Source organism: Thamnophis elegans, chromosome Z, assembly GCF_009769535.1.
Source record: "Thamnophis elegans isolate rThaEle1 chromosome Z, rThaEle1.pri, whole genome shotgun sequence".
Lineage (NCBI taxonomy): Eukaryota > Metazoa > Chordata > Lepidosauria > Squamata > Colubridae > Thamnophis > Thamnophis elegans.
The window spans coordinates 122272097-122343812 of NC_045558.1; the positions used below are offsets into that span (position 1 = coordinate 122272097).

Here is a 71716-nt window from a genome sequence, read left to right on the forward strand (position 1 = left end):
TTTTATGACCTTTCTTGCCACAATTGCAGGAGTGGGATTCAGCCGGTTCGGATCTGTTCGGGTGAACCGGTAGCTCCGACAATCGGCTGAGAGCGAACCGGTAGTTCTGACGATCAGGTTGGCCTCCCTCCCTCCTTTTGCGCTTTACTTACCTTTATCCTCTCAGCTGATTAGTGCGGCAGAGTGGATTGCCACGTCTCAACTGTGTTGCTCCCAAGAAGTAACGTGGAAGGTAAGTTTTGGTAGAACTGTGCACGCAGGCGCAGCGAAATACACGATTACCAAACTGGCAGGATCCCACCACTGCACAGTTGTTAAGCGAATAACTGCAGTTGTTAAATTAGTAACCCAGTTGTTAAGTGAATCTGGCTTCTTCACTGACTCTGCTGATCAGAGAGTTTGCAAAAGAGGATCACATAACCCCAGGACACTGCAACCATCATAATTTTTTTTTAACTAAAATTTTATTAGTTTATAATTTGTCATACAAAGAGAATACAAAAGTCAATAATAGGGAAATTAGGAGAGGGAAAAGGGAAGTCAATAGCGAGGGAAAGCGAAGGGGGGGGGGAAAAGGCATTGACTTCCAATTCCCTTTGGTGCAGTAAAATATGGCATTAGCATCAAATCTCAACTTTTAAATTTTACATAATAATGTAAATCAGTCATTTCTATAACCAGAAATCTATATAATCGGTAAAACCTAAAATCAAAGTTTCATTTTTTTACCACCTCAAGCAAAAAGTCCAGAAGAGGTTTCCAGATAGAAATGAAGGAACTTGTATATTTTTCTTTAATCAGAACATTCAATTTGCTAACTCCATCAGTTTTTGTAGCCATTCATCCATTGTGGGGATAGATGTGACTTTCCATTTCTGTGCACAAAGTAGTCATAAGTCACTTTGTTCAATGCCATTCTAACGATCACTAAATGAACTGTTGTAAGTTGAAAGCTACCTGTATACATCACTCTGAATAACACTGGCAGGGTCAGAATAGCCTGTTCAGTCTACAGAAATCAGGTTTCCCCACTGCTTGTAAGAAGATCACAAATTCACATGAAATCATCATAATATACAAGTCAATTGCCAAGTCTTGTCAAGTCTGAATTTTGATCCAAGGCTATGTGGATACTGTAAGGCTCCTGAGTTGAAAAACGGTCCTAACTCATTTTTTTAGTGCTGTTGTGACTTTGAACAGTCACTAAATGAGCTGTTGTAAGTCGAGAACTACATGTACTGTATAGCCTCTGTTTTGGTTTGCTCTTCTTTTGTATGTGGAAAAATCAGGGAGAAAATCTATCCATGTAAGTTGCTAAGCATTGACAATGACTAGATGGCACATATTCAATCAATCAATGCCACCAGGCACTGCCCACCATCTGCCAATAGAATAATGAAAGGGAGACAGGGCGGGAGCAGAGCTTGGGCAAGCGATGAGTTTTGACAGATGATCACAGTGCCTATCCTGAGCCATCCAACAGGAGACTAAACCTGTCAGTCAAGGAAAAGACCTGGAAAAAAAAGAGATGGAAGCTCCCATAAAGCCTGACCAAATAGCTGAGGTTCTTGCATAATAAAGTGGGACAGCTGGCTCTCTCCAAACCTGGCATCACCACCTCTCTCTCACTTAACCATCCAAAGCAAGTCAGCTTGGTTTGATATCAAGCTTTTTCAAAAATCTAGTTTTTCCTAGGCATAGAAGCAACCCACAGCTGTGTCCAACTCTTTCAGAAAGAAGGTGCTTTCCCCACCCTCTGCAAATCATCATATTGCAATGAAAGAACATGGAAATTTTCCACGTCCTAAAATGACTTTAAGGGAGAAATATTGATTGATTGATTGATTGATGCTTTAAAACCAGCACTGATGCCTGGCAAATTGCCTGGAGAAGTCTGCCTTAACCACTACCAAACCGGCTCTTTAAGGCAGGGTTTTGCAACCTTGCCAAGATGCATCCTGGCTAGGGAATTCTGGGAATTGGAAGTCCACACATCACAAAGTCGCCAAGGTTGGGAAACCCTGCTCTAGGTGAAAAACGAAACACTTCAAAATAAAACAATTTAAGATCATTTAAGCCGGGCACATCAGTGGGCTCAGACTGAGATGCATTCATGCCATATTTGTGCTGCAGTTTATGTGCAAGTGACGTTTCCGCTCTAAAACTCAGCTCTCTGGATTCCCTTTGTCCAGCCCTCACCTGGTGCAAACTTTGTGTGTCGGTGAAAAAAACTGAATTTTTGTGAGGGTGAAGTAGTTTGTAGAGAAGAATGGTTGGCCAGTATTCTAACTTGTACAGACGAATATTGAGAAATACAGCTATTCTTTTTTAAACCTTGCAAATAGAAATTTCACATAAGGAAAAGGGTGGGTCTGGGAGGTTTTTGTTTTTGTTTTTTTGGTTGAAGGAACAAGTTTTACAAGACTGAACATCCGCAAAGAGCAGTATCTGAGAACACATTGGTAACCACTGACGGACAACCCCTATTGCTTAACTTTCTGAACAACTGGTAATCTTTGACCTACAGACCACGTTGGGACTGTTGGAAGAAATGTCCATCTGGGTTCAGTTCCAAGTGAGGAAAAAGACATTGGATTCATGGAAGTTGCTTGGAAAGAAGGTTTATTGATGAACAGGATCCCATGCCTTGATCGAAGAAAAAAAGGGAAGAGATGCTGAGAGTGCCTCAGTTTTATGCCCTTTTTGGGCTTTCAAACTTGAGCTTATTTATTTTTATTTAGTTTATCAGACGCATACAAGAGAACAGATATAAATATAAACATGGACATGAACATAGGAAATGGGTATGAATAAATGGGGACACTAGGACTGGGACGGTAGGCACGCTGGTGTACTTATGCACCCTTCTTTTACGGATCTCTTAGGAAAGGGGTGAGATCCACACTAGGCAGCTTAAGGTTAAAGTCACAGGGGTTTGAGGATGTAAGAACCGTGGCACGACAAAACTGCGGTCCACTAAAGCGCGCCCGATTAAAGCGCGTCGCTGACGTCATCAGCAGTGCGACAACAGCGACCGTGGAGAAAAAAGGGCGCTTTAAAAAGCGCTTTGAAAGCAAGCCGATTCACATTAAGGTAAGGGTTAGGTTTAGGGTTAGGTTAAGGGTTAGCGTTAGGTTTAGGGTTAGGTTAAGGGTTAGGTTTAGGGGTTAATTTTAGCTTTAGCGCTCACAGCGTGCTTTTTTCGTCGCACCGTGATGACGTCAGGTACGCAGTTTCGTCGAGCGCACTTTAGTCGACCGCGGTTTTGTGGTGGAACCATAAGAACAGAGTCGGGTAAAGCATTCCAGGCATTGACCACTTTGTTGCTCAAGTCATATTTTCTGCAATCGAGTTTGGAGTGGTTTATGTCAGACTCCCATGGGGGGGGGGGGGTAACTTTGTAGGTTGTGTTTTGAGTCCCAAATTTGGTTGAGCCTTGCTGGCTGATGTAATCTTCCCAGGTGCCATTTGTTGCAAGATGGGTAGAGGGCTAATCCTACCTTTGTTGGATCTTGGGTGAGGGTATTTGCCTATGAATAGATCTAGCTATCTCTTTATCTCTTAAGTGCTGACATCTGCTGTGGGCTATTGGGGAGGGTGTGGGGGCTATTAAGAGTGAGTTGCTGCTGTCTAAAAACATGCCACTCCATTTCTCATATAGGGAAATATAATATTCTGCCTTTTTAATATTTCCTAGAATATTTCATTTTTCTAGGAGAGGGGTGGGTGCTAACGTCCTTCAGAACAAAAAACTTCCATTGCTAAGGAAGACACTTCTTTTGACAAGATTGTTAAGCAAATCATCCAGTTCCTAAATGAATCCTGCAGTCGTTAAGTGAACCAGCCTCCCCTCTAGACTCTGCTTCTTACAAGTGTTTGGCAAAGTTGCAAATGGTGAATATATGACCGTGGGACCCTGCAGCCATTTAAATTCATACCAGTTGCCAAGTGCCTGAATTTTGGGAACAGTGGGGTTGCTGCAACTGTCGTTAAGTGTGAGGACTGGGTTGTAAGCCACCTTTTTCAGTGCTATTTTAACTTCAAATGGTCACTAAACAAAACGTTGTAAGTTGAGGGCTACCTGTAGCGAGGTGCTGAGACTTGTTCATCAAACTGTAGTTTAAATCCAAGCCTAGTTATTACATCTGGCAAATTTATTCTGTTCCTTTGTTCTGTGCTGTGGTTATTGGCACAAACTAAAGAAAAATATTAAATAGATCCGCGTTTTTCAAACCTGTAAACTTTTAAGGCCTGTGGGTTTTGGCCTATCTCTCCCCCCACACTTCAAAGCAAGATCTCTGCCAGGAACAAAAGCGGTGCAAAACAATAAACAAACAAACAATTAAAAAAAAACCAACAACACTCCAAGCTCATCTTTCCTCTCCTTAAAAGCATTTTTCCCTTTCCTGTGTCCCCTTTTCCTCCCTTCTCTTTCTTCCTCTTTCCTTCCTTGTCGGGCCAGGTGGATTTTGTTTGTTAAATTTTTATTTAAAGTTTCCACCTAGTCCAAAGACTGATATAAAACATACCTCTCACACACCCCAATTAAAATAAGGGCGAGTGCAGGCAGTAAAACAGGGGGGGGGGGACAAAAGAGGGTGGGAGAAAAAGACTAACTTTTATTTAAAAATTATTCATTGGGGGGGGGGGAAATAAAAGCTCCTATGCTCCGCTCTTTCAACAATTATCAGCAAACCCCCTTCCTCCCTCTTCAGCGTTGCAAAAATGCAGCTCCTCCTTCCATCCCCAAATCTAGAAATCGTATCCCCCCCCCCCAATTTTCAACCCCAAATCCAGGCCGTTTCCCAGCTCTCAAGGCACGTATTGTTCAGCCACGTGGGTTTTTTTTTCCAAAGCCGCTTGGCTTTTCCTTTGCGGAGTCGTTTTAATCCCTCGGCCGCCCGGGGCTTGGCTTCCTCCCGCCCGCTCCCCCACAGCCCATGGCCCGCCTGCCTCTCTCCCCGCGGCCAGTAGATGGGGTCCGCCGGCGTCGCTTGGCCTCGCACGCAGCTTGCCTTTTCCTTCCTGCCTGGTTCCTGCCTTCCTTCCTTCCTCCAGCCCGTAAAGATGGACCCGCGGTGCCTCTAACAAAAGACCCCGCCAAGCACCCAGCTTTCGCCGCCGCCACCGCTGCTACTGCTGCCGCTGCCGCCACCACTACTGCCGCCGCCGCTGCTCCTCTTCAGCTGCTGCTCGCCGGGGTTTGCACGTCTGCCGGGAAAGTGGGGTGCTTGGCGCGTCTGCGTCCCGCGGATCTCCTTTTGTCTCCGACCGCAGCGCCCCCACCCTCGCCCCCATGCCTTGCTGAGACGCTGCGAAGCCCACCCGGGGGGGCGGGTGGGGGAAGGATCCCCTGCCACACTATGGGCGCCCCCACCTTCCCCCCCGCCGCCGGAGAGGGGCTGGCCCGTCGCTAGGACCCTTCTCGGGCTGAGGATTGCATCACTTTTCCTGCCGGGGGAAGAAAAGTTGAGAGCACCCCAAGATCTGCCTCTCAAAGCACCTTTGGGCCTCTCTTTGCACCCTCTTTATTCCTCACACCTTGCAGATCCTGAACCCCTAAACTTTACCTCCACAGTTATAGGGGCATCCTTCTTCCAATCTGTTGCCCCCTCTTGCTCTGGGTTTAAAGGAGGTTTTTGGATTCCTTCAGATTTCATCATAGCTTCCTCAAGGCTAACAGGGCCGGTTGCCAAGATAGCTGCTTTCTCTGCATCCCCCTTTTTATTGGGGCCGCTGCACCCCCCTTTTTGATTGTTGAGAAACTTTCCCCAAAGTTTCCCCCATGAGTTAAGGCTGTGTGGTTCAGGTGGCTACACCGCATCCTCATTTGAGGTTTTCCATCCTGTTGGAAGGGGTATTTTTGCAACTTTGGCCCTTTTGGGTCACAGTACCCCTTCTAATATTTTGTGGGGAGCGCCCCTCCCCCCAGCATTCCACACCTCACTAGAAAGGCAATAGACCTCATTCTCCAATTTGTGAAGTGCTCTTCCCAAACTTACTTCCATTTCTCTTGTTCTAGAGAGTGCCTCTCTTGCCTCTCGGCCTCTAATTGTAGCTTGTATTTCCTAACGTGCGGATAAGATTCCCCAATTTTTTTTAGGCCTCTTGATATTTCAATACAGCCCAGGATTTCCATCCTTATCTTGGTTATATTGAGAGAAAATCTGAGTGGTCTGTTCTCTATTTAATATTTTTTAAAAATTAACACCTATTAAGAGAAAGATGTTATACAACATTTCTGCTCTTTTCCTATAGATTGTCGAGTTGTCACGTCTATTCTTTAGTCATTCTCCTCTTTTGTTTAAGTACAATATTCCAAATTTTCCTGTGCACTCTGTCGAAAACGCACCTTCTTAGAAACTTCCCTGATGTCCCTCACATCAGAGATTTGGTTAGAGAATTGATTTCCATCTGTCACCCCCACTTTTAGCCAGGGTGTACACAGTCCCTAAAACAAACATATCAAACTATCCCGAAATATAATTTACCCTTTATTGTAAATTTAAAAAAAGCCAAGATACCTCTTTTCTTTTAAAGATTTTTTTTTAAAACCTTACAGGGGAAAAAAAACACTACTGTACTAGTATAAAAACACTCCTTTGCTGGAGCACACAATTTTGCATGTATTTATTTTGCTTGTGAGAATTGCCCTAATAAGCCAGGTATTTTCCGCTGAATATTTCTCAAATCGCCCTTTTGCAAATCACGATTGATTTGAATTCCAGTGGGCTGTTTTGCTCCTCTTCCAATCGTCTTGTCCAAACCAGGGTCTCTAGTCTTCTGTCCTAATTTGTCTGATGGCTTTCCAAGACCCCAACCAGCCACTTCAAGCTCAGCTTTGTAGCAATGTTTTTGGGGCATTGACGGGGTTAATTCAGCCACCTTTAGCTGCAGGGCTAGGTGGGGGCCAGAAATATTATTGCAATAATGGGGTACAGATAGCTCCCCCCCAGCAACAGCAGACAACGCTTGGCAATGCTATGATGGTGGACCCAGAACCAGATCGACCCATCGGTTATGGTGCTTTTGGTGTGGTATGGTGAGTGCGGAGTTATTTACTGCCATATGACGGTAAAGGAAGATGAAGGTGGGTTAGGAAAAGGATTGGAAGTACAGGTATTTACGATCCCAATTCAGACCAGGATTTCCATTGCTAAGCAACAAGGTTGTTAAGTGAGTCACACCCAATTTCACAGGCTTTTTTCCCCTGGTTGTTAAGCGAATCACTGCAATTGTTAAATGAATCATGCAGTTGTTAAGCAAATCTGGTTTCTCCCATTGACTTTGCTTATGGGAAGCCATCCAGGAAGGTTGCACAGGATGATCACATGACTCTGGGATACCGCAACCATTGTAAATGCAGATTGGTTGCCAGGTGCCTGAAGTTTGATCACATGACTGTGAGGTGCTGCAACACTCATAAACGCGAGGATTGGTCATAAGTTACTTTTCAAACGTTCCCTAAATAAATAGTTCTAAATCAAGGGCTACCTATAAATCATAATTCGGTGTTTAAAAATAATTTCTATTAAAGAAATTTTTTAAGGATAAAAACAGTACATTTTACAGAAAAAATAGAGAAAAATAGTGCATTATAATAGAAAGGAAATGGGGAGGAGAGGAAATAAGGGGAAAAATGTAAAATTGTTTTCCAATCTTCTTAAGAACATATCTTAAAATGTATTTATCTTTTGCCCTCTCTCTGTTTCTACAATTACATTGTAAGTGCCTCTTTTCTCTAGTCCAGAGGTCTTCAAACTTACCAACTTTAAAATTTGTGGACTTCAACTTTAACAGCATAGCTGGCTTTAGAATTCTGGGAATTGAAGTCCACAAGTCTTAAAGTTGGCAAGTTAAGGGACCCCTGCTCCAGTCTACCCTTTCTAATCACCAAAAGGTAAATTGCAAATGGAAAGCCATTTTTCTTCCTGCAGGTCTGTGACAGATCCTCGAGATGGGTCGCGAGTTGCACTCAAAAAGATGCCCAATGTTTTCCAGAACTTGGTCTCTTGCAAACGGGTCTTCAGAGAATTGAGAATGCTCTGTTACTTCAAGCATGACAATGTGAGTATGGGACAGTATGCAGAGAGCTGCTTCGGGGCCAGAGATGGTCCTTCCATAGCATCCTGGATTTGATTTCCTCAGATGAATGTGCATTGTGGAAATGTGTAGGCATATATTGATTTTTTTTTTCAATCTTTCTTGCTTCTTTTTAAATTTTAACTTTCCATATACTGTTTTTACATTCCAATAATTGTACGCAGCGAGGAAAATAGGCAGTTTCAAAATTGTGGGCTCCTTATTGTTCTCTGAGCTGGGTTGGTTTTTTGCAGACATTTCATTCTGAGATGGTACAAGGGTCTCGGGGAGATGGGTTGGACTAAATGATCTCCAAGTGCCTTCCAGCCTTATGATTCTAAAATTACTCAACTAGGTAACATCATCAGAATGACCTGATAACAACTGATGAAGTTACCTAGTTGGGTAATGAAACAGCTGCAAGAAAGCAATCAAGCTGAGAGAACACCAAGCACCCACGCAGTTCAAGGGTGAGCTACAAATATTTTCGATTGGTTTCAACATTTGATTAAATAAATATAAAATGGTGACTCCAGGCAGATTATAGAGGAGAGGCAACAACAAGAGCAGTTGATCACACGTGTGGTAGCTCTGATCCAGAATAGGGTGGAATGATCAGGTGGATGGGATCCCTATCTCCACTCCAGAATGTTGGATTTCCGCAAGCTTCTTTATTGGGAAATTGACAGGAATGGAGAAGAAAAGACAAGAAGAAAAGCATTAGAGCGATACAATTTGGTGAGAAGCAGTAGAACCCTTGCAACCCAAACTCTGAATGGAGTAGGCCGGAGTTAATGGCGGTCTTGCTCACTGGCACGAAGAAGCTGGTGAAGGGCAGTTTCACCTCAGGGACATTTGGAGGAGATGGGAACAAACTGATGGTGTGTAGGACAGAAGGAAGTTTGAAGAAGGGTCTTTTGCATTGACAGAGTCATTGCAGATGTGGGTGGCAGGGCCAGCCCTATTATTAGACAAACTAAGCAGGCTGTTGCTACCAGCTAAGTTTCAGTCCTGTTTCCGAGTAACTACATTATTAGTCTCCTTTGTCCTATTTTTATTACTAGGAGGGGGGCGAGTGGTACATTAGGCTTGATAAGCCTGTCATTCCAAAACACCATACTGCAGTATAGCCGGTGGGTTCCATCACTAGTTTCTTGTCTGTGATGGCATACAGGTAGTCCTCAACGTATGGCCACAATTGAGCCCAAAATTTATGTTGTTAAGTGAGCTTTGCCCCATTTTACGACTTTGCTCGCCACATTTGTTAAGGGAATCATACAGATGCCAAATTTGTACCACAGTTGTTAAGTGAATCTGACTTCCCCGTTGACTTTGCTTGTCAGAAGGTTGCAAAAGGCGATCACACGATTCTGAGGCACTGCGGCCGTCATAAATATGAATCAGTTGTCAAGCATCCAAATGTAAATCACACAACCGTGGTGATGTTGCAAAGGTCGTAAGTGTGAAAAATGGTCATAAGTCACTTTTTTCAGTGATGTAACTTTGAAAGGTTACTAAATAAACTGTTGTAAGTCAAGGGCTACCTTTATTTTCAGAATTTGGTTTCTTTTTCTCCTCAGGTCCTCTCAGCACTGGATATCCTCCAACCTCCACAGATTGACTGTTTTGAGGAAATGTATCCTTCATTCCACCTGTAGCTAAGTTATTTTATTATTATTTTGCCTACTCTTCTGATGCTCCATTTTGTGCTATCTTTTATCTTTCGTTGATTTTTCCCCCCCTCTGTATATATTGCATGTGAGGAGAGGAAGCGAAATATTTATTGATTGTTCTTGCTTTTCTTAAATCTGGTTTGATTCTTTTTTTTTTTTGGCAGTATATTTGTGTTCTGTTTATTTTGATTTTTCTCTTCACGCCTTTTAAAAATTTCCTCCATTTACCATATTGTTTTTGGATCCTCCCCATTGTTTTCTCATGCAATTGTTTAAAGTAGTTATTTGAGATTGTCCTTGCCACTGTTCCTTGCCAAGTTTCTCAGCCGGCTTCAGCTATTTTCAAATGGTCAAAGTTTATGTGGAATCCTCTCCTTCTTCCCCCAGTTTGTATGCAAAATTTACTCGCCTGAAAATGATTGAATCAATCACTAGCTTTACTCCAATCTTTGGATTTTGAGGTCAACTGCAGCATAGTATTCAAGACAGGTTTTCTTATGAGATTGAGAATGCTAGGGGATCTGAATGCTCAATCCTCTAATCCAGATGTCCACAGCCTTTGGACGCTGAGAGGTACAGTTGCTATTTTAAGTCTTTCAATAGCTGACATAGATGGCTTTCGTTTATCCAAAGCTAAGCTGGGGAAGCTGCTCTCCATCATTCCTTCAAAACTCTGAAGAAGTTCTATACCAGCCTAAGTTCCTTTATTGTTTTTGGGCAGCTGAACTTGAAGTCTTCCTCCACTAGGAGTTTCTTGTGGTCTGGTGGGACCCAGATGTTTTCTTAGAAATTATGGTAGGACCTTTGTTCTGGAGTCTGCTAGCTTCCATTCTTTGGACAGTTGAGTACATCAATCTAATAGAATATGAGATGGGCATGGAACGTGATGGATATTAAGGTCTGTGGGGTCTGGTGACTGAGATGGCAGGGTTCTTGCTGGAGACAATGTCTTTCTATCTATGAAGAGTAATGAGAATGGATGGTCAGGAATGGTGTGACAGTTAAATCCTTGGTATTTTTTGAGCTTGATTATTTGCTCAAAGAGCACCACACTCTGTTTTCAAGCTCAGAGAGCATCAGTGATTCCATGATTCAGTTCTGAGCTACATATATTCTCTTCTAATGGTCTAATTGTTCTTTCCTCTACTCTTTATATGTCAACGTTGCAGCACATAGTTAGGGTTATCATATCTTACGTGTAATCTTTCCAATTTCACTTCCTTCTCCTTTGCTATTTATTACTAAAAGCTGTGAGAGTATTTTTTTTAACCTCAGCGGTCAACAACACAATTGCATTTATTAAGTTTGTTGGTTGAACTTATATGTTGCCCATCCCATTAGCAAACAACTCTGGGTGGCTTAAAACATCAATGCTCACAGAAGCCACTGTATCAGATATCACTGCTTGCTTGGGGTTTTTTTTTTTTAATTGTTAAGAATATTCTAATCTTTTCACAAATCCCCCATTAGAGCATGTGGTGAGATTGTCAAAATTTCATGAAATTTGAGTGGCATTTGTGGGCAGGAAATAACTCATCTTGAGATTGTGCAGTGGTGTCTAATACTAGAAAAAGATTTCTTACACTTATTGTATCTTCACTTTCGTCTTCTTTTATTTTCCTTGCAACTAACATAAAGAGTTTCCATACTGATTTTTAAAAATATTCTTAATAATAGTTACGTTTAGTCCATTCTCACGTGCATTTCTTTATCTCAGTTATCTTGTGCATTGTTCTGTTTTGGAGATGCTTTTCATGTTCTACGGTTCTTTTTGATTTATGCCGGTCTTTTCTTACTTTGTACCATCCAAAATTGATGGAAGCTGGCATCCCAGCCCATGTACGGGAGTATCAGGTTAGGGATGGCTGATCTGTATAATATTTTTATTTCTAATTTTTTTAGTTTTTTTTTAAAATCTTACTTTGTCCATGCGCTTTGTGCCTCCTAATTCTGTTGGAACCTGTTGGTTTTACAAAATGGTGGAAAAGTAATTTTTCTTTTTTACTTACTTACAATGGGAAGAGCTGGGTAATTCAGATGATTTCCATTCTCTGCTCCATTCCCCATCACCCTCCTTGACAATAATCATCAGTTACGTTATCACTGAATTGATGCAAAGTGACCTTCACAAAGTCATAGTTTCTCCACAACCGCTCAGTTCCGATCATATCAAGGTCTTTTTGTATCAGATCCTCAGGGGTAAGTCTGACACTTATTTATGGCAAATGCCCTAAATTGGGAACTATCCATTTGGGCAAAGTTCTTTACTTAGATTCAGTATGAATGTAGAAGAGAGGAACTATCTGGCTTGGCAGCCATATAACATGACAGGGATTGTAATCATTCAGAAGAAGAATGTGAACAAGTAGTACAATGTCTATACAAAGTTGACTGATGCATAGCCTGTAATTGTAGAATCAACGATTCCAGGTTAGAAGATTCCATAACTCCATTGATGATAAAGTTGTGGGTGCCAGAACTTAATCAAGACTAGCAATAATTGAAGGGAATGAGAAGCGAGGGTGAGAATAATCAGAAGTATGGAAGATAAGTCTTATGAAGAATCAAAGAGAGTAAAGGGTATTCTACATTGTTTCAAAGGGGGGGATGGGACTGGATCTCAGGGGCTTCAAGTCCCACGAAGAAGATGATCCAATTCATTGATAGGATGCTATCTGTCTAATGCTTTGGCAGTTGAGTGGTTGGCCAAATGAAGTGCTTAGAGGAGTGTTGAGATCTTCCTTGTTGCATGTCTTTGAATTGGGATGGAGAGCCATGAGGGTGGACATTCAGCGGGGATTTGATGAGATGACCAAACAAGTTGTATTTCTGTTGTCCCTCCTGAAGGATCTCTTCCACATGTCCTCTTAACATTTTCTCCTCTCATGTTGACCCAATTTCTTAAGCCACTTTCTCCTGCCCCTTTCCTTTGCTACCGTCCTTTTTAACTGTGTCCTGTTGTACTTCATTCACTTTAATAGTTTTCCTTGCCTTTTCCCTTCTTTTCTGACATTTTTGACAAAGTTGCAATTCCATAATATAAATCTGAGAAACTTACCATTGAAATTCACTGTTGTTGCATTATGGGCATCAAAAGCTCTGAAGCAAAGAGCTTCTTTTCGGGATTTAAGAATCATGCATACATAAGATTTAGCAGGCTCTTAGAAGAGGTAAGGAGTTTCCCTTTTAAAATTTTGTTACCATATTTTTTGGAGTATAAGACTCCAAAGAGGGTGAAAATCTGGGTGCGTCTTATACACTCAATACAGCATTTTTGGCCTCCCGAAACCCCGTCCCCTTTGCAAAAATTGGCCATGCATAGCCTTTAGGAGGCTTCCAGAGTGCTCCTGGGGGCTGGGGAGGGCAGAAATGCTCCTTCAGCCCTCAGGAGCATTCTATAAGCCTCCTAAGGGCTATGCATGTCCTATTTTTTGACAAAAAAACAAAAACAAAAATGGGCCATTTTGGGGAGGTCTGCAGAGTGCAAACCTTTTTTTTTTAATTTGCCTCTTCAAAATCTTGATGCGCCTTGTACTCTGGTGCACCTTATACTCCAAAAAATACGGTAGTTATCAAATGCTAAGGAAATTTATTTAGACTCAAGCTTAACCCCAAGCTCACCACTTTGGCAATAGTATGGAACTTATATAAAAGTTTCTTTTTGAAAACTATGTTGATAATCATACCTAAATATCTATGGAGATTTTCACTCATCCAGATCATGGCTGTTCCAAAGGTGCTTTTTCAAGAGGCAACTGGACTTCCTTTGTTTTTCTTTGAAGACGTTTCGTTTCTCATCCCAGAAGCTTCCATTCTTTCTATTCCACATCCTTCCATTCTCCACCGTTCATTCAGAACTGAAGAGGCTTCTTGGATTAGAAGCGAAACGTCTTCAAAGAAAAAAGTCCAGTTGCCTCTCAAAAAAGCACCTTTGGGATATGTTGATCATGGAAGGAAACGTTTAATTTTAGTTTTAATTTTTATTGCATCTGTAGACTTCAGTTAAGTTTGGGAACACCCAATGTGTTTTCTTTCCCTCCTCGATTCTGCAGGGTTAAAATATTTGCACTCTGCTGGTGTCCTTCATCGGGACATCAAGCCTGGGAACCTTCTGGTCAATAGCAACTGTGTCCTCAAGGTAATTCATCCTTGTAGCCAACCCAGGAAGCATTCAAGATAGCTGCCTCCAAGGAAACTCTGACATCCAGCAGTTTTAGCTCTGACGACCAAAGATTAAACGTTTTCTCGCCCACCCTCCCACTCCAGTCACTGTGAATCACACTACTACACTAAGAATAGGGATGTCGGGTGTATAAATATGTATATGGGTGTGACAGATCTATAAGATTTAAGGTGTAGTGTTGTGCTCAAAGCCATCAGTGGTGACACTGCCCACCATGCTGCAGTTTTCAACCCATATCTTCAATAATCCCCTGTCTTGTAGCCTTGCAGCTGATAAGGCCACAAAACTGCTATTTTTGATGTGACGAAAGAAGGAAATTATTAACCCTGCAAGGAAAGATCAAACAGGTTGTATTTAATTTAATGCGATGTGCTAGAATTTCAGATATAAAAATGTCTATTTGTGTATAGGTAGTCCTTCACCTAAGATTGCCTGCCCACTATGATCCTAAGTTGTGATGGTCACTTAATCGAGGCAGCTTTGCGAACTTGCTTAACGATCCCACCTCTGATCTCCTTCATGTAGTCGTTAAATGGGTTGGGAAGACTTTGAGAAACCTAGCGCAGGACAAGGCCCACCTACCCCAGCCTTGTAGGGCCTCCCTCACCTTCTGAGATATCCAATGCTCTGCTTCCTGCCCCTTGTTGTCTCCATAGGGCTTGGGCCTGCTTCCCCCACTCCTACCCAGGCCCTATAACCCCAACCCCCATTGTTCCTCACAAGCAGCGTGAAGTTCCCTTTTGCTGGGTAGAGAATTCTGGGAGTTGAAGTCCACACATCTTAAAAGTTGCCAGGGTTGTGAAACACTAGCCTAGATCCACCCACCCAGCTTGCATTTTAGACTGCACCTGAATTAACACCATTCAGTGGCATTGAAAGAATACTATATTCCCAGAAGGAGCAGCAGATAGTAGAGAGAGCTATGTCTGGAAGTTTTATTTCTCTAGAAGCTTACTCAGGTTGACCACACCTTTTCATCTTTCCTTCAGATCTGTGATTTTGGTTTGGCCCGGGTAGAGGAGCCGGATGAGTCCCAGCACATGACTCAAGAGGTGGTTACTCAATATTACCGGGCCCCCGAAATCCTGATGGGCAGCAGGCATTATGGACGTCCAATTGATATTTGGTCTGTGGGCTGCATTTTCGCTGAACTCCTTGGCAGGCGCATCCTCTTTCAGTCCCAGAGCCCAATTCAGCAGGTATCTGTTCGGACCCAGGCGTCCCCAAAAAGCATGAGGCAGAGTCCTGGTCCCGACAAAACCCCTTTTATTAAACGAATGTGAATTCCTCTCATTCACATTCAGCAAGGCCTGGCAAACAGTCTTTCAAAGGATATATTTATGGCTACAGACCTTATCTATCTTGGAAAGCTGCCATGTAAATATTTTCCCAATCAGGTGCTGTGCAAGGAAAGACTGGGCACAGAGTCTCTGAGATTCACGAATCTAACGACTGACTGAACGAATTGCTTCCTGCAAAAGCCCACTCCCCTTTCGCTCCTCTTTTATTTCCTATAGGAGGGGCTGATTCCTATGGTAGTGGACAATCACCTTCCACCTGTGACTTTACTCCCAAGTCTACCCTGATTTCTGTGTTGTTCTTTTCTTCTGGCAGCTCTGCGCATGGGCACACTGGGAACAGGCTCTAGCTGTTCCTCTGCCTCACTGCTGTCTAGCTCCGAAGGCATCTGATCACTGCCAGACAGCCCCGCCCCAATCTCTGCCTCTGACGCAGAGCCCTCGTCCTAGCCTTCCCCAGCCTCCAGGACTGGCCCATGCTCCTCCCCAATCTCCCCACTGTCCGACTCTGCTGCCAGCTCTGCTGGCGGGCCACAACAATATCTCAGTATTCCTTGAAGAAAGAGTTGCGAGAGGGTGTGGTTGCAGAAGGCATGAAAGAATGTTTCAGCTTATGATTCCACAAAATGTCCACTTCCTAACACTGAAGAAGCAATTTACCTTTCTTCTTTTCTTTCTCTCTCCTCTCCCTCTGTTTCTTCTTCTCCTCTTCTTCCTTCGATCTATGGGTGGCAGTTGGACCTGATTACGGATCTTCTGGGGACTCCTCCCGTGGCTGCCCTCCGTTCGGCCTGCGAGGGAGCCCGTGCCCACATCCTGCGTGGCAGTCACAAGCTGGTGAGTACCACCAGGGCTGGCAAGGTAGCAGCCGCGTGGGAGCGAAAGAAGCCTCTTAACCACTTTGCATCTTTTTTTCCCCCCAGCCATCGTTGTCTGTCCTTTACATGCTCTCTGGAGAAGCAACCCACGAAGCTGTGCATTTGCTCTGCCGCATGTTGGTCTTTGATCCAGTGAGTTGGCAATGTAGTCCAAGGAAAACTTTAGAACCCAATCAGATTGTCTCTTTTTCCCCATCTCTTCTTTCTCTCACACACATATTCATCTCACTGTTGTTGTTCTGGTTGTTAGGGGCATACAGTGAAGACACCAGATATGCTAGATCCGTGATGGCGCACATATGGTATGCATGCCACAGGTGGCACGCGGAGCCATTCTTGAGAGCAGGCGAGGCATTGCTGTGTCAGCTCCAGTGCGCGCGCGCTAGCCAGCTGATTTTTGGCTGTTTTTCACCCTCCGGAGGTGTTGATGAAGCCTTCGGAGGGTGAAAAACCACCTAACATGCAAACCGGAAGTTTGGGAATGGACTTCTGGTTTGCATGTTGGGCTGTTTTTCATCCTCAAGACACTTCATGGAAGCCGCCTGAAGCTTCCGAAGGGCGAAAAACCACCCAATGCACAAACCGGAAGTCTATCCCCAAACTTCCGCTTTGCGCGTTGGGCGATTTTTTGCTCTCCCCTGCTCCTAGAAAGCCTCTGGAGCCTGGGGAGGGTGAAAAACAGACCTACCGGGCTTACCGGAAGTCAGAAAATGGGTCGTTTCCAGCTTCCAGGGAGGTGGGGGAGGCCGTTTTCGCCCTCCCCAGATTCCAAGAAAGCCCTGTGCGCGTGCACGGGGCAGCGGTGTGTGTGTGTCATATGCGCATGCACAAGGGGCACGGCGCGGGGGGGGGCATTAAATTAAGGGGGTGGGCATGCAAGCGTGCGCGATAGCACACACATGTTACTTTTGCCATCCGAGGTGAAAAAGGTTCGCTCTCACTTTGCTAGATGGTAGAAACAGTATACAGGCAATCCTTGATTTACAGCAGTTCATTTACTGATTGTTTAAAGTTATATAACAGCACTGAAAAAAATGGACATGGCTGTTTTTTACACTTAGGTCCATTGCATTGTCACATGATCAAAATTCAGACTTAAGGAATGCTCTATTGCGGGTCTGGAAAAAATATCAATATAAACTAAATGATAAGATACCTATGTGGGCAATTCCTAGACATGCAATAGAGAACGTAAATATAGTACAAAAACAGGATGTAAATACATACAGACAGCTTCTCACCTTAGAAAGAGGTGTATTACAATTAAAACCCTTGAATGTACTAAAAGAAGAAAAGGTAATTCAAATATGGTTCCAGTATGGGCAATTACAGGCCAGATGGAAAAAAGATCAAAAAATTGGTTTTATGCAAACTGAGGATAATTTACTAAAACAAATTAGGGATCAAAGTCAAATGCATATAAAGAGACTATATAATGTATTAATAGAATGGGTCATAAAATGGGGCAAAATTCACTTAACAAATGTCTCACTTATCCACAGAAATGTTGGATTCAATTGTGGTGATAAGTCGAAAACTACCTGTACATTCAGTCCTCATTTAGTGACATTCTCAGCAACCATTTGCCAATATGATAGTATTAAAAATTTCAGACCATCACACGCATTTATGATCAAAGTTTGTGTGCCTTAGGCTAGCATACACTGAAATGAGAGTAACACTGGCTGTCTCTCTCTTTATAAACCTAAAAAAAAAATACTTCCTTTTAATCCCCCCAGTTCCTTTCTGATTTGCTCCCTTTTCAGATTTGTTCTTGACATTTTTCCAAGAAAATATGGTCACTGTTCTTAGAGGCTACTTCTATCTGCCAACTCTGAGCAACATACTACTCTCCAATACGTGATTACGGTTAAAAACATTTAATCAAACTTGAATTTATTATAAAGTTATAATCAGATGTGATTATTACATGATGGAAGCCAGCCATATGCCTGGTTCCCTTAGCCATTACAATAATTATTTATTTATTTATTAAATTTATATGCCAGCCATCTCACTATCCAAAGCAACTCTTGGCGGCATATAAATTTAATTTAAAAAAAAAAATAGGATATTATGGGGGAGTGAATAGAGTTATAATCAGCGTCTTGCTGGATGAATGTTTTGTCTCATCTTGCTCTACTGTAAGACAGAAGCCAAAAAAGACATCATGGCTTAAGAGAATAAGCCAACAATTCTTCTTTATACATATTGCTAGCAAATCATGGATGGAACCATCTGCATGTTTTTGGCTACCCTCACAGACAAGAATAGGGAGCAATGAAAAATACACCTTTCTGTGCAAAACCAGGCATTGGATTGAGATTTCATAACTGGTTGACCCTATTATATTCCTTGCACACAGCTGGTTATTTGCATTCTTTTAGAGAGTCGTTGAGGCGACTTGGAAGGGTCTCCCTTAGTAGTGCTAATGGTTCCTGTAGTCTGCAATTTTTCTGGGAATCTGTTCATACTCCCACACTATTTGATTACTCAGGTGACCTGAGGACAGAGATAAACCTCCAAGTGCTTCAGATGACCCTCAAAAAGGATGCAAATGACTAGCTGTCTTCAAGGAATATAACTCCTTCCATTCCCCACTATCCTGTCAGAGCTCAAGAAGCTTCTTGGATGAGAAGCAAAATATCTTCAAAGAAAAATGAGAAAGTCCAGTTGCCTCCTGAAAAAAGCACCTTTTGGACAACTATTATCTGGATGACTGAGAATCTCTACAAACCTTTGGGACCAGTCGCTTAGCAACCATTCAAAGCTATGACCTACCAGAAAAAGGGGATTTATGACCCAGATCTGAAGTTCCGACGGTTCCTCACTACCATCACAGTCATGTGATTGCAGTTTGGGCACTCAGCAACATGGCCATGTTTACCACCCGGTTTGCATTGTCCCATGGTCACGTGACTGCACGTTACGATCGTTTGATTAAAAAAAAAACACCACACTTGCTTTCAGCCAGGCCATAAAGAACAATGGATTCACTCAGCAATCATGGTGTTAACTTAATAACAGCCACAAAAAGTTGTAAACGCAGGCTGGTCATGTGATTGGCCCATTTTACAACCCTTAAGACGACTGTAATAGGAAGGCTCCAATAGCAGTCATAACTTGAGGACTACCTGTATACAAGAATTCTTTTAGCGGGATCTTTTGGGTGATCCTCACTGTCCTTCCTTCCACAGGCCAAGCGGATCTCTGCCAAGGATGCCCTTTCTCATCCTTACTTAGACGAGGGGCGACTGAGATACCACACCTGTATGTGCACTTGCTGCTTTTCGGTCTCCTCCGGCCGCATTTACACCAGTGACTTTGAACCCAGGGCCGACCCCAAATTTGACGGCTCTTACGAAAAGAACCTCGCTTCTGTCTGGCAGGTTAAAGGTAATAGATCAAGTCCAAACCTCCTCACAAATCTTGGGGTTTTCAGAAAGCTTCATTCTTATGTAGTGGTGTTTAGAATGCAACATTGCAGGCTAATTCTGCTGACTGTCAGCAGTTCGATCCTGACTGGCTCAGCCATCCATCCTTCCGAGGCGGGTAAAATGAGACCCATGTTGTTGGGGAGGTAATATGCGGATACTATAAACTGCTTAGAAAGGGCTGTAAAGCACTATGAAATGGTATATGAATAACTTCTATTGCTATTCCCAGTTGCTAATTTAGAAGCTAAATATTGATCTTAATGCGCTATATTACGTACATGAGGGCAATTAATGCACAAAATTCTTCCACGAATTGCACCAGACTTTGAAATTTAAACCTTTGATCTCATTTGTTTTGGATTGTCTCAGTTCTCCGTCCCCTGTGTATCATCTTATATAATTAGGGAGAAGTCAAAAGGTTAACCCATTGTTTCATTCTAAGAAGCACATCCCTTTTGGGTTGCTAAATCCTCCAATTCCCCTGTGCAATCACGTAGCACTATTGGCATTTATTGATTCTGGAAGAGGAAGATATCTCTAAACAGGTGATGAAGATTTTGCAGTAGTAGGGATTTTATCCCAATCTACAGGTGAAGTTATAACTGTACACGGAGCAAGTCCCTTGAATGGCAAGCTGTCTGGATGTTGTGATTCACTGTTGCTACCCTGTTTCCCTGAAAATAAGACCTCCCCGGATAATAAGCCCAATTGGGGGGGGGGTTGAGCGCATGCACTAAAATAAACCCTCCCCTGAAAATAAGCCCTCCTCAAAAAAGATTGCAACACAGCAGCAGCCATGAGGTGACCCTGCTCGCCCCCTCCTGCACCTCAGAAATAAGGCCAAGAAGGTAAGGCCAAGCGCTTATTTCGGGGTCAAAAGAAAATAAGACCCTGTCTTATTTTCGGGGAAACACGTCATTATCCCAAATTGTTGTGATGGCTTAGGCTTACCTGAGTTAGGAGAGGCAGAATGAAAATACATAGAAAAATAGAGAAGAAAAGAGAGACGTACATTATGTAAATATAGGACTACAGATTTGGGCCCGCAAAAATTTGGATTTTTGTGGCCCTGATGTTGACCAAATAAAAATGAACTCTTTGTTTTTCAGAGCTGGTACACAGGTTTATCTTAGAACAGCAGCATGGGAAAAGAGTCCCCCTCTGTATCAACCCTCAGTCAGCTGCCTTCAAAACTTTCATCCGGTAAGTCTCCAAAATTGGTGGCTCCCCCTAACCAGAAAGTTTGTGGTTCTGTCTTTACAGAAGGAGAAAGAGCAGATAATACAGGCACTAAACAGTTTGTTGACCATTCAAAGTTACAACAGCACTGAAAAATGTGACTTGTGGCCGTTTTTCATAGTTATGACCTTTGCAGATTCCTTTGATCACGTGATCAAAATTCAGCTGCTTGGCAACTGGCTCATATTTATGACAGTTGCTGTGTCACAAGGTCATGTGATCACCTTTTGCGACTTTTTAACCAATGCGGAAACCAGATTCACTCAACAACCAGCTTGAATAACTTGTCAACTGCAACGGTTCACTTAAACAGCTGCGGCAAGAAAGGTTGTAAAATGGGGTGAAGCTCACTTTAACAAATGTCTCATCAGCAGAAATTTGGGGCTGAATTGTGGCCGTAAGTCAAGGACTGCCTGTCATTTTTTTAAAAAATTTTTCTTCCTACCTGGCAGCTCCACAGCATGGCATTCTTCCAAGGTGTCCAAAAAGGAAGAGAGATGAAACTGCTCCTTGGATGACCATGATGGAAAAAAGAAAAGAAATACAGAATAAGCGGGACGGAAAACACAAGGGGTTGGCATTGCTGCTGGTAGCCAAGGGATGAAAAGGAGGCCGAGGCACTGCTCTTCATCCTGCACTCTTGAATATTTTGACTCATGGACAGATGCATTTGGGAAAGAGGGAGGGGGAGGTCATTATTATATCACTGATATTTGGAAGTGGACAAGTTGGGGAAGGGGATTTTTCCCCCCCACTGATGGATGTTTTTTTTTTCCTTTCCTCTGTTCCTGTACTGCACTGGAAAACTCTGGGTTGTAGGCACTGTCTTTGTGAATTCTTTCCCTCCTTCCTCTAGGTCTGCACCAATATTTCCCCCCCTCCTTATACATATGGGCTCTTACCTGGCTTCCTCTGAAAAGGGATGACCAGGAGAGACGTTTGTTCTTGAAATGAGGGGCTGTCTGTTCTTTCCGTTTCAAATAATCTCACCCTACCTAAAGACTCTGACTGGTGTTTCTCAGCATTGTCCATTTTAAGAGGTCTGGATTTCAACTCCTAGAATTCCCCAGCCAGTGTGGCTGGCTAAGGTTAAGAAGCACTGCCTTAGACTTAGGATAGATGTCTTTTCCCACAGATCCCCTTCCTGTTAAAAGATTTCCCTAACAGGGATAGATGGGAGAAATAAATAAGGCTCGATTTTCTGAATCTACCACATGGTTCAGGCATTTCTTGCAAACAGGAGTTGTGTCTTGAGTCCTTGTCTTTAGTCTCTTCCAGGAGCTTCTGGGAAATCGTGTGGCTTCCTTAAACCTATCTTACACAGCTGGGGAAAAGAAACTTACACAACTTATTTTGGGATAAGATGCTAAATACTTATTTGGTGTGTATATTTGGCCTACCTTCTTTCCAGGTTTCCCTTATTCCCAGCATGGACACCTCCTAAGCGGTTGGAGACCCTGACGCGTTTCTGCTGTATTTTCAGAAAGTGCTTCTTTTCTTTAAAAATATGTGGTGTTTTCTGAAAAACAGGTTTTGGTCTTGATGCTGGATGTGGAATGCCTGTTAAGTTATCCCCCGGGCCCTTCACCTTTCCTGCCTGCAGCCAGTTCAGCCTCCTTCCTTGATTCAATGTATTCCTCCATTAATTTCCACCACCCCCCTTCAAAAATCTACCTCTTTTCTCCTAATGGGTTTCCTGTGTGCATGTGTTTGGGACACTTGTATTATTAATTTTGTATTTTTATTTTGTTGGTGGTTGATGATTTATTTTTACTTGGCTGGTGTTTCATCTCTTTTTGTCAATGACCTGTTATTAATTTATGATCAGAGCAGTTTATATACTAGTTTAAATCCCGAATGTGTGCATATATTTCTTCCTTGTGTCTAGAAGAAAAAAACGCATGGGGTGGGGGGGAAACACCAATAACATAGAACCAATAACCTGGAAACTTGAACTGTCTTTGGCTGTAATAATCCCCCTCCTTAATTTAATTGTGCTCCATAGTAGCTGAATTAAATTTATGCTGTATATTTTTCTCCTGTAGTGGGTTTGGTTTGTCTCCTAGTCTTTTTTCTTGCGCTTTCGACGGGACGAGTTGTTCTCACTGCTGAGCAGGGGCCAAGCTGTCACCTGAGTTAAAAGATAAGTCTGATAGGAGGAAGTTTTTTGCTCTCAGCTGACAACTCCGAATGGGTGCGCCCAGGAAGTGATGTGACTCACCATGTATCCCACATCCTTTCCTCCACTGTTGTCAAAGGCAAGTCAAGGGTATATTTCGCTCTTTGGAGGCCAAAACGCTTGAATATTGAAGACAGAGAAATCCAGCACAACTTCCAACAACCGAGGTTAGACTTTTTTTTCACCTCCCCTTCTTCCAACTTCTCCTTTTGCCTCCCTTTCTTCCACCACCACCCCTCCCTTAAGTGTAGCCCCTTCTCCCGTGACTGAACTGAAAGCAAACTTCACATTTCTTCCCTGGTATCCTATGGGTGGGCTGGGATTACGACTTCAGACTTCTCCAATATCATCTGAAGGGAAAGTAGCATAACTTTACAGAGAAGCAAACAGAGAGGGCTAACAGAGACCCTGTCTTAATGTTTCTCTTTTGGACTTGTATTGTTATGGTGATTAATCCCACCTTTCCTTTGAAAAACACTTCATTTAGCCTTGTTTGATAAATTAAGGAAAATCCACTTTATCCAAGGCTATTTGGGGATGGGCCTTCCTAACTATTCTTCAGTTTTTTAATGCTATCATGGCAAATTTGAACCTAAAATAATATGGGAAAAAATACTACAACTTCTTCAAACTTGTGTTGTTCAGATACTTTGGCCTACATATCCCTGGTGTAGAGTACAGCTATACAGAAACTTGGAGTTGATCTCAACAAGTGCTTTGGAGAACATTAGCAGACACGAATGCTTGTCTGCAACTCTTTAAAGCAGCCATGTCTTCTCTTAAGATCTTACAACTGCCGACTGAGGCTGATATGACATTCCAGGAAAAGATACAGCTGCTTTAAAGAGTTGTGGACATGGGCTATATTTAGTATATACATCCAAAGTACCATGTTTCCCCGGAAATAAGACAAGGTCTTATTTTCTTTTGACCCCTGAAATATGGCCTTGGCCTTATTGGGGGAGGGGGCTTATTACTTTGGAGTCAGGCTCTTTGGGAGCCTGTTCGCAAGAGAGCAGCCACCTGGCAACCCCCTCCCCAGCTGGGCAGAGCGCCACTCACTGACCCAGCGGTATCCCGAAGGTGCCAAACTGTGCAAGTGCTGCCCCCCCCCTTCACTCGCATGGCTTGGCGCCATCAGGATACCACTGGGTCGGTGAGTGGCGCTTTGCCTGGCCGGGAAGGGGGGGAGTTGTCTACTGAGCTTATTTTGGGGGAAGGGCACATATTTTTGCCTGCCCTAAAAATCTGGCATGGTCTTATTTTCAGGACATATCATATTTTGGGGGAAACACGGTAACACAGGGCCCTAGTATTGAAATAGTACAAACTAGAGCAAACTGTCCTGGGAGAAGATACAATCAGGGCTTAGAAGAACTGTAAAAATGATTGGGATTTGCAAGGCAGAGTTCTTGTTGTATTTTAGCCTTTCTTAGTCATGTCTCTTTCAAATATATTTAGGCTGCAATTCACAAACTTCTAGCCGATGATAATTATAACAGCTAAGTATTTGGTGATCTCAACCTACGCATCTGGAGAGCGCCAGGTTAGTACTGGTATAAGCCATTGCACTTAAGGGAGTTTTGTTGGGCGGTTTTGTTATGAGCTGTTTTTGAGTTGTTAGGCTAAGTTTGCACAACTCTCACATCCTTCAGTTGCGTCAAACGTTGCTAACTCTTAAATGCAGTTCTCTGACTCATCTCCTCCCATTTTCTTCTCCATCCAGATTTTTTCTTTTTTCTAACAAAAGTAATATCGGCTCCAGATGGGCCCATTTTGATCAGGCTTGGTTCTTGTCTGTCCGCTGTCATGTTGGGTCTCCCAACAAGTGTTGAGATGCTGCCTCCATCCACTGCCTCCCCGCTAAGCGATTGTGGTAACTGCTTGCTGATCATGGTAAGCCTGGCTGCCGTCGCAGCTGTGTTCATCGTGGCCTCAGCCGTCCTCTGCGAGCGGGTTTTCAAAGGGTCCCTGCCCCAAGAAACAGGAGCTGTGCCGACCGTGTGGAGACAAGGAGGGACGTTGTGGATTGAGCCCCCACACAATAATAGAGACCCAGATGTCCTCTCAAGACCGTCATCTACAGTCCCACTTTGGATTCAGCGTTCGAATGACTGGTTTCTGGATGTTTCTCCTGCAGGACCAGAGAGCTACGGTTCCACTGAGCTCTCTGACAGAGGGAGCCCCAGTCCCAGCAGCACTAGCCCTCTCTGGAACCCCAGCGAGCCACCCTGGGCGATCCAGCCACACGTAACTCTCCCAGATATAGATAATTTCTTCCGACAGAATAGCCGTGTTACTTATAGTTCTCAGCACTTGGTTTAATTGAGGGCATCTAAGGGCAAAAAGGCCCCGATATTCTTCTCTCTCGAATCCAAGTTTCAAAGATCTGAGACTAGCTTATCTGATGGCTGATCAACAATATCTTCTACCTTGTTTCTCCGAAAATAAAACCTCCCTGGGTAATAAGCTTAATCGCGCTTTTGAGCGCATGCGCTAAAATAAGCCCTCACCGAAAATATTGCAACACAGCAGTAGCCATGAGGTGACCAAACATACCGCCACCTGCACCTCAAAAATAATAAGATCTCCCCAAAAGTAAGGCCAAGTGTTTATTTCGGAGGTCGAAAGAAAATAAGACCCTGTCTTATTTTCGGGGAAACTCGGTACGTCAACATATACAAAAAATTCTTTGATATGAATGAGTGAGAAAACACAAATGTTGTTCCCCCAGGAGATTTCCCGATTTAGGAGCAAAGGAGGAGAATGGAAAGCGGGTCTAATGGTGGCCCGGGGGCTGGATGTGTCACACGTAGGCCATGCCCACCCCAGCTCCACAAAGGGACAAAAAAAAAATCATGATATGTCACATGATGGGAATGTGATGTGGCGAGTTTTACACCCGTATTCTAGATCAGGGGTCTCCAATCTTGGCAAATTTAAGACTTGTGGACTTCAACAATGGGAGTTGAAGTCCACAAGTCTTAAAAGTTGCCAAGGTTGGAGACCCTGATCTAGATCATTGTCAACCTGATGACGGGGGCAAGTATTTAAAGGCTGGGATGAAAGGAAACCAAAACTGGAGTTTTGGAACTAGAGATGGTAAATCATAAAGACAAGGAAACTGATACAATAGTCCTTGACTTATGACCACTGTTGAGCCCAAAAATTCCATTGTTAAACGAGATTGTTGTTAAGTGTGTTTTACTCCATTTCTTGCCACTCGTGAATTAAATCGCTTCAGTTGTCACGTGACAACAGGACACGGTTGCCAAGCATCTGAATTTTGATCATGTGATCACAGGGAGGCCGCAATGGTCGTAAGTGTGAAAAATAGCCATGAATCACTTTTTTTCCAGTGCCGTTGTAACTTCAGGCACTAAATGAATGGTTGTAAGTCAAGGACTGCACTGTAACTTTATATTAATTATAGATACTTCTCAACTTATAAACAATCCTAAACTTATGAAAAGTCACTTAGCGACCATGAAAAGTTATGACCTCCAGTACTTCTAACTTGTTCCAAGTCCTTCTTCCCCTCCATGGTTTGCGTCAACAACTGTCCCACCTCTATGGCCATTTGCAATATCCCACAGTCATGTGAATGTGTTTTACGTCGTTTTTGTTAAAAACCAAAATGTAGCAAGCAGCAGCCATTTATTCACCTCTGCACTTCCTTTAGCACTGCGACAAAAAAGTATCCTAAAATCAGGTCCATTATGGTCATAAATCTAGGACTACAGGTAGTCCTCTACTTACAACAATTCGTTTATGACCCTTTGAAGTTACAAGGGCACTGAGAAAAGTGACTTATGATCATTGTTCACATTTGCGACCTTTGCAGCATCCCCAGAGTCACATGATCAAAATTCAGACTCACGTTGGCAACTGACTCATGTTTATGACCGTTGGGGTGTCCTGGGGTCATGTGATCATCTACATGTGACCTTCTGACAAGCAAAGTCAATGGAAAAGCCAGATTCGCTTAACAGAAAAGTCGTGAAATGGAGCAAAAACTCCTTTATCAAATTTTTCACCTAGCAACATAAATTTTGGGCTCAGTTGTGGTGGTTACTGATTGTTCTCCGCAGTGACTGATCAGGTTCACCTCCATGGCCTTTGAGATGCCTTAATGAAGACCTTATATTTTCCTGGTCTAAGGTGGAATAGGGATATTTTAGAACTGCCTGTTCCTAAGGACAAAGGGTATGAATGTTATTTTATCTAATTTTGCATGTCTGGAGCAAGGCACCAGAACTATGTTCCAAATTTCCCATCCTTTAACCTTTATAGTTCAGAGGAGTGAGCCGCAATTCTTAAAAGGATGAATGTTACAGAAATATCTACCTGAAAAGGCAAACACAATTTAAAAAAAAAAACAACAGTAAAAAGTGAGCCAAATGCATCACACTGGGAAAAATTATATGGAAAAACTGTTCACCCAAAACAGTTGGCACCATTTGAAGGAAAACTGATGTATGCTCTTGATTTCTCTAACTTTCTGCTTTTGACCCTCATGACTGATTTGTGTGATTGGCCCACCACCACACAAGAAGGGGCGCGGGTGAAGCGCTCCAGGGGTGGGCCTCAAAATTTTTAGCAAGGAGTTCTCTGCCCAGTTGCTGGGTGGGTGTGGCCATGGTGGGCTCCTGCACCACAGTGGTGGTAGTGGGTGTTTTCCTGGGCTCCGGAAGCTTTTCTCAATCCTCTGGGAGGGCGAAAATGGCATCCCAAGGCTCCAGAGGCCCTCTGAACTTCCAGTAGGCCGGCTTTTCCCCTTCTCTGAGCCTCCGTGTGCACCCTGCACTTACCTGCATTCAAATAGGCCGCATGGAGACTCCTGGGAGGGGCTGGGCGGGTGGGGCTGGGCGGGTGGGGCCAGCCTGAAGAGGGATTTGGGGGTTGTCCGAACTGCACAGAATCTTAGCTAGAGATTCTCCCAAATTCCCGCGAACTCCCAGCAACCCTGAAGAGCTCCGTTTATGGAAGATGGCCATATCCCTCGGATGTCATTTGAAGGACGACAGAACCACAGGCTCCGGTGCCAAAGGCATCGTCCCATTCGTTGTACTGCCAAATTGTTAACATCGTGTTTATTTTTATGGGTTCTTGTTTTACTGTTAGAATAATGTTAGTATGATTACTTATTCTGGACACCTTGCAGTAACAGCAAAGAATAAGGACAGTTGCCTGTAACCAAGACATTGATAAACTACCTCCCCAAAACCTTTGTGTTCTTTTGTGGTCTTGAGTCATGCGTAGCTCTGAAGAGAGGAGGGAAACCGTACAGAAAGGCCTGCACCATCTTGAGATCAGTCGGAAATGTGAAATCAACCTGGAGAGCTGAGTCATTAACCATTAAAACGCTTTTTGCATCACACTCCTTGCTTTTCTGCATGAACTGAATTAAACCCACTGTGGCCCAAAACAGCTGCCCAAATGCAGAAGAACAGTACAAACTCGAGTGTTAACACCGGCAAATGTGTGGCACTTCAGAGGCTCCTGATGCAGACCTCCCAGCTACTCTGGGAGTTGTGCACGTAATCCTCGACTTATAACAGTTCATTTAGTGACCATAATTCAGTGAAAAATGTGAATTACGAACGTTTTTCACAGTTGCAACCATTGCAGCATCCCCATGGGTTGCGTGATCAAAATTCAGAAGCTTGGCAGGCAACCGGTTCATATTTATGGCGGTTGCAGTGTCACAGGATCATGTGATCATCTTTTGCGACCTGACAGCAAAGTCAGTGGGGAAGCCAAATTCACTTAACAATCAGGTTACTAATTTATGAACTGCAAGTGATTCACTTAACTACTGTGGCAAGAAAAATCATAAAGTAGGGCAGAACTCAGTTAACAGATATCTCACTTAACAACAGAAATGTTGCACTCAATTGTGGTTATAAGTCAATGATTACCTGTATAGACTTACCTGTATACTATTTGTAAGCAGTGCAAGTCCGTTCCCTACCATCCAGTCAGATCACCTTCAAAGAAAAACCAGAAAGTCCAGTTGCCTCTTGAAAAAGCAGGGACTTTGGGACTACCTGTATATCATCTTAGCTACATTTAAGGTGGCAAGAATTTTGTTTCGTTAACTCGGGTCATCAGTTTTTTATCTTGGCACCTTTGCTCTTTACTACTTAAATTGGTCTGTGGTGGGTTGCGGCTCCCATTGCAACCAGTACGCTGCAACGGGAGCCGGGTGTGCACCATGGGCATGCACGCTGTGCATACATGTGCACCCACCCCCTGTGACACTCCAGCTGCTTGGTGGAGTATTGCGCAGGTGCTGTACGCTGGGTGTGCGTGTGCAAATGGCCCGTTTTTTTCAAATACAGGTAAGGAACGAGAGTGGGCGGCTGCTCCAAAGCACCATTCCAGTACAGTGGCTGCTGCTTCTAGCAGGAACCGGTACGTGCGTACCGGGGCGTACCGCCTTCAACCCACCACTGAATTAATGGTACATACTAGGGGTCTATCCACTTACTTTCCCTACCTGTTCGCAAATGTGAGTGTGTGTGGCTTGCACGCATGTGCACGGCTTGAAAACATGCCTAAATAGGATGACATAGAGCCTCTGATACATACCCAATCTCCATATATAAGATTAAAAGTGTACAGGTATATAACTAACTATTTTTGGCACTTTTCTTGCCAGTTTCTGGCAAAAAGCATCCATGGGAATACATTGATTCACTTAATAACCACAATGTTCACTCAATGGCCTGTCATCCACTTAATGACCGCTGGGGGAAAAAAAGGAATAAAGTCAGGTACAGTCATGTGAGTGCCTTGACTTATGATGATCATGAGTTAACAATGGACTTCTGGGCTCCATTGTGAGTTCTGGACTGCCTGTACGGAACATGAGAAATTATCAGAAGGATATATATAGTTCATCTCTTCAGAAGAAGAGTGAGATGCAGATGTTACAAGTGTCATGTGTATAAATAGGGTGGGGGGTTTACAAGTCTTCCCTCATCCACCCGCCATATCCCCTATTTTTACATCCTATGTGGTGGTTTCAAACAGGCAGGTACTCTTACAACTGGTTTCAACCTATATGGGATTTATCAGACACAGTTAGATAGATGTTAGTCAATTGGGTTCAAACTTCTATGGGGAACTGAATTCATGGACCTTGGCAATTTAGAGCAGGGGTCTCCAACCTTGGAAACTTTAAGCCTGGTGGACTTCAACTTCAAAGTCCACCAAGCTTAAAGTTGCCAAGTTGGAGAACTCTGCTTTAGAGGACCATGACTTAACTCCTGAGGCTATAGTTACTTTATAATTACTTAAAATTATGCTATATGCAATATATGCAAATTTCTCTACTATGCACAGTTTTGTACACAATGTTCCCTAATGTACACATGTTTTGATTGAAGAAGTGTTTCGCAAGATTCAGAGGAGTGAGAAAACTGTATAATTACATTCTGATTCATATATTAGTTAATGAAGTGTGAATTAGATTGTTCTGTATTAAAATGTATTAAATATGAGCCAGCAGTGTGCAGCAGCAGCCAAAAAAGCTAATACAATCCTTGGTTCTATAAACAGGCACAGAATGAAAATCAGGTGAAGTGTTAGTAACGTTTCATAAAATCTTAGTAAGACCACACCTGGAATACTGCATCCAATTTTAGTTACCACATTACAAAAAAAGATGTTGAGACTTTGGAAAAAGTGCAGAAAAAAAAGCAATTAGGATGATTAAAAGCCTAGAAAGCAAAACATATGAAGAATGGTGGCCAGTCCAGAGAAAAGAAGGACTAGGAGTGACATACACTATGGTATTCCAGTATTTGAGGGGCTGCTGCAAAGAAGAAGGGGTTCAACTTATTTTCCAAAGCACCAGAAAGCAAGACAAGAAAAAATGCATGGAAACTAATCACGGAGAGAAGTATCCAGAATCTTGTAAAAAGTAACAAGTGTACCTTGAATTACACTTGGAGGCACAATTACTAACGCTATTATGGTGAATTGGATTAATATTTTAAAAATGGATAAGAAGTCAAGCCCATAAGAGGAGAAGAGATGATATTAGATATTTTCCTTTATCTATGTGTAAATAATATAATGAGGATTATATAAATTTGATAAATGCGATAGAGACTTTTAACAATTAGCGTGAATTGGATCAATATGAATAATACATAGTCAAATTTGTTTATATATAACATAAAGATAAAGATGAGGAGTTAGGCATTTCTTGTTTATGCATATTTGAACGAAATAATGAGGATCACTTAAATTTGGTAAATGGGGCGGAGATTACTAATAATGGTACTGTGTATTGGACTAATATGAATGATACTCAGAACCAACTCTGTTCGCACACCATATGGATGTATGTTTTTTTTAAATAATAAAAAATATATTTGAAAAGAAGAATTGCACTTGAAGCACAATGAAGTGGAGATGTTCTGTGATTTGACTCATTAACTGTCACCAACTGATAAAATGATAAATTTATCTTTTATATGAAAACACAGGTGGAAAGATTCCTCCGCTTCTCCAGACAGAAGTCCCTCATAATGCGCATGGGAATTGTTGCTAGAATCTCCTGTGAAACAAGATCAAATGAAATTTTCCAACTACTCAGGCCACAGCGATGAAACAAAAACCTTTAGATTAACTTATTACCCCAGCTGCTTGTTCCCTACCTCGACTAAAATATAGTTATCTAGCTAGCCACTAAGAACCCAGAAGGAGAAAGAAGATTAACTCACACAACCTTTGCAGTTTCTTTTCTGAATCCTTATTTTGTTATTTACTGTTGAGTGTCTTCCAACAGCCGTTACACAAGAACCGTTATCAAGCCCTCCCAGATTGTTTCCTTTCCTGTTTTTTTTAACAAATTCCTTCACTGGTTTCGTTTCTTTGCTTCTTTGCTTTTTCTTTGTGGTCTTTCTTCAACGTGTGGTGGCGCTCAAATGTGTGGCACTTCTCCAGCCTGTTGCCTTCATAAGTGACAATATGGCGACTAATTCTCAATAGTGGTTAGGCAGCATCTTCATCTCCAACAACTCCATGCTTTGGAAGGGTACCAACGTGGCTTGCAGAAGGTGCTAGGCCCAGTTTCAAAATAGGCAGAGAATGGGAGGGTGGGGGAAAGCTTCTAAAATCAGGCTTTGTTACTTTTGTAAGGGAATTGAGTCATGGCAACTGGCCTTCTTTTCTTTTTGCCGCTTATTCAAATATTTCAAAGGTTTGTTTTTTTCCAAGAAGCAACAGGACCTTCTTCGTTTTTCCTTGAAAATGTTTCGCTTCTCATCCAAGAAGCTGCTATAATTCACTTCATTTGAGTACTGAAGAAGCTTCTTGGATGAGAAGTGAAATACTGTATCTTCAAGAAAGCCGAGTTGCCTCTTGAAAAAAGCACCTTTGGGGCAACCATGGCCTAGGATGACTGAGAATCTCCACCAGCATTTATTTAAGTAGCTTCCTCAGTCGGAGCATAATGGTCAGGAAGAAGCCCTCCAGGGCAGGGGTGGGTTCCGACAGTCATTACTACTGGTTTGCTCATGGGTGCGCTGCACATGCACTCTTCTGCATGAGTACAAGCAAAAAAACAAGATGGCGGTGCCTATGGCGCTGCCTGGAAAAACTCTTCGGGGGAGTGGCAGGCCTGGGTCGCTGCCGGTTCCAAGGACCCAGACCACCAAACCACTACCAGTTCAGCCGAACCGGTCGAAACCAGTAGGAACCCACCACTGCTCCAGAGTAATTTCATTTTTTACCTATTCTGAATAGGCTCTTTAGGCATGAGAGCCGAGGTGGCGCAGTGGTTAGAGTGCAGCACTGCAGGCTACTTCAGCTGACTGCAGTTCTGCAGTTCGGCTGTTCAAATCTCACCGGCTCAAGGTTGACTCAGCCTTCCATCCTTCCGAGGTAGGTGAAATGAGGACCCGGATTGTTGGAGGCAATATGCTGACTCTGTAAACCGCTTAGAGAGGGCTGAAAGCCCTATGAAGCGGTATATAAGTCTAACTGCTATTGCTATTGCTATAGAGTCATTAAGGGCCCTTGTTCCTAAATCCTTCTCTTAGGTGGGTCATTAAGTGTGACCTCTCTGGTGAATCTCTGAAGCAGTCTTGATTGTCTTGGGACTGATGGAAGAGCAGCATAAAAAAAATGGAGGACAGGTTCTGTCTGAGCCTCCACTCCAGAGGTGGGTTTCTGCCAGTTCAGACCAGATTGGACGAACTGGTAGTGGTGGTTGCGGGAGGTTCCACCCACCTGTCTGGACGCTTCTGCGCATGTGTAGAAATGCCACGTGCGTGCACAAGTGCATTCATGTGCACGAGCGAACCGTAGTAAAATAAACTGAAACCCACCACTGTTCTATTCCTATTGAGGGAAGGACCTTCCACTGTAGCATAAATGGATTCCCTCACGCCTCTCTCAAATTATCAATCTCAACATCTTTTTAATAGTGTGTGACCAAAACTGAATGCAGTACTCTAGTTGTGGTGTCACTCGGGCTTTATAGAGTGATATTAGTATTCTTCACAGATAAGAAGAAAGAAGTTGCCATGACTCATCTTCCAGACCACACTATCTGTTTGACTGAGAATCTTCATTGACATTATAGTTGTAAAGACTACTTTTACTTATGAGAACCTCTAGTACTAGAATACGAAGCACTCTGGTCGCTACTAAATCAGAAGGCTACAAAACTGATGCTGTAACTACTGAAATATGGAAAGGAGCAGAAGAGTCAAGCTTCCTACAATTTTTAAAAAGGGAAATTTAACAGAGTGTGCAAACTATTGTACAATATCCTTAATTTCACATGCCAACATAACCAGTCCTGTCTGGGGTATTCTGGGAATTGAAGTCCACACATCTTAAAATGGCTAAGGTTGAGAAACATTAGTTTAGATGAGCATGATTTTAAAACTGGAGGAAGAAGCATTAATAGTCTGAGGTATTCTGATGATACTGTTTGGATAATTAAACATGCAAATAATTAGCAAGCTCTTGTAAGGAAAGTCAGAGAGCACAGTGGAAAAAAATTGGACTAAATATAAAGAAGACCAAACCAATAACAATAATTATAGCAACCTGTCTTAGAACAAATAGTGAACATACTGAAGGGGTGGAAAATCACTGCCTTTTAGGATTAGTTATCAGCAATAAAGGAACCAGTAGCCAAGAAATAGACCAGAGACTAGCACTTGGTAGAATTGGATTAAAGACCTTAGAAAATCAATTCAGAAATGCAATATTTCTCAACCTTGGCAACTTGAAGATATGAGGACTTCAATTCCCAGAATTCCCCAGCCAGCCACGCTTGTTTTATGATCTGAACTCCACATATCTTCAAGATGCCAAGGTTGAGAAACACTGAATAATGAATCTATAGCTAAAACAGAATCATGCAACCATAGCTTTTATTGTGATATTCTATGAAAGTGAAAATTGCAGGATTACAATAGAAAGAACACCGATACTTTGGGCAAAGATTGGAGACGACTCGTGTGCCGACGGGTGGACAGCCAAGAAAACAAACAGATCACTGAACAAATCAATCAAAGTTTTCACTCATGGCACAAATGACCAGGTTCAAATTATCCTACTTCGGACACCTTATGCCAAGACCTAGCTCTCTGGAGAAGCCTCAAATGCTGAGAATGTTTGTGCACTTATCTAACATCTCCCGGCTGGGATCAATACTCAATAAATCTTACATCAAGCTCCAAATTTAGTTCTTCACCTCCCAATCCATTTTCAGGTTACTGCCTGCAAGAAATTGGTTGACATGATTGCCCAACAGAGTTGACCCAAATTGCAATTATGTGTTGAAAAACTGAGTTTGATTGCTTCTGGTTTCAAGAAAGTAATCTCTCCACTGACTGAAACAAGATAAGATAAAAAAAATATAATGCAGTAATAAGTGGGAAGAGAATGGGAAGGAAGATCCATAAAAATCCAAATATTCCCACTTTTGATGACAATAAGGTATTAAATAACTGGCACAGAGAAAGAATGAATTACATATGAGCTAACAAAAGGCCAATGATTACTTACATTCAAGAGCTTGCAAAATTCAAAAGATGGAGGTGCCCTTAAACTTCAAGCTCTACTTTCATGCCAGTTGCATATTTGCTTATTGTTCTATCACCTTAATAGAAGAGGCAGAAGCTTTCCAGGGGCTACTTAAATAAATTTGCGTCATATTCATAGAAGTAAACCAGGGATGGGATACTATGGGTTCGCCCGTTGCTGAAATTTTTGAAGCCCATCCCTGAAGTAAACTATTTTCAACAGACAATGCATTGTATCCATTCCTCAATTTATGATCACAATCGAGCCCAAAATTTCTGTTGCTCAGCAAGACAGTTGTTAAGTGAATTTTGGCCCATTTCACAACCCCTTTTGCCAGTTGTTAAATGAATCACAGCAGTTGCATTAGTTTAGTTTAGTTTATTGTCATTGCACATTGTACAACAAAATTAAATGCCATCTTCAGTGTACAAACAGACATCCTTCACATGCTATATAATTGAAATGGAAAACCCGATAGTGAATTAATATTGCACTATTCAATATAGAATTCAATGTAGTTACTACCCTGGGATAGAAGCTGCTTTTCAGCCTATTTGTCTGGGTTTTTATTATCCTGTACTGTCTGCCAGATGGTAATAATTAAAAAAAAGGGGGGTGCCCTGGATGAGATGGATCTTTAAGAATGTTTTGAACTTTCTTAAGGCAGCGGGAGCTATAAAACTCTTCCAAGGAGGGGAGAGGACAACCAATGGTCCTCTGGAGTTAACCCTCTGGAGCAGTAACACAGTTACTGTTGTGGAGTAGTAACACGGTTGTTAAATAAATCCAATTTCCCCATTGAACTTGTTAGTTCACAAAAGCTGATCACACAACCCTAGGACACAGCAGCTGACATAAATACACACTGTGCCAAATGCCCAAATTTTGATCACTTGGCCATCCATAAGGATGCTGCAATTTCATATGGAAAACAGTAATAAGCAGTGGTGAAATTCATTTTTTTTTACTACCAGTTCTGTGGGCGTGGCTTGGTGGGCGTGGCAAGGGAAGGATTCTGCAAAATCTCCATTCCCACCCTACTCTGGGGCCAGCCAGAGGTGGCATTTGCCAGTTCTCTGAACTATTCAAAATTTCTCCAGAACCTTTCAGAACCTGCTGGATTTCACCCCTGGTCATAAGTCGCTTTTTTTCAGTGCTGTTGTAAGTTTGAACAGCCACTAAACAAATGGTTGCAAGTCGAGGGCTGTCCAATCAACTCTGGGGAGCTTACAATATAGAATACTAAATTAAAACAATCAAAAAAAGCAACTTATTGAAGGTTTGAGATACTTAAAGGAAAAGAATAATCCCAGATCTTTCCCCTCTTGATACTTCCTTACTGAATATCTACTTTTATGATGAAGAAAGCACTAAATGTTTTTGCTCGGCGAAGAGTGCATAATCTGTAAATATTTTATCATTAAAAGGACAAAATCAAAATCTTCCCAGTCTTTTGCTATTCGATACTCTCAGAAAAGCCACAGAGCACCAGAGAATTATGGAGAACAAGGGAGAAATAATCTGTCTGAATTTGAAAATCGCTTAATTCATCATAGTGAATTGTTCCTTGGCACAATTTTTAACTTATCAGTGAAACATAACTCAGAACCTCAACGAGTCAAATACTGTTGTTGTGGAGGTGGAGAAAATAGACATTGCACTCTTTTTCCTCCCTGTGTTTTGGATATGGCTGGGGTCAATCCCTGCTTCTCTATTTCCGTAACCCTACCAGATTCAAGTTGATCTTCCTGCCCTAGACAAGGACACAGAACATAGCCCAGCCCAAGAGTAACCCTTACAAAGGTTGGGGTCAGTAGTGAAATTCAATTTTTTTCCTTATCGGTTCTGTGGGCGTGGCTTAGTGGGCATGGCAGGGGCAGGATACTCAAAAATCTCCATTCCCACCCCACTCTGAGGCCAGCCAGAGATGGTATTTGCCAGTTCTCCAAACTACTCAAAATTTCCGCTACTGGTTCTTCAGAACCTGCTGAATTTCACTCTGGTTAGGATATCTCTATGAAATTGCAACCTAGAGATACCCCAACCTTTCATCCTCAACCAGGGACTTGCCGCTGATTATTATTATTTATATATTTATTAAATTAAATGTATTACCTCCACATTCTATCTTAATATTTCCCCAGCTCTGCTGAAAGGGCTGTTTTGCCTAGCTGCAGAAATAAATCTGGGTGCATGGAAGATGACCCACCCAATTTTTTCAAAAGTTTCCAGCCAATCAGATTTTAGCATTCTTGCCTTGTGGCTTCCAGCATCTATAAAAAAATCTTTGCTTTGTCATTGTTCCAGGTGCCTCTTTCTTGCAAAGTAGGGACCCCTCCCTTTGCATAAACATGGTTCCTTCTCTGTGTGTGCTCTGCATTTCAGAATTTTCCATGACATTGCATGATTACATGGATGCAAAATTAGAATACAGTATCTTTATAATGCCTTGGTAAGGCCACATGTGGAATACTGCATCCAACTTTGGCCGCCACAACGTAAAAAAAAAAAAAGATGTTGGGGCTCTGGAAAGAGTGCAATGAAGAGCAACAAAGATAAATAGGGGACTGGTGGCTAAAACATATAAAAAGCAGTTGCAGGAATTGGACATGTCTAGTTTGATGAAAAGAAGGACTAGGGATGACACGTGTTCCAATATCTGAGGGGTTGCCACAAAGAAGAGGGGGTCAACCTATTCTCCAATGTACTCGAGGGCAGGACAAGAAGGAATGGATGAAAACTAATCAAGGAGTGGGATGGAGCCCATTAAATGGCTCGTATGAATGTGCATTATCACCAGGGAGGGGTGGGGTGGAAGGTTATTATTTTATTATTTTTCTTGTGAATGCTCCAACATTGGACGTTTTTAAGAGGAGACGGGACAGCCACTTGCCTGAAATGGTATAGGGTTTCATACCTGAGCAGGCTGGACTAGAAGACCTCCAAGGTTCCTTCCAACTCGGTTATTCTGTTGGCGGTTCCGTCTCTTTGGCCAGGCACAGAGCAGTGGTGAAATTCACTTTTTTTTACTACCGGGTATAGCTTGGTGGGAGTGGCGTGGCTTAATGGGCATGGCTTGGTGGGCTTGGTGTGGCATAGTGGGAGTGGTAGGGGAAGGATGCTACAAAATCTCCATTCCCTCTCCACTCCAGGGGAAGGATACTGCAGAATCTCTATTCCCAACTCACTCCAGAGGAAGGATACTACAAAATCTCCATTCCCTCCCCACCCCAGGGGAAGGATACTGCAAAATCTCTATTCCCAACTCACTCCAGAGGAAGGATACTGCAAAATCTCCATTCTCTCCCCATTCCAGGAGAAGGATGCTGCAAAATCTCCATTCCCTCCCCACTCGAGAGGAAGGATACTGCAAAATCTCCATTCTCTTCCCACTCCAAGGAAAAGATACTGCAAAATCTCCATTCTCTTCCCACTCCAGGGGGCTACTACAAAATCTCCATTCCCTCCCTACTCGAGGGGAAGGATACTGCAAAATCTCTATTCCCAACTCACTCCAGAGGAAGGATACTGCAAAATCTCCATTCTCTCCCCACTTTAGGGGAAGGATACTGCAAAATCTCCATTCCCTCCCCACTCCAGGGGAAGGATGCTGCAAAATCTCTATTCCCAACTCACTCCAGAGGAAGGATACTACAAAATCTCCATTCCCTCCCCACTCCAGGGGAAGGATACTGCAAAATCTCTATTCCCAACTCACTCCAGAGGAAGGATACTGCAAAATCTCCATCCTCTCCCCACTCCAGGGGAAGGATACTGCAAAATCTCCATTCCCACCTCACTCCAGGGGAAGGATACTGCAAAATCTCCATTCCCACTCCACAAAATCACCATTCCCACCCCACTCTGGGGCCAGCCAGAGGTGGCATTTTCTGGTTCTCCAAATAACTCAAAATTTCCACTACCGGTTCTCTAGAACCTGTCAGAACCTGCTGAATTTCACCCCTGGCACAGAGTGTTGAAATTTGGGGGGGCACTACTAAAACATTATCTCTCTTGTAGTCACCAGGACATTTGGGTGAGTATCTAAGCTGCTAGCCTTGTTGAAGGAACTCAGGAGGAGGAGGAGGACCCGCCCTTGAGTCATGATAAAAGGAAAATATGCAAGAGTTGATAACAGCTTTTCCTTGACGTGCTTCAGACGTACAGACACAGAGCTGCTGTTTGGTGAGCAATCAAGACTGTCCTGTGGTAAGGCGGAAATGTCTTCCCTCTGCTAACTGCTTGCCCCTACCAGTTTGGGTCTCCCACCTGGAAATTTGGGATTGGTTTCCTGGGTCCTGTTGCTCAAATATCCAGGTCCACCTGCAAAGTGCATTTTTGTTTGTCCATTTCTGGTCCCTTTGCTCAATCACTTCCCGGTGTATACGAGCGTGTGCATTTCTGTGTATTTGCGAGTGACTCACCTTCTGAATTTGCATCTCTGAAAAACACAGGAAGTTGGCCAAAATGAACAAACGACTTGGGTTTCGTGTCACTTTTATGCAGTTGCCTAACTTTTTTGTTTTTGCTCAGAAAAGGTGACAAAAGGCACAGCGGCTTCTGGGGCCTCTTGTCTATGGAAAATGTGCTTTGTACCTGCTCAGAAGTACTCTTGTTGTTTGTCTGTCTTGGGGATAAACCAAGAAAGGGTGAGATAAAGCAAAGGAAAAGATGGAACCCGTTTTTTCAACCCCGAATGCTTTATCCAAGTCTTCAGATTGGTCCCACAGACGTGATGCTATAGAAATGGGTGGAATTAACATGATTGCCACCACTCAAAGCCACTTCCTCTATGAATATAACTGTTGCTTCTTCTTTTTCTACATTTTCCAGCAGAGCCACCTGGTCGGTTTCATTCACTCCTTCCTGCCCTATCAAGCGAGAACGGGGGAAACGGAGGCAGTTGATGATTAGCAGTTAAGAACTGTTCCTTGAAAACCTCAGGAACCTCAGGCCTTGTCTGAAGAAACCTAGAAGAAGGTATAGCAGGGTAGGTTGGTGGGCGGGGGTGGGATGCACCTTATACTTATTCAGTCCCTACAAAATGATGTGTGTCTGTGTGTGGGGGGGGGGAATATCAGTAGGAAATTGTTTCAGGGAGTCAAGGTGAAGGAGGAGAGCATATTAGACTGGAGAGAGAGGTAGGTTTCGTTTGTTGTACTTCAACCAAATGCTTGATCACCAAATGTAATTGGGTATCTACGCCTCAATTTTTGGATTTGCAACAACTCCTTTAAGGTGGATGAGGGTCCTGATCTGAGAGAGTGGATGATGTGGATCAACCTAGGGAGGTCTTCTCCAATCAAGGTCTTCTCCAATTAATCAGGCTCTGAGTCTCATCATCTAAACCAGGCTGACCCAGTCTGGAGAATACTAGTTTGGGCACAAAGGTTCCCTACCTCATATCAAATAGAGATGTTAGTGGGCTGAAAAATTGAAAAGGAAGCCGGTATGTAGATCAGAAGTCACTCTTCTGATCTTCTCTTGGTCTTCCAGAAAACCAGCTTCATTAGAAGGGAAGTTGAGTCCAAGCAGAAGCAAATGTGGCGGCCAGAACAGATGGTATATGGTAGGGAGGTGAAAATGGAGATGAGATTTCACTTCACAAAGTAAATATTTCAGACTGATAAGCGTTGTCATGCAGACATCTTACAGATCTCACTGTTCTTTATCTGGTAGTGATCTTGAGTCTGGCAAATATATCCCATGCCCAAATCCTAGCACTAAAACTCATTAATGGTTGTGCAGTAAATAAGATGCTGCATCTGATGGGATTTGGGTTTCCATGCAGCAAAAAGCAGAGTTTTCACAAGGAAGGCATCAACCCACGCTAGCGTTTGAACCGATTTCCTCACATCAAGTCTTACAGCAAGACTAGATTTTTACTTGAATCATTTCCGGCCATACATGCCACAGCAATACCGCTAGGACAGAGCTCTGCCTGTTGAATGTAGAAAAAAATTGAACCGTTGAAGACTGAAATAGAAATGATCAACAGCTTTCCTTAAAAACTCTTGACAGCTGAGCTCAGTTAGTTTAGTGAGACTGATTATCTTGCTTCTCTGATTTTTTAGTTTCCTGATGCAATGTTTCTCAGCCTCTACTAGGTTAAGCTATGTGGACTTCAACTCTGAGCATGCTGACTGGGGGATTCTGGGACTTGAAGTTCATAGATCTTCATGTTGCTGAGGTTGAGAAACATTATCCTAATTGCCCATATTTCCTTTGTTGTTGTTAGTTGCAAAGTCATGTCTGACCCATTGCAACATTCCTCCAGGCCTTCCTGTCCTCTACCATCCCCTGGAGTCCATTTAAGCTCACCCCGACTGCTTTAGTGACTCCATCCAGCCACCACATTCTCCATCGTCCCATTCTTTTTTTGCCCTCAGTCTTTCCCAGCATTAGGCTCTTCTCCAGTGACTCCTTCCTTCTCATCAGGTGGCCAAAGAGTTTAATCTTCAGGATCTGGCCTTCTAAAGAGCAGTCATGGTTGATTTCCTCTAGGACTGACCGGTTTGATCACCTTGTATTCCAAGAGATTTCCTTTCCTTACAAGCCTCTTACTTTTCAATCTTCAAATCAGGATTACTCTGGAGCCCAGCTTTTATTGATGGAACAACTCCAGTTGGGCCACCTAGCATCTTCCTTGTTGATCACCTAGCCCATCACTCTGTCACCAAATCCAAGTTGCAGAAATGACAATGTTTTTGGTGCTTGTAAGATGCCCCTTCTGCTTTGCAAGTCAGGGTAATTCTCAAACCTGATGTTTAAAACAACTGACGATGTGTAGATGAAGGTAAGACATGAATATTTCAGGCCAAAATGGGGCAGATTTCTCTTGCTGTTGGAAGAGACCATATATCAGCTGCTTCATCTGGTTCAGAACATACCTGCATGTGATAATTCCTACAGGGCAGGGGTCTCTACACCTGGCAACTTTAAGACTTATAGACTTCGACTCCCAGAATTCCTCAGCCAGCACAGAATTATGGGAGTTACCATCCACAAATCTTAAAGTTGCCAAGTTTGGAGACCCCTTTTGCTATAGGGGATTGTTTGCCTCCTGGTCTCTGGGTGGACTTTCCAATTGAAGAAGAAATGGTAGTGGGTTTATAAGAAAACGTACTGGCCCTGAGGCAGGTGCAAGTCATATAGTGTTTAGAGCAAGGGTCTCCAACCTTGGCAACTTTAAGCCTGGAGGACTTCGACTCTCAGAATTCTGGGAGACCCTTGGTTTAGAGGGCTATACAAGAGTAATCAAAGGCCTTTATTTTCAAAACTCTACATGCTCCAGTCATGTTGATCTGTTCCAGATTTGTCTTTTATTAACCAAAAAAAACTTGGGTGTTTTTTTTAAAAATTATTTTAATGATCTACTGCCAGCAAAACAGTTTCAGCACACTGGCATGGTGCATATTGCAAGATGTACTGATGGAGTTTTAATGATCTTGATAAAAGTCACAGGGGGGCGGGGAGGCTGCCCCAAGGACAAAAAAAAACAAAACAGCATCATTCAGTGCCCATCCAGGCTGAAATGTGGGAAGGGAGGAGGGGGAGAATTCCGATTTGATGGTGAGCAAATTTTAAATATAATATTTAATTTTTCTTCAAAAAAAATTAAACCCTGACTTCCTAAGCAAAGAGAAATGGACAGATGTCTTTTTAACATACTAGGAGCAAGTGAAGAGGAGAGTGTCTTGAGAAAGATAAACAGTTGCGACACTAGAAAGCTGCTTTTTAGTTTTCTTGCAATCTTGCCAAACATCTTCATTAAAGTGTATGAGCATTCAAAAGTTTGCTCTCTCCTAGTTTTTAACTATAGTTGAAGGTTTCCTGTGGATAGTTTGGGAGTTCTGTCCAGCTTTCTATTGTACTTTCTTAAAATAAATCTCTCCCTCTTCTCTCCCCTCCCCTCTCCTCCCCTCATTCTCCTTCTCCCTCTCCTTTTCTTTCTCTCCCTCTCCCACTCCCCCTCCTCTCTCCCCTCTTCCTCCCACTTACCCCTTCCCTTCCCTCCTCTCCCCTCTTCCTCTCCCTCTCCCTCACCTCTCTGCTCTCCCCTCTCCTTCTCCTCTCCTTTTCTCCCTCTCCCTTCCCCTCCCCCTTCACTCCCCCTTCTCCCCTCTTCCTCCCCCTTACCCCCTTCCCTCCTCTCTCCCTCCCCTCCCTGCTCCTCCTCTCCTTCTCCCTCTCCTTTTCTCCCCCTCCTATCCTCTCCCCTCCTTCTTTCCCTCTCTTCTCCCTCTCCTTCTCTCCCTCTCCTCTCCCTCCCCTCTCCCCTACCCCCTCTCCTCCTCATGCATGAAGAAAATACTCCAAACCCCCGAATTCTCATTCGGTTGTGTTGAGTGTGGTGCTGGTAGGAAATTTCCCACCCTATGAAACAGCAAGAAGAGCTGCAGGTCAGACCTTCAGGCTGACAAGCACATGGTGCTATCGCCTCTCTTTTCCTCCTTCAACTTTCCCTCCAACATGAGACTCTACTGAGAGGGTGAAGGAGATGCTGGTTCAAATGGGAGACCAACACGAATGGCCTTGTGTTTTATGCTGGGTTTGGTCTCATGGAAGCCTTTAGCAACAATTAAGTTCTAAAGGACCTCCAGTCTCTCTGAACATCGGTGGCAGTAACACTTATGAGAGATTCTTTGCCATTTATATTCATCCCCCTTCATCTCCTCTACTAGACTTTCCTTCCATGGCTCTGTTACAAAGCCAAGCCCCTCCATGCGGTTAGGATTACACAATAGACGGAGAACTCTACACTCACTTTGCAGCAATGGATTGCCTCCAAGTGTCGGTTGCCAAGGCTTGAGTAAGCAAGCCTTGGTTTTTTCCAGACTATCATTGTCAGCCATTCAGCTGTGTCGAACCCACGGCCACCCTATGGATCAGCATTCCCCATGACCCTCTGTCTTGTACTGCCTCCTTCAGAGCTGCCATGGTCATCCCGGTGTCATCCTTTATAGCCGTGATGGCGAATCTATGGCATGTGTGTCCCAAGTGGCAAGTGGAGCCATTTGTTAGGGCACACGAAGCGTTGGCCAGCTGACCTTGGCTTTCTTTTAAGGCTGTTTTCGTCCTCTGGAGGCTTCCTTGAAGCCTCCGGAGCACGAAAAACTAGCCCTACGGACAAACCAGAAGTTCAGGAATGGACTTCTGGTTTGCTCATAGGGCCGTTTTGCGCCCTCCGGAGCCTTCAGGAGCCTTTTTGTCCTTCGGAGGCATGTGGGCAGGTCCAGGAACGATCCCTTGTGCTCCCCCCGCTTTTGGCACATGATCCAAAAAAGGTTAGCCATCACTGCTTTATAGTGTCCAGCCAGTGGTACTAGGGCAGCTCCTTTTTCTTTTTTCACTGGTCACTATCAGCATGATTGACTTTTCGAGTGAAGTTTGACAGCCTCTGTTTGGTGATCTTGGCTTTTTGGTGAGGTTTGGGCTAGGACTTCTTTGTTATTTTTCCACTCCCAGCTTCTCCCAACCTAGCAGTTCGAAAGCATGTAAAATGCAAGTAGAAAAATAGGGAAAGTAACAGCGTTCCATGTGCCTTCAGCATTTAGTCATGCTGGCTACATGACCACGGAGACATCTTCAGACAGTGCTGGCTCTTCGGCTTTGAAATGGAGATGAGCACCGCCCCATAGAGTTGGGAATGTGCGAAGGGAACCTTTACCTTTAAAGAGCAGGAAAAAAGACTTCAAACCACAGGGTCAGTTATCTACAGAGATTTCCAATCATCCAGGTCATGGTTGTCCCAAAGGCGCTATTTTTTTTCCCCAAAAGGCAACTGTACTTTCTTGTTTTTTTCCTTTGAAAACATTTTGCTTCTTACCCAAGAAGCTTCTTCAGTTCTAATTGACTGGTGGAGAACGGAAGGGTCAACTTTCTTAGGTTATTCTGGTCTCCTTGTCCATTCATTAATGAACATAAGGAGTCACCACTTTCATCTTCCATAAATGAATTGAAGATAATATTTAAAACACACACACACACACACACACACACACACACACACACATTCTTCTTCAAGGGAAACTGGAAAATTACAGAGGAACTGTGGTGGGATGTAGTCTGGAATTGCAGGAGGAAAAGAGCACAGAGAAAGAGAAGCTTGGTGTATTTGCAGAAATAGAATAGAATAGAATAGAATAGAATAACAGAGTTGGAAGGGACCTTGGAGGTCTTCTAGTCCAAACCCCTGCCTAGGCAGGAAACCTATACCGTTTCAGACAAATGGTTATCCAACATCTTCTTCAAGACTTCCAGTGTTGGGGCATTCACAAGAGGATGAAGGCAGACCCCCCCCCTAGCAATTCACAGAGAATATCTAGTAATTATTCAGATCAGGGGTGGGTTCTGGCAGGCACTACTGCCGGTTCACTCACGTGTGCGCTTGATGCGTGCGCATGCGCAGTGCAATTGAAATTGCTCTGTGCATGTGCAGAACTGAAAAACAAGATGGCAGCGTCACCCAGGGGACCAGTTCAGGAGCGTGGCAGCCTGGGTCACTGCCGGTTCCAGCGGCCCAGGCCACCAAACCACTACTGGTTCAGCCAAACCGGGCCGAACTGGTAGGAACCCACCACAGTTGCTTTAGACTGGCAAGGTTTTGGTCAATATCTAAGGAGATTCTCAGTCATCCAGGTGATGGGTGTCCCAAAGGTGCTTTTCAAAAGGTAACTTGAATACATGTTTGTTTTTTTCTTGAGGAAGAAACGTTTTTCCCTTGAAAAACAAAACCTCTTCTTACCTCTTGTTCTTCAAGGAAAAAACATTTCTTCCTCAAAAAGAAAGAAAGCCCAGTTCCCTTTGGGGATGGGTGGGGGTGAAGCACATTTGAGACACTTCTATCAATAGGCAAACATTATAAAGCTGGGGTGTCAAACTCAATTTCACTGTGATGAAAGAAATGTGCTTCTGGGTTTGGCTCCAAGTGGGTGAAAACTTCCTACAACTGAGGACCGCATCGGGGGTTATGTTTGACATGGGGGGGGGGATATGGCCAGGTGGGGCATAGCCAGAGAAGCCCAGCTCCGTTTTCACTGGCAGAGGGTTGCAGGAGGCCATCATGGCCAAAAACAAGGTACTTTTCGCTGGCATAGACACCGCAGGCTGGTCCTTCACTGTTTCCAGGGCAGGCCTGTGGGCCAGATCTAAGCCCCCACCACCACCTCCACAAGCCAGATCTGGCCTGCGGGCCTTGAGTTTGACACCCCTGCAATAAAGAAATAACTCCTCTTGGGTCCTTGGGCCTTGCAGGTACTCATTTTGTGCCCACTCTTGAGGCTAAGGAACTAACAGGTTTTTTTTTTTTTTTTTTTTTTAAAAACCTCTTTCTTTCAGAAGAAAACCTATCTTTTCCTGTTTACCATATGTGTTAGCCCTGGCTTCCAGCCACTGTCATCCTTGGGTGAAAAATACTTTCTTGCCAAACTTCATTGTTTCCTCACATTTTACATAGGGTAAATGTAAGCTGTATCTGTTATTGCCACCTAGTGGTCGAAAGGCAAATATTCTTTTAGGAAAAGGGCATGTTGCATCTCTGGTCTTTTAGCCATGTGGTTGCAGGTTGGCTATCAGATCGAGAGCGACACGAAAAGGGACTAAACCAGGGGTGAAATCCAGCAGGTTCTGACAGGTTCTGGAGAACGGGTAACAGAAATTTTGAGTAGTTCGGAGAACTGGCAAATGCCACCTCTGGCTGGCCCCAGAGTAGGGTGGGAATGGGGATTTTGCAGTATCCTTCCCCTGCCACACCTACCAAACCACACCATGTCCACCAAGCCGTGCCCACAGAACCGGTAATAAAAAAAATTGAATTTCACCACTGGTTAAACACCAAAGCAATGTTCCATTTTACAGATGCAACCACTGGTGACTAAATTATATTGGGTTTATAAAGCTGTAGTTCTGTACCCCTTGCCACAATCAGAAAAACAGAATTCAGACTTTCCTGCAGAACTTACAATTCACACAGTCCTGTTGATGATTCACTTCTCATCTGCAGTGCTGAAATATGTCTTACAGTGATCTTAAGAGAGGATTTCCTGTCCTTTGCTTTAAGATTACAGTTCCACTCTTGAACTCTCTGCTCACAAGCCTATTTTTATTGCGAGATTTTGGAATGCATTTTCTCAGGCTGAATTGTGGGTTGTGAATCATCGGTAAGGCGTCTCTTCTTCAGTAAACACAAATGACATGGAACTAAGTAGGGAGAAATATACCTTTGGACCATTCGGGTTATGGGTGGGTGGAGGGGCATCAAAAGATTCGAGCGAGAGTGAGATGGTTCCTCATCTCTACCCAAACTGTCATATGTAAGAGGCAGGCATGAAATGCTCCAAACTTCGCTATCAGTTCAAAACTGGGAGCGCTCAGTTGCGTGACGCTTCTGCACATGTGCAGAACCTGCACATGCGCAGCGCATCTGATGATGTCTGGGTGGGTGGGTGGAGCCTCCCACTACCGTCGCTACTGGTTCGCCCGAACCAAGGAGAACCAGCAGAATACCACCTTTGGTAAGAGGTATATTGTATTCTTTCCATCAATATGGCCATCATGGTACATGCAGGCTGCAATGTAGATGGAAAACCATACCTTTGGATATGGATCTCCACAACAGGGGTGGGTTGCTGCCGGCGTTACTGCCGGTTCGGTGAGTCCGCGTGCCTGATGCATGCTCTGCATGTGTGCGCAGTTCCCTGTAAACAGGTCTGCACATGTGCAGAACATTTAAAAATGCCAAAAAAAAAACCATGCCGCAGTGACCGGGGAACTGGTTTGGAGGTGTGGCCAACCTGGGTCACTGCCGGTTCTGTGACCAAGGCCAACATTCCACTACTGGTCCAACCGAATTGTGCAAACCGGTAGCACCCACCTCTGCTCCACATATTCCAGGCATATAAAGAATCCTTGGGTAAAGGGTGCCAATTTAGGCCATTCTCCTTCTCAGATTGAAGCTTTCAGGTCATTCTATAGTTTTGCTCCTCTGTCTTAAGCATACCAATTTTCAGGGCATTTCTCTTACAACCTTTTCATGTTTTTTGTTCCCAGTTCTTCTTAGCCTTGACCCATTCCACACCAAGAGGGCCCGGGCTCTGGAATTCTGCTCCCATGGAAAAATCAAGGTCCTTGTTCAGGAACGTAATTGGCCACAAGATGCTCTTTGTTGTCTTCCTACTTTTCCCCACAGATATTCTTGTAGAGGGACAAAATACAGCCGAGCCTGTTACTACAGCAAATGTAACCCTCCACGTAGATTCAATAGCCAGTTTAAATGCAAGCGCCACATCTTTCCCAGCATCTTCTAAGATGCCTGGGGAGATTTCTACGACATCTGTGACATCACACACTGATGCCACAATGCCTGGCACTCTCAGCCAACAACCAGCACTGTCCTTCAAAGCATCACCTCCAGTCTCAAAACAAGAAGTACAACTTCCCACTGTCGTGAACACTGCTGTCCCAGTAGATACTTCGTCTCCTATGCCAAGTAAAGTTGCTGTCATTACCAAAGAAAAAGACCGTCGTACGGAAACTACAGGGGAAAAAAAAATCAAACCGCAGAAGGAAGTTCCCTCTAAAACGACTGTCACGCCACACTTTGTTAGCGAGACGGTATCTTCTCCAACAAAGGATGTGGGAACCAGATCCCAAGGGGCCTTCTTGGATCAATCACCAAGTGCAATTGCCTACCCAGAAACAACAAAGAGCATAGAACCAAAAGAGGACAAAAAAGGGCCAATCCCACCAGATCAAGCTGTTCCAGAATTAACTCAGAGTCCCGAGAGTGGCACCCACTATACGTCTGGTCCTTTTACCACTTCAGTGGCACTTACCAGCACTAGTGCAACACATGGCAATCCTAAAACCAGCTCCGGGCAGAAGAAACACCCTATCATCATTTTGGCCATTGTTTTCGGCATTGTGCTGCTTGCAGGCCTCATAGTTTTCCTGTACTTAAGGCGCCGCCGTCACTCTGGCTCCACCAGCTTCAATTCCCCAGAATGGGCCGGACAAGCAACGTTGCCAGACGACACGGGCCTGGATAAGGACGTGGAGCAACAGGCGGGATCTGGAGGGGAAGGGGAAACACGGCGTGGGACTCTTGTGACTTTCTTTGGGAAGCGTCAGTCTAGGGTACCTTCAATAGCTATGGAAGATATCAATGGGAAAGGCGGCAAGGCGGAAAGAGAGCAGCTGCTGTCTGGAGAGGCTGAGGTAGGGTCTCCTTCGGGGGCGATTGGGGATGCCAATGGAAAAGTACCAGAGCCCCTTAAAGGGTCTTCTCAGGAGTCCCCAGCCTCTTAGGTAAGAGTTCCTCCAAAATAGGACTTTGTTTTTCCTTGAAGATGTTTCGCTTCTCATCCAAGAAGCTTCTTCGGTTCAGTTTAGATAAGAAGCGAAATGAAAGGAAAAACAAAGTCCAGTTGCCCTTTGAAAAAGCACCTTCGGGACAACCATGATCTGGATGACTGAGAATCTCCATAGACATTTCCATTAAATCAGAATTCCTCCTAAATCAGAATTTCTGGTTTTGTGGGATGGTGGGGGAGGGGGAGGGGATGGTTGAGAGCACAAATGGAGCGCACACGCCACCACTGCTCACGGGTATGGGGATGCACACATGTGTGCACACTCGCCCGCCACTTCAATGGCCCAATCATGAATGGCTCAAAGCCCAGTAGTGTGCTACGGCCCTGCCGTTGGGGACCCCTGTCTTAAATAGAGATCAGAAGAGAGATTTCACCTCTTAGGGGTCTTCTGAAGCAGACCATTTTTATGATTTACATAGACATCATTTGGTATATCTTATTATCCTACAACACGGGTGTCAAACCCGTCACGTCACATTGCCATCATGTGACGTATGGCGACATTTTTTTTTTTTGCGGAGCCAGGGTGGGCGTGGCCTGTGTGTGAGGCATCCAGTCCACAGGCCGGTAGTTTGACATAGATATACCAGAGGTGGGCTTCAAAAATTTTATCAAGGGGTTCTCTACCTGGGTGCTGGGTGGGTGTGGCCTAGTTGGACTCCTGCATCATGGTGGGGAGGCTTTTTGCCCTCCCCAGACTCTGGAACTTTTTTTCGAGCCTCCGGGAGGGGAAAAACGGCCACCCCAGGCTCCGGAGGCCTCCTGGAGGCCAGAAATGGGCCTGTTTCCAGCCTTACTGAACTTCCGATAGGCCCCTTTTTTGCCCTTCTGGAGCCTCCAATGGTGCCCTGCACTTACCTGCATCCAAAACGGGCCACATGGGGACTCCTGGAAGGGGCAGGGTGGGGTGGGTGTGGCCTAGTTCCTGCACCACTGTGGGGGGGCCTTTTTGTCTTCCCCAGATTCCGGAGGTTTGAGCCTCCAGGAGGGCAAAAATGGCCTCCCAAGGCTCCGGAGGCCCTCTGGAGGCCAGAAACGGGCCCGTTTCTGACCTTACCAAACTTCCAGTAGGCCTGTTTTTTGCCCTCCCTGAGCTTCCGTGCACACCCTGCACTTACCTGCATCCAAAACAGGCCACATGGGGATTCCTGGGAGGGGCTGGGTGGGGTGGGCGGGTCCAGCCAGGAGTGGGATTTGGGGGTTTTCCGAACTGCATAGAATCTTAGCTAGAGGTTCTCCCGAACCCCTGTGAACTCCCAGCAGCCCACCCCTGGATGTATCCTATATCTCCTATACCCTGAGCATTAGTTAAGATGTCCCTTGTTCAGATGTGAGGGATGAGTGAAGATGGAGGAGTGAAAGAGAGATTTCTGTCTCTCAACTTCTCTTCTGAAAGTCCTCTGCATCTCCATTTCTCCTGCTTTATTATAAGCCACGGGTAGGTATAGCAGACCCAAAAGCAGAGACAAATTAAAACATTGGCCCACCCCAGTTTCATCAAGTACTTTTTTTCCATTTTTCCTCTTCTTTTAGAGGATAAAAAGGTTGATGGGAGGTTGGATAATTAACAAATTTTCAGGTGATGGCAGTGAGGGGTTGTGCCTGAAGAATAACGAGCATTGAACAGGCTTTGAGTCTGCGTTGGAGTAGAAAGTCTTGATCATCATCGCTGGAAAGAAAGTAGATTAACAAAAATTCTGCTTGCTATTTTTTTTTTTATGATGCTGCAAATTGCTTGGCTGATTCATGATCAGAAGTGAATGGCTTTTATACATACATTTTAGGAATATCCTAACTGGATTGTTTTTATTAACTCATATTCTATTAAATCAGTTTTTTTCATTGTATCCGCTCTCTGGGAATATCTCCAAAGAAAAGGCTTTATATTGGCATCCCTAAAGAGCTGATATAGGTAGCAGTAAGACATGTGTAGGTTTAACTGCTTTTATTTAATTCAGAGACCTTTCCAATTATTCTACTGTCCTTTGTCCTTCAAATGTACTAAGTTTAAAACAGTCAGAGGAGAGGAAAGTCATTTTAGAAAACTTCTTTTCTTAAAAGCCTTTGGATAAAGGCAAAATGGAAATATCTAGTAGACACAATGTACAAAATGTATAAATACAAGAGTTTAAATTTTGAATCATATGAACATATATTAAGTAGGAAATAGCATTATGCTTTGCCTGTCCTTGCTCATATATCAAAGGTTTGTTTCTGTGGGTTCCAGTGGATTTCAGAGAATTTAGCAGGTTAAACTAATTCATCTTATTACATAACTTTTACTTAATTTTTCCTAGGGTAATAACATTTAATCCTGAATAATTTTACTCTTGATGCTGAATAATTTCAGAGGAACTATTAACAAAGAATAGTCAAAGCTATGGTTTTCCCAATTGCAATGTATGGCTGTGAAAGTTGGACCATAAGAAAGGCTGAGTGCCTTTGAACTATGGTGCTGGTGAAGACTGCAAGGCAATCAAACTGGTCAGTCCTAGAGGAGATCAACCATGACTGCTCTTTAGAAGGCCAGATCCTGAAGATGAAACTCAAGTACTTTGGCCACGTAATGAGAAGGAAGGAATCACTGGAGAAGAGCCTAATGCTGGGAAAGAATGAGGGCAGAAGAAGAATGGGCTGACAGAGAATGAGGTGGCTGGATGGAGTCACCGAAGCCATCAGCATGAGCTTAAATGGACTGCAGAAGATGGTAGAGGACAGGAAGGCCTGGAGGAGCATTGTCCATGGGATCGCGATGGGTCAGGCATGACTTTGTAACTAACAACATCATTAACAAAGAGCTAATTAATAAACACAAAGTCCTTGATTTATGCCTGTTCAATTAACAAAGGTTGAAAGTTATGACGGCCTTGGAAAAAGTGATTCAGATGGTACTTACAGTATGACCGTTGTACCACCCCCCCCCCCCCCCCATGGTCGTTTGAACACAATTTGAGCATTTGACAAATTTGCATTTATAAACGTTTCAGCATCCTGTGGTCACATGATTGCAATCTGCTAGTTTGTTTCAGCAAAAAGCACCCATTGGTAAAGGTATATTTGCTTAATGACTGCACGTTTCACTTAATGACCATCATAAAAATTATTGCAAAGTTGGGTGTGACTCGATTTACAGCCCGCAACATCTTAATGATGAAGATTCCAGTTCTGGTTGTGATCATACCTGCAGATAAACAATACCGGAAACTTTAGTGCAATTCTATAGCTAATCTCTTGGGAATAAGTCCCATTAAATTGAATGAGACTTACTCTGTGTAGGAGTGTCTGAAATTGCTGTCTGAAAAAGGCAATCTCTTTTCTCATTAGCCAAGTCTTGAGCTAACATATTATACAACAGTGTTTCTCAAACTGAGGAAGTTTAAAATGTGTGAACTTCAACTCCCAGAATTCCTCAGCCGGCCATGCTGGATGGGGAATTCTGGGAGTTGGTCCACAATTCTAAAACTCACTAAGATTGAGAAATATTTTCTCAAATGCTCATAGATTTAATTAAGATGTTTGGCAAGATTGCAAGAAAATGCTCCTTTTCCTCACTCTTCATTTATCTTTGCTCCTATGAGGCACAAGATTAGAAAGCCAAGCATTTGTTTTCTGAAAATAGTAGGAAGGCATTCCTATTTGTTTTCGAAAACAAGGGGAACTTTGCACAGAGGTAATTTGTGATGGGCTGGGCTAAGGAACCAAGATTGGAGAACCATTACAGACTAATACATAAATCAAGTCTTGTGAAACTAAGTTAAGATTCCCTCAAGTCAAGGTGGACTTTAGATGACTTCATGGATGTGTTCCTATCATTTTCTTGGCAGAAACACAGTCATGACATTGCCATCTTCCCAAGTTAGTTTATAGCCCTGATACTGCCTGCAAGTTTCTCATTTCAGGACAAAGGAGCTGAACCCTGCTTAGCCAAAGTTGACACGGACTACTTGAAACCTCACCGATTTTTATATTCATATGTAAAAAGAGGTGGGACTTCAATCACAGCCTTGTGTTTTTACATTCCCCTACTAACACTCTGCCTGATAGTTGTTGTTGTTTTTTGTTTGTTTCATTGATTTCTATTCAGCTTTGTATATTACGTCTAGGACTTAATCAATTTGAATTTCTCCTGTGTAAAAAAACCCACTGAAATTACAAGCAGCTAAGTAAGAACTCATGTGCCAGTTTCTGATTACTTTTCTCTTCCATTAGCTTCTGCAGAATTTTAAATTCTCTAGGATTCCTCTGCGTTTTCTGTAATTGTTAGTTCAATATTTTTTATTCATTCATTCCAGAGGTGTATTTTATGTCTCGGGAGCTTCATTCAAGTCTATCCAATAAAAAGTCTTAAGTTCCATTTAAGTGTTTGCGGCGTGGTTCTTGATGAAGTGGAAAACAGTTATTATGATCAGCTTGCCTTCATTTTAATTCTCTCCTCAGCACAGGGGAGGGGGGGCTAAAAGAGAGACTTGAGACCTACCAAGAATGATTTAGTCCAGTGTTTCTCAACCTGGGCAGCTTGAATATGTAACTTGGGGAAGCCGGGTGGGGAATTCTGGGAGTTGAAGTCCACACATCTTCAAGTTGCCCAGGTTGAGAAACACTAATTTCCAGTTCTATAGACTTCAGTTCCCAGAATTCTTAATTATGGCCCCATTGACTGGGGTTTATGAGAGTTGAGGTTGACAGATCTGGAGAGCAGCAATGTTGGAAAATACTAGTGTTGAACATTCTTTGCCACCGGGTGGGCATTCTGAGTTACAGTATATATCTTGACAATCTGGAGGGCAGATCTACCTCGAATTTAAGAATGAATATTCTTTTAGTTGTGAATCTATCAGAAATGCAGAGGCAAGAAATGTGTCTGCACACAGCAACTTAAAGAAGGATAAGGACACACCCCTATTTGTAGATTCTCTCCATCCATCTCTCTCTCTCTCTCTCTCTCTCTCTCTCTCTCTCTCTCTCACACACACACACACACACACACACACACACACACAAAAACAATTTATCTATAATCTTCTATCATCTAACTGTCTCTCATCTAATTAGCTAGCTAGTCATTTGAATTTATCCAAGGAACTAGAATGGACTATGGAGGAAAGAATCTGCCACTGCATCTCCAAGATGGTCACCTTGCCACCATTTTTCCTTCTTTCTCTCAAAGTTTCTAACTACCAGAATGGATCCGAAGATCATTCTGCAACATGGTCCACCTCTTCTACTTCTCCATGCTCTTCAGGCAGGGTACACATTACTCCAATCTGCTCTACTTCCAGGGAAAACTTTAGAAATACATCCTGTCCAGTCTCTTCGTGGCCAAACAATTCTCCACTGTGTCTTTCAATGTATGTACCCAATACCCTTGTTAAGCATATATGAAACGTTCCTTCTGTCTAGAACGATTTGAAAAATGTCTACAGCTAACTCGGATGCTGTTTTGGAGAAACAGATGATATTTTTAGCCTAGCTTCTTCCAAAGTTTTGCCTGCTGGATGTGCAGAATTATAACAAACATGCCAGGATGGGGATAATGAGGCTCATAGTTCAACCTGTCAGGAGGCAGCTGTTGGGGGAAGGTTGAGTAGATTGCTAATCTCCAGCATTCTCATAATTTCTAGCCCACAAGGCCAAACATGATTTTGACAAGGAACAGAGGGAACTGTTGTCTGACATTTGAGGGCTACTGTAGAGGTAAAGGCAAAAGAAAAGACAATGGTTTACATAAATGTTGCAGAAGCTGATGTTTAATATACTGTTACCTAACCATACAATATTCACACCAGTATTGACCAGGCTGCTGGTATCATGGAGAATTTATGGCCATTGTTCTCACTTTCAGTTCAGGAGCCTAATCTGTAGCTCACTTGGCTGCTGTTCTTGTAGAAATGGTGGATCTTTCTTCAAAGGTTCACTTCTGAATTCCTTCCAAGAACAAGAGCAGCTGTGCATCAGCAGACCCAGATGTGCCCAGTGAGAAGTCCTCTTGATCCAAATGCTCTTTTGTGTACTGTATTCCCAGCCATATGAGAAGGCAGCGTAAGATGGCATTGTAAATAAACACAGGGGAAGGGTACCAGAAATAATTTGACTTACATGGAGAAAATTAATCATATATAGGTGTGGAGATGGCTTCAGCCCAGAAGTCTGGGTTTTATCACCCCTTAAATCCTAATACTTGAATCCTTCCAAGGCTGTGAAGTCCCATCTATAACTTAAAGCTACCTTTTCATATTTTCCTGTATTCATAAAAGTGTAGACTCCTCTGTTGGGAAGCATTCAGCCTGGCAGGGAAGAGGCAAGAGTGGAATGAAACTAGAATAATCACACAATCACAAAAGAACTAGATTTGGCCTTTTCCCTCAAGTTCCTTGGGGCCCTTTCAATTTAGTCCCAAGGGAAGACTGCCATTCTGGGGAGAATCCTGTATTATAGTCAGAACATAATAAAATAGTTAACTTGATCTTTGCATGTGTAGGCCTCTTTGTTTATATCTGCTACATCCCTCTCCCTATCTCCAAGTCATCCCTGACCATGGTTTCTTGGAATTTTGAGCTGGAAAATGCTTATAGTGTAAGCCTAAAATGAGGCTTAATCTATGTATGTATCTATGTGTCTATGTATCATCTATCTATCTATCTATCTATCTATCTATCTATCTATCTATCTATCTATCTATCTATCTACCTACCTACCTACCTACCTACCTACCTACCTACCTACCTACCTATCAATCATCTATTTTCTTGTATCATCCATCCATCCATTCATCCATCCATCCATCCATCTATCCATCTATCTCTATCTCTATTTATCTATCTATCTCTATCTATGTATCTATGTATCTATGTATATGTCTGTCTGTCTATCTGTCTGTCTGTCTGTCCGTCCGTCCGTCCGTCCATTCCATCCATCCATCCATCCATCCATCCATCCATCCATCCATCCATCCATCTATCTATCTATCTATCTATCTATCTATCTATCTATCTACTATCTTTTATTTCTATCATCAAATTATCATCCTTTAACCATTTTCTCCCTCCCTCTCCCTCTCCCTCCCTCCCTTCCCTTCCCACCTTCTCTCAAATCTCCAGGAGCTCTCATAGTTCTCTAACAGATATAACTCTTGCTGGCTATTCTCAAGCCTTTAATCAGAGTTTGTCAATCTGCATGCTCTCCAGATAGGTGGACTTCACTTCCCAGAATTCTCCAGACCATGTGGCCACTGCAGAGAATTCTGGGAGTAGAAGTTCACCCATCTGGAAAATGTTAAACTTGGGAAACACACTCCAAAGGAGATCTCAAATTTGAATCCTGTCTCTCCTCATGTTTCAAATCCATTTGAGAAGCCAGCAGTTGGGGGTATATTTAGGATATTAATGTTCTCACAGGCTTGCTGAGGGGATGATGTCAGTATTTTGTAAAGTCAGTCAAGTACTTTGAAATATCCTTAGAAGATTATCAGCTTTGATGAAATGTCCCAGTGAAGCCAGAAGACCACTGGAGGGTATTGTCTTTCTGGCATTACATTAAAGCACACACCTGCCTGAGCATAATTACTTGTCAAATCTCCTCCTTTGTTTCCCTTGCCAATATTTTGGAAGTAAATCTGTACTGCCTGCTTGCACAGTAAACGGGCAATGTTCTTTGTTGTCATTAGACATTGATGAAGCAGCAAACATTTTTTAATAACAGGCTTCCCTCTCCAAGAAAATTAAGAAGATATTTAGGACACCAGAATTATTTGATCTAATCTCTCTTATTTGGCAGAGAATAAACTTCCTTATTGTGTCACAGCTGGCAGGCTATTTGAATCCTGAGAAGATTTTTCCCTTGAGTTGAAATTCTCTGTATGTGCTGGATATCAGGCCCTGTAAGTTTCAGCCAACATGCAGGATGGATGTTGAAAACCAACACATTTGGGAACATTGTCCAAGTACATGGCTTTAGGCTAAGGGTATGGAACTATGGCCTCTTTATGACCTGTGGACTTCAACTCCCAGCATGGCTCAGGAATTCTGGGAGTTGAAGTCCACAGATTATAAAGGGGCCATAGTTCCACAACCCTGATTTAGGGGGGAAAGGCTTAGATGTGGATTATGGATTTAAACCAGGTGTAAGTCACCTGAGACCTGTGGACTTTATAGAGCCTCAGAAGCTATTTTTTACAGACTTCAGGGACACAGTTTCCTGATATTTTGAAGACCTCTCCAACCCCAGCCCAAACCCTTAAGAATAAAGGGCAGCCCCCATGCATACATATCTCAGATTGTCTTTTCACAGCTCAGGACTCAATCTGGATCGGAAGAAGCTGGCCTAGTGGAATGTCATCTTCAGGAGACATCAAGCCAGGTAACATCTGAGGCAGATCAAAGGCAGGTAACATGTTGGCTATTCAGATGATGGTGCATGGCTGGCCTCCAAGCACTGAGACTCAGTTAGCAGAGCATAAAGCAGAGCAAATATTCTCAATGAGGCTCCTTTGCAAACAAGGGCAAACTATATCTAGTTGGTTGCAGCCTGATTTAAGGCATAGCCTGACCCGAGTTTCTTTCTTGGAAACAACTGTGTGGTTTCCTGCTCTGATGTATCATTCCTATGTAAAGGTACCCCTCAACTTAAGATTGGTCACTTGACAATCATTTGAAGTTATGATTCAAAGTTACCCTGTTTCCCTGAAAATAAGACCTCCCTGAACAATAAGCCCAATCAGGCTTTTGCGCGCATGCACTAAAATAAGCCCTCCCCTCAAAATAAGCCCCCTTGCCAAATATTGCAACATAGCAGCAGCATGAGATGCCCAGGCTCACTGCCTCCTGCAATTCAAAAATAATAAGACCTCCCCAAAAATAAGGCGAAGTGCTTATTTGGGGAGCCAAAAGAAAATAAAGCCTTGACTTATTTTGGGGGAAACACGGTAGTTACGACCCAAACTTAAATTTAGAGCTGTTTTAGCACTGCCATAGCCAAGGGATCACATTTTGGGTGTTTGGCATTTATGACCAATCGTAGTGGCCCACAGCCACTTTTTTTCCCCTCTTTTCTGGCAAAAGCTCCTCATTGCATTAGGTAGATTTGGATTACAACCAGGTTTAAACAGCCATTGTAAAAACAGTAGCAAAATCAGATCCAGTCTTGTGGCGACTCGACTTACAACCGCAACAACTTATAACCAAAATTCTGGGCTCAATTGTGATTGTAAGTCAAGGACTACCTGTACTTATGTAAAAACATTCTGAAACTCTAAGCTTTGGATTGGCTGACAATCCTGGAAATCCCAGGGGAGAAAAAAGTCAAAACCCAGAGTTCAAAGTTCAAAGAGTCAAGCCAGGATTGTCAGCCAATTTACATTTACATTCCTTTCCTTGTCTGTTGATTAGCTACTTAGCCTGGAGTATTTAGCTTGGCTGTCGCTCTGTGTGTGTGTGTGTGTGTGTGTGTGAGAAAGAGAGAGAAAAGGGGGTGGGGGAAGGAGAGGGAGAGGGAGAGAAACCTGAAACAGGACATTGTAATATTTTTGAAAATCTGATGATCACAATCGGTAGGATCAGTGGTGGGTTTCGCATTTTGTTACCACAGCTTCGCTGGGCGCAAACTTGCTTGCTTCACAGGCGCATGCGCCCCTCCCCCATATGCACTCAGCCTTCTGCGCAAGCGCTTTGCTTGCTTGCACGCCTTCTGTGCATGCACCCTGCCTCAAAAATGAGCTTAAACGGGACGCCATAGAGCCAGGGTGGGTAGACGGGCCCACCCGCTATTTCCCCTACTGGTTCAGGTGAACTTGTCCAAATCCACATGGTCATTAAATGAGTACTGTAGTTGTTAGATGAATCTCATGGTCTTAAGTATATCCAGCTTCCTCCATTGACTTTGCTTGTTGGAAGCCTCCTAAGAAGGTTGCAAAGGATGATCACGTGATTCCAACTGTTAAGCTCCTGAACTTTGATCACATAACTGTGAAAACAATGTGATGGGCATCAGTGCAAGGACTTTTTTCAGCAGTATTGTAACTTTGAACCGTTGTTAAACAAATGGCTGTAAGTCGAGGTGTAGCTATATAGAGCCATGGTGATGTAGTGGTTAGAATGCAGTATTGTGGGCTAATTCTGCCGACTGCCAGAAGCTCAATCCTGACCGGCTCAAGGTTGACTCAGCCTTCCATCCTTCCAAAGTTGAAAAAGGAGAACCCAGATTCTTGGGGGTAATAAAATGACTTCGTAAACTGTTTTGAGAGGGCTGTAAAGCACTGTGAAGCGGTATGTAAATCTAAGTGCTATTGCTATACAGCATGACTTCTCACTGACCTTGTTTGGATTCTAGAAAATTGGGAAGCCAAAAAACATCTCAACAGAAGAGGATGGCGAAGTCCTTCCCTTTGCTGTTAAGAAAACAGCGATGGAATTTGGAGTCTAACCCCAGAGAGAGGGGTTGCCAAGCATTCTCTTCCTCCAAAATGGATCTGATAGCAGATATTCTTGGCTAATTAAATGATGGTACATAAATCACCCCTACTTTTCCATCCTGTGTACATTCAATTATGTAGTTTCTTCTCAACTTGATCCAGGTTATACTGGATCCACCCACATCTTTAGTTCCAGGTCATGAGAGCTGTGATACTTTGCTGGAAAAAAAATAACCAAGAGAGCTCCTTGCTTTATTAAAAAAATGATTTCAAAACTAACCTTTATGGAGTTGATTTTTAATAACTATCTAAGGGAATGTCTGGAATGAAGAATCTCTTTCAACTAATTAGTCCCTCCCCATGGGCTGAAGAATCTGGAGCTATTTAAATGTATTGCACCAAATGATAGCTTTTAAAAAGAAAGTAAAAAGAATAAAATAGTAAATATAGATTTTATCGAGAACAACTAAAGGCATGCAAGCAAAGATCCTTCTGGACGTCCATATTTAAGAGCAGGAGGCAGAGGTGGCATTCAGCCAGTTCTGACATCTTCTGGAGAACCAGTAGCAGAAACCGGCAAATAGGCTGGCCCCACCCCTGCTGTCTTCCAGCCTCCCAGCTGATCGTCTTCTGTTGCCCAGAAAAGGAGAAAGGAGCTGGAAAGCAGGTTAGTGGGGTGGGGAGGGAATGGGGATTTTGCAGTATCCTTCCCCTGCCATGGCCAGAAAGCCACGGCCACAAAGCCACACCCCCAGAACCGGTAGTAAAAAAAATTGAATCCCACCACTGGTAGGAAGTCATCTTATACAAAGGTTCTTGGCCTGAAATATTCTACTCCCCACCCACCAAGTCAAAGTTTTATCTGCGGTTATCATTTGAACTTCTTCTTTTTAAAAGATTTTTTTTAAAAGATGACCGGAACAAGACTTAGGAAAGTGTGACTCAGTTGCACACCTATACATGTGCACTGATAATGTTACCTAGTTTAATAATAAAACATCTGCCAAAAAAAACCACCAAAGTTAGCTAGCACCAAGGACTCCCACACCTGTCATTCTCCAGCTTGCTACTTTCCATATTTTATAAGTGCTAAGCTTTTAACTTCTTTCTTTCTCTCTTCTGCTGACCGGCTTGTCCTATCCACTGTCTCAACTATAGCAGAGGTAAGCTCCCTCAATCTTAAAAACCAAGACCAGTCAAGTAAATGGCACAGAATGAGCAATTCTCCTCTATTATTATGGCCAGTCAGAAGCATTGGGCCTTCTTTATTCATTTCCTCAGCTCTCCAATGCTGCTTTCCTAGCTAGCAATCAGACTCTAAGGGTCCTCCAATGGACCTGGGGTGGGGGTGTCTTACCTGATTGTGGTGGAGATCAACCATGACTGCTTTTTAGAAGGCCAGAATCTGAAGATGAAACTCAAATACTTTGGCCACCTAATGAGAAGGAAGGACTGGAGAAGAGCCTCATGCTGGGAAAGATGGAGGGCAAAAGAAGAATGGGACGACAGAGAATGAGGTGGCTGGGTGGAGTCATCGAAGCAGTAGGCCTGAGCTTAAATGGACTCCAAAGGATGGTAGAAGACAGGAAGGCCTGGAGGAACATTCTCCATGGGGTTGCGGTGGGTCAGACACGACTTCACAACTAACAATAACAACATCTTTCCTGAAAGACTCACGAGCAAAGGAGCATTGTGGGGAATTTAAACTCTAAATAGGCTGAGCCAATTGATCACAGCTGATAGGAAAGGAGGAGTGGTCCTAAAAATGCTAAGGATTGGCACTCATCCCCTTTAAGTAGTGGGCAGAGGTGGGTTCCTACCAGTTTGGACTGGTTCGGCTGAACCGGTAGTGGTATGCCGGCCTGGGTCGCAGAACCGGCAGTGACCCAGGCTGGCCATGCCCCTGAACCAGAACTCCCCAAAAAGATATTGCTGCCACCATCTTTTTTGGGAGTTCTGTGCATGCACAGAACCATTTCCACTGAAGTGTACATGTGCACGCAGTGCACATCCAGTATGTAGGCAAGCACGCAAAACGCACACAGGAGCAAACCGGCAGTAACGCCGGCTAGAACCCATTCCTGGCTCACAGTCACAGCCTTTTAAAAAGGTCCTTACAAATAAACTACAGAGATGTCAGCAGCAAAGCAACATGCAAGCTTTGACATCTAACTCTCAATATGAAAAGAAATATTAAAAGGCAGGAAGGATATGAAGGTATTTGCTGTTCTTGAGTCTGATCCTATAATAAGAAATAAGGCTGGAAGGTCAGAGCCATCTCTATTCCCAAGGTGAAGTGACAGATTCTGAATCATATCTCTTCAGATGGCACCTAAGGACTCAAATGCTCCTCTTCCCTTTAATAAAAACAAAACACATTATATACATGAGAAAATTAAAATTCCAAAGGGGGTGAAGACTGGTTGAATTTTTTCCACTTGAAAGTCTAGTGAAGAGGAAAGTTTGCAAGCTTTCTCAACCATGGTTTTATGATATTGTTAAAATACATGTCCTTTCACAGCTAACTATTGGCTATGAGTACTGGTGATATAGCAATAGCAATAGCACCTAGATTTATATGCTGCTTCACCGTGCTTCACAGCCCTCTCTAAGCAGTTTACAGAGTCTACATATCGCCCCCAACAATCTGGGTCCTCATTTTACCAACCTTGGAAGGATGGAAGGCTGAGTCAATTTTGAGCTGGTAAGAATCGAACTGTTGACAGTCAGCAGAGTTAGCCTACAATACCACATTCTAACCACTGTGCCCCCATGGCTATGAAATACATTTTGCAAAAAAATCTGGAAAAAATTTAGAAAAATCTGGTTTAGTCTGGTTTGTGTGAACCAACTGGTAAATTGTTATACACATTACAGCTAAGCCAAAAATTTACATTTTTCATATCTCAGCCTGGGTAAATCGACAGCTTTACTGATTAATTGAAATCAGACTTTGCCTACGTAGCCAAATCCAGATGTTACACTAGGGATTTGGGCAAAACGACACTCAAAACTGAAAATAAAAATGTAAGGTCTTGACTTAGCTCAAGTTTTATTGAAAATACCAGGACGTAAGCAATTAATGAATTATTTGATTTCTATCAATTTCTTTTCAAATATATCTTGATGCTCATAAGAGGTTTGCGGGTGAAAGTTTCTCCCAATATTTTGTGTGTACAAACTCCTGTTTAGTTCAGTAGGACAGGGCAAAAAAAAATGTATTACATAAGCCCAGTTCTAAGCAGAAGTATTGTCAGTATGTTTTGGAACACAATAATCCTTAACAAGTTAAACCTTTAGAATAATATATGCCGCATATTATAGCAATATTAAAAAGGAGGGGGAAATTAAAAAGAGGGAGAGAACCCTATCCAAATTATTTATACCTCAACCGCCCAATCTCAAGAAAAATGAGAGAAAAAAATTCTCTTATATTTTTAGCTTTCTGAGTAAAATAGAGCTTTTTCTTCTCTTTTTTAATCAAGAAATGTCAATCCAGCTCAAAACAAATTCTTTATATGGATTCTTTTTTCCATCTACCACAATCCCTGCCCTTTGTCACAGGCTCCAATTTAATTTCATTTAAATTGCTATTTAGAGCTGACTTCTGAATTTGTGGTATCCAGGAAAGGGAAAAAGTCAACTCAATTTGGAACTTTAAACCAGGCAATGAAACGTTGGAAACTTTCTTGTTTTACTGTGGTTTTGGATCAGAGGTGGATTCCTACCAGTACAGACCAGTTCAGCCAAACCGGTAGTGGTATGGAGGCCTGGGTTGCTGGAACTGGTTCCCCGGTTGCCGCCGCTGCCACCTTGTTTTTGAGTTCTGCGCATGTGCAGAACAATTTTAATTGAAATTCGCATGCACGCGCAAAGCGTGCACACAAGTGAACCAGCAGTAAAGCTAGAGCCCACCCCTGTTTTGGATATGTTATCAGATGCAATACTTAATTGCATCGAAGAGCTAACACTATGAATTATCACTGTAATTGGTTGTTGCCTTATTTAGGTAACACCAGTGGTGGGATTCATTTTTTTTACTATTGGTTCTGTGGGCATGGCTTGGTGGGCATGGCTTGGTGGGTGGCGGGGTCATGTGACTGAGTGGGCATGGCCAACCCAACTTCACTTACGGCAAGGAGGGGTGGCACCTTGCTGTGAGTGACATTGAGTTGGCCACTACCACCAAGACACACCCACCAAGACACACCCACCAAGCCACGCCCACAGAACTGGCAGAAAAGGCAGCTCCTGCGGCTCGTCTTTTTATGGTTCCCCACTCCCCCGTGTCAAAGTACTTTAAAGGGACACCGCAGTCTGGCTGGTTTCCAAGCAACTCTGCTGCAACACCAGTGCAGCAGGCTGTTTTCCTGGCCGGGTCTGGCAATGGGGTGCATCTATGCATGCGCATTAGCAGGCAATGGGGTGCATATGTGTGGGCGGTGCAAAGAACAATGTGGCGATAAAGGCAAGAGTGGGTTCTGGCGGGCACTACAGCCGGTTTGCTCTTGTGCACGCCACGTGTGTGTGTGCACTTGTGCACTGTGCATGCATGCACAGTGCAATAAAAATTGTTCTGCGCAGAAGCAAAAACCAAGATGGCGGCACCTATGGCAGCGCCCAAAGAACCGATTCGGGATATGTGGCCGGCCTGGATCGCTGCTGTTCCAGCGACCCAGACCACCAAACCACTACCGGTTCAGCTGAAGTGGTCCAAATAGGGTAGAGTGAGAGGGGACTGGATGGGTGGGGGCAAGTGGCGACCGGGCAACTGGGTGAGCAGGGTTAGGGCCAGCCAGAAGTGGCATTTGCCGGTTTGGCAAACCACTTAAAATTTCCACTACTGGTTCACCCGAACTAGTCCAAACCAGCTGAATACCATCTCTCAGTAATACCCTTGGATAATTCTGATCAGTGGTATGAAATGGGTTGGTTGGACTCATCAACAATTCCTTTTACTCTCCTGCCATCTTCTTATAACCCTAATTCCTTCTCCTCACTGCCATTTTCTACATCTCCCCTAATCACATGGCCTTCCGGTGCTGTGTCTGCAGCACACGCTCCTGGGCAATTCCCCTGAGGCTCACTGCACATGCGGCGACACCTTTTGTTCCAGCAGAACCGTATGTGAAAGTAGGCGCAACAGGCTATTAGGAAAAGGATAGAGGTGAACGCCATCCCCCATAATGCCATCCTTTTTTCAGCTCTTCCTTTCACGGCGCATTCAACTGCTTCAGGGCAACTGACAGCATCTAGGGAGCAGATCCAGGAACCCCCAACTAATCTGGGCATCTGGATGAGAAGTATAATACACAGGAAGCAAGTCTCACTTGTTAGGAGAAGCGCCACCCAGATGTCAAAGAGAGGGACACCACAGATGTTTGCGATGAGCAACTTGGCATGATCCTGTGGGCCAGGCACAGACTGTGTATTACCGCCAGGTGCAGCAGTGCAACCTGGGTCTCTCTGGGGTTGAGATGAAGGGCCCGGTTGGCATGGATTATTCCCAGCACATGCACATGCTGCACCACCAGGGCAAGGTGGAGTCGGTCCAGGGGCCGTGGCAGCCCCAGCCTTATTTTCATCAGTGGATCTGCAGTGGGAATCCTCTGCCATCCATGGTTGGGGCCCCATATCACTCCTACCAGGAGCATCAAAAGCTAACTGCTGCTTGGTTTTCATTTTACCTCCAGGAACTGGCCTACGTTTGATGGCCATGTTCATGGCGTCTGGCCTAGGATGGGCTGCAATTTGGTCCATGTTGCTTTCAGAGATTGTTCTACATTTGGTTGCCATGCTATATTTGCTTTCTCCGGGGTATCTGGGGTTCATCCTGCCTCTCCCCTGAGCCTTTCTACCCATGGTGTATGCATAGTCAGTACCGTCACCATATTCTTTAGGGCCTCTGTACATCTGTTGGTGACCCTCATAATCTTTCTCCTCGCACCGATAATGAGGAGGCATTTTACTTTTATAGACCATGGGAGCGGGCGCGTAGCTGGTAGGAGCATTGATTGATTCTTTAGAACCTTGAAGGGAAGGCATTTTGTATTGATCTGGCCCTGTTTCAGGTCCACAGGTCATCATCCTGCGAGGTTGCATCTCTGTTGGATATGGAGTCATTGTGTGTTGAGACATATCATTGCAGTGGTCAGGGTTAGGGTTTGGGTTAGGCATTTCTGAGGGGTCATGGTATCCAGGGTAAAAAGGCATGCCATAGCCTCCATATGGATGCAAGCCACCACTGGGATTGAGGCTTCCAGGCGTGTTGGCCATGGGCATGTGGGCCATGGGCATGTGAGCCATGGGCATGTGGGCCATAGGCATGCCATGAAAATATCGGTAATTGTGGGATCGGGGATCAGAGCCATTATAGCGCATTGGAAGACCACGAGGTCCAGCCGTGTAAGTGGATGACCCACCTGGTCCAGTAGCAATTATACCCACATCTCTGTTAGTTCTCCCACTGGTAGCACCAGTGATTTTGTCATTCTCATTCTCATCCTCTTTCTTTTTCTTTTTCCTGGGGGTGGTGAGCCTCATAAGCCCCACCAGGAGGAGCACGACCATGAATGCCAGTGCTGACGTGGCTGAAACTGCGAGCGGGAAATATCGGTTTTGGCACAGGACTGTGCAGAATTCCTTCGATTTGTCCTGCACTGGGGCCACCCAATTGCAGGTCACGTCCTGCTTCAAGGAATCCCAGGGCCCGCTGGCGAAGAAGATGGCCACAATGCGGAGACCTGTGAGGAAGTACCATGGTGCGACACCCTTGCACTCGAGTACGCCAGAGAGGGACGATAGCAGTGGCCGAAAGAACTGGATAAGACCGGTGAGGATAACGGACATCTGTTGGGGACAGGAAAAACACAAACAGAGAAGTTATTCTTAATTTAGGAATTGACCCAGTGAGTTACTTAGATTGGGCTTAGCAAAGGCCTTTGCTGTCTAGGGAACCATCTCACCCAAAGTCAACTCCTTAAACTTGGTCAATGTCTTCCTCCAGACTGAAAAGAGGTCAGCCATATAAAGCTGAAGAAAGTAGAAGATAAAGTGTTCCTCAACTCAGCACCCTCCACATGGATTGGGACCATAAGACTGGCGTGGTGGTATTGTAGTTCCAAATCATTGAAGACAAATTCCTTGTGCATCCAATCACACTTGGCCAATAAAGAATTCTTGATCTTTTTCAACTTCTATAGCTTTTGTTCTACTTTGCCTCCAATTGGAGGAGTCCTGATTTGTTGAGAACAAAGCATGTTAAGCAGACGTCCTCATAGATTTCTCAAGTTCTCTATCCAGTTCACCATCATTCACCTCTTGAAACATGGCCACCTAGTTGCAAAATATCAACCAAACAGAACTTGAATATATTTGTATGAGCCTAAAGTGGTTAATGGGACATGGTGATTCAATGGCTGAGCTTGTTGATCAGAAAGGTTGGCTGTTCAGCAGTTCGAACCCCTAGCCCCATGTAATGGAGTGAGCTCCCATTACTTGTCTCATCTTCTGCCAGTCTAGTAGTTCAAAACCACATAAAAATGCAAGTAGAAAAATAGGGACCACTTTGGTGGAAAGGTAACAGCGCTCCATGTGCCTTTAGCATTTAGTCATGCTGGCCACATGACCATGGAGATGTCTTTGGACATCGCTGGCTCTTTGGCTTTGAAACGGAGATGAGCAGTGCCCCCTAGAGCCAGAAATGACTAGCATGCATGTGTGGGGGAACCTTTACCTTTAAAGTGGTTAATAAGCATCAGATTGTTCTCACTTACCCACCTCCAATGACTTTCCTGATTATATCAGTGTAGCAAAGCATGTATAGCAAAGCATATAAAATTATACAGATCTTCAAAAAGCTATTGAATGCAGTCAACTGAAGGGAAAAAAAACTCTTAACACTGGGTGTCCTCAAACAATGGGAGCAACATAAAACAATATGCAGAAGATATTAGATTTGGTTAGATGTGACTGGAAAAATCCCTTTTCCTGTCATCTTCTTCTAATTTATTTTCCAAGCTGGTCCAGAATCTAGATTGGAAACCAACCAAGGAGAGACGCAACCTAGAACTAAGGAGAAATTCCATTGTTTGAGCAATCAAACAATGGAATAGATTGCCTTCAGAAGTTGTGGATGTTCCATCACTGGAGGCTTCCTAAAAGAGACTGAACCATCATTTGTCTGAAATGGTATAGGGGCTCCTGCTCGAGCAGGGGGTTGGAATAGAAGATCTCCATTATTCCTTCCAACTCTATTATTCTACGTTCTATCTCCTCTTGAAAAGGAATGAGGTCAACGCTTTCTAAGCCTTTCCACATTTTCACTACGCTCATCTCATCTACTCCATTGATTGCACTATCTTGGGCCAACTGCATGGCACAAGCAGAGTGATCCCTTCATTAGTATTCTCAAGATAGCCTAGTAATTCTATAACTGCTTGAAAACATCCTGATTATGCCAGTATTTTCTTGGCAACAATATGGATTGTAAAATAGAATAGAATAGAATAGAATAAGTTGGAAGGGACCTTGGAGGTCTTCTAGACCAACCCCCTGCTCAATCAGGAAAACCTATGCCATTTCAGATAAGTGATGTCTATACCACAGGTATCAAACTCGCTGTATCACATTGCTGTCACATGACATGTCACAATATTTTTCCCCTTCATGGAGCTGGGGTGGACATGGCCTGTGTGTGATACATCTGGCCCACAGGCGGCCAGTTGGTTACCCCTGGTCTAGACTCTTCTTAAAGAAATCCAGTGATGGAGCGCCCCCATTCCTGGAGGCAAGTTGTTCCTCTGGTTAATTCCTCTTTGATTACTTTCCACCCATTGCTTCTTGTCCTTCCCTCAGGTATTTTAGAGAATAATTTGATCCCCTCTTCTTTGTGGCAGCCCCTCAAATACTGGAATGCTGCTATCATGTCACCCCTAAGTCTTCTTTTCTTTATATTAACCAAATCCAAATCCTACAGCCTTCTTCATATGGTTTAGTCCAGGGGTGGGTTCTTGCTACCATTACTACTGGTTTGGTAGTAAAAAATTTCTCAGGGCTCCTATTATTCAGAACCTTATAAAAAATATGAGAATAAAGCAGATGCATTAATTGCTTTGTTACATTTGAACCCTGAATATCCTTTTAGGAGGAGAACCAAAGCCAACATGACTAAGACTCCTTGCCTACACTATGATGCGATGAGTATAGGCAGCTGAGAGGTCAGCCTGTGATATCAAAATACAGAAGATCCTGATAAGATCACTGGATTAACAAAGGATTTCTCAGAGTGAAGAGACAAGTTAGACAAGGAAACGCAGATCTTTTCAGTAAAAATAACTAAGACAATGAAACAGACTTAGGAAGTAAAAACAACGAATCTGACCATCATATAAATCAATGGTAAAAGTTCCCCTATGTGCTAGTCGTTCCCAACTCTAGGGGGCCATATTCATCTCCATTTCAAAGCCAAAGAGCCAGCAGTGTCCGAAGATGTCTCCATGGTCATGTGGCCAGCATGACTAAATACATAGAACACGCATGGAATGCTGTTATCTTCTCACCAAAGGAAGTCCCTATTTTTCTACTTGCATTTTTACATGCTTTCGAACTGCTAGGTTGGCAGAAGCTGGGACAAGTAACGGTAGCTAGCTCCATTACGCGACACTAGAGATTTGAACTGTCAAACTGTTGCCCTTTCTGATCGGTAAGCTCAGTATCTTAGCCACTGAGCCACCACATCCCAATAAATCAATAAATTCCTTCAAAGTAATCAGAAACAGGACACAAATTGACGGGTGTGGGAGAGGAATTCACCAAACTTGACCCAACTAAGCAATTATTTTTTTAAAAAAAGTCTTGAGGCTCCATGGAGTGATGCCCATAAAAACCTAATTTAAGAGGGGGAAAAAGCCCTTTTATAAAGCCCGATGTTCTAATTTATTCAACAAAGGGGTAAAAATAAAGCAAGCTGCCATATAATATATTGCATTGATGTGGTGCTACAGCTAGACCTCATTTAGCAACTGACTCATTTAGCAACTGTTCACAGTGACGAAAAGGTAACTTTAAGACCAATCCTCACATTTATGACCTTCGCAAGTCTGCAAAGCAGAGGGAAGTTGAAATGAGACCATAATCACCGTCATCGTTTCATTTAGCAACCGCTTCACTTAACAACTGACTTCCCAGTCCCAATTGGCTGTTCTTATTGATTAAATTTGTATACCGCATCTCAGAGAGCTTAGAAAGGGTGGTGAACCAGATGGAGACGAGTCTGCTTGTCATCCTGCTAGATCATCCAGATTGCTTTAATTCTCAGAAAGGACATAGACTGGTCCACCCAAATTCATCCCTTAATTCTGTCTAATGTGCATGTAATCAGGATGGCTCTTGCATACCTGTGGCTATGTGAGTTTTCCCCTCTTCTTTCATCCGTCCTCCTTGGAAATTTGGTCTCCCTTGCCAAAGGCCAATAGAAACCAAACTGAAGTATATCCCAAGTGAGGCGATGCCAAACAACCAGCCAGCTGGACAAGAACAGAGGCTTGCAAGGCTGATGCCTGGTACTAGCTGACAATATCCTGAGCTACGCCCTGTGCCACCTACCAATGAATTTCTCAGCCACCCACAGGGCATCCCGGGGTGTTACAGCAAAATTGAGGCTATTCCTGAATGGCAGCCTGATTTGATCTCCTACACGGAGGGCACCCCAATCAAAGAGATTTTTCAAAAGTGGGTCTTGCCCACACAGATCAAACCACAACCGCTTTGTCCCACGCTTTTTAGATATATGAACATGAAAAAAGGAAAAGAAAACAGCAGCTGCTTATCATCAGAAAGATAAGGGGGGGAAATCAGCCTCTCCCAAAATATCAAATGCCTCTTTTAAGGCTTCCCCAAGTCCAAGTTATGTGCAGCTTCATGTCACTAGCAAAAGCTATTTTCAGGTGGAAGTAAAGATGCTTTTTCTATGCTTCATCCTAAGGCCAAAACTTTAGCAAAAGTACCTATCTCTGCCTCACAAGACTTCAGTTTGTATTTGCATTGCTCATCCCCAAATTCCCTTGAATGGTTTTATCACACCACTGTAGATCTCTCTGTTTCTAGGGACCACTAGAGTGACTTTTTTTTTTTAGGGTTTGAGTTGAGTTTGAGTTTAGGGTCTGATGGCAAAACTGACTGCTTCTTCAAAAGAAACAACAGACAACAACAAATGCTCCAATCAGTGCTTGATGGAAAATTAGGTTAATTTCCGGTGATACAAATAAGGTTAATGTGTATTTAAAAAACCATTACGTTAGGCGTGCCATACTGAGAATACGAAATAGATAAACTCAGTATCCAAAAACAGCTGTGCAGCTGTCAGCACAAGAGGCATTTTATAGATGAGAAATAATAGCAAAAATAAATAGATAACTTGTGAGATACAGGTGGTCCTTGATTTGTAACAATTCATTTAATGACCGTTCAAATTTACAACAGCACTGAAAAATGTGACTTACGACCATTTTTCACACATGACAGTTGTAGCATCCCCATAGTCACATGATTTATATTTGAATGCTTAACAACTGGTTCATATTTATAGTGGTTGCTGTGTCCCAGGGTCACGTGATTACCTTTTGTTACCTTCTGACAAAGTCAGTGGGGAAGGGACAGATCCACTTAACAACCATGTTACTAAACTTAACAATTGCAGTGATTCACTTAACAAGTGCCGTAAAATAGGGCAAAGTTTAACAGATTTCTCACTTAGCAACATAAATTTTGGGTTCAATTGTGGTCCTAAGTTGAGGACTATCTGTATTAGAATTTGGTCAAGAGGAATGTAAAATAAAATCAAGAGAAGAACTGGTGGCAGAGGGACATAGCTGTCAGTGGTTCTCTTAATTACAATTTTCAGAAAGATTT

The 71716-nt window shown here is 43.4% G+C and overlaps 2 protein-coding genes across 6 annotated transcripts; both read left to right on the forward strand.

The window, feature by feature from the left end:
• The first annotated feature begins 4990 nt into the window (after positions 1-4990).
• LOC116522136 (serine/threonine-protein kinase NLK2-like) lies at positions 4991-22826 on the forward strand. Its single transcript, XM_032236813.1, has 11 exons — positions 4991-7042; positions 7938-8067; positions 9663-9718; positions 11848-11954; positions 13808-13893; positions 14928-15137; positions 15972-16073; positions 16160-16246; positions 19312-19510; positions 20661-20754; positions 21243-22826. Exons 1-11 carry the CDS (start codon positions 6801-6803, stop codon positions 21289-21291), a joined length of 1362 nt encoding a protein of 453 aa, XP_032092704.1. The 5' UTR covers positions 4991-6800; the 3' UTR covers positions 21292-22826.
• A 16296-nt stretch (positions 22827-39122) lies between these two features.
• SPN (sialophorin) lies at positions 39123-51844 on the forward strand. 5 transcript variants are annotated; one of them, XM_032237625.1, is made up of 4 exons: positions 39123-39238; positions 39863-40009; positions 48080-49246; positions 51699-51844. In XM_032237625.1, the coding sequence occupies exons 3-4, from the start codon at positions 48140-48142 to the stop codon at positions 51711-51713; spliced, it is 1122 nt and encodes a 373-aa protein (XP_032093516.1). In that variant the 5' UTR covers positions 39123-39238; positions 39863-40009; positions 48080-48139; the 3' UTR covers positions 51714-51844. The 5 variants fall into 5 exon arrangements, with proteins under 5 accessions (XP_032093516.1, XP_032093513.1, XP_032093511.1 ...); XM_032237622.1 differs by lacking the exon at positions 51699-51844 and having other exon boundaries at positions 39124-39214; positions 48080-49424; XM_032237620.1 differs by lacking the exon at positions 51699-51844 and having other exon boundaries at positions 39125-39238; positions 39863-40019; positions 48080-49424.
• Positions 51845-71716: the final 19872 nt, after the last annotated feature.

Bases quoted from the DNA above. Each gene is read 5' to 3' on its own strand.
- LOC116522136 (XM_032236813.1), top strand. From the start codon at position 6,801: ATGGCTTTCCAAGACCCCAACCAGCCACTTCAAGCTCAGCTTTGTAGC. The intron at 7,043-7,937 runs GTGAGTGCGGAG...TTCTTCCTGCAG, and splicing joins GGTGCTTTTGGTGTGGTATG to GTCTGTGACAGATCCTCGAG. The intron at 20,755-21,242 runs GTAAGTCTCCAA...CCTACCTGGCAG, and splicing joins GCCTTCAAAACTTTCATCCG to CTCCACAGCATGGCATTCTT.
- SPN (XM_032237622.1), top strand. From the start codon at position 48,140: ATGGAAAAATCAAGGTCCTTGTTCAGGAACGTAATTGGCCACAAGATG.